General features: G+C 39.9%; 2 protein-coding genes and 3 pseudogenes across 4 annotated transcripts; 1 reads left to right on the top strand and 4 right to left on the bottom strand.

Moving 5' to 3' along the window:
* Nucleotides 1–20671: 20671 nt before the first annotated feature.
* Nucleotides 20672–32452, bottom strand: LOC143861495 (putative galacturonosyltransferase 9 pseudogene; annotated as a pseudogene). The gene is made up of 3 exons (XR_013239964.1): nucleotides 32266–32452; nucleotides 25938–27278; nucleotides 20672–21113 (listed from the first exon to the last, which is right to left on the bottom strand). The product of XR_013239964.1 is annotated as a putative galacturonosyltransferase 9 pseudogene (transcript).
* Nucleotides 32453–35673: 3221 nt separating this feature from the next.
* Nucleotides 35674–36558, bottom strand: LOC143861494 (uncharacterized). The gene is made up of 2 exons (XM_077372415.1): nucleotides 36516–36558; nucleotides 35674–36395 (listed from the first exon to the last, which is right to left on the bottom strand). The coding sequence occupies exons 1-2, from the start codon at nucleotides 36556–36558 to the stop codon at nucleotides 35674–35676; spliced, it is 765 nt and encodes a 254-aa protein (XP_077228530.1).
* An 11713-nt stretch (nucleotides 36559–48271) lies between these two features.
* Nucleotides 48272–48787, top strand: LOC143861493 (uncharacterized). Its single transcript, XM_077372413.1, has one exon. The coding sequence runs from the start codon at nucleotides 48272–48274 to the stop codon at nucleotides 48785–48787; it is 516 nt and encodes a 171-aa protein (XP_077228528.1).
* A 1769-nt stretch (nucleotides 48788–50556) lies between these two features.
* On the bottom strand, nucleotides 50557–53352 carry LOC143860513 (lariat debranching enzyme-like; annotated as a pseudogene). Its single transcript, XR_013239740.1, has 2 exons — nucleotides 53323–53352; nucleotides 50557–51750 (listed from the first exon to the last, which is right to left on the bottom strand). The product of XR_013239740.1 is annotated as a lariat debranching enzyme-like (transcript).
* Nucleotides 53353–56948: 3596 nt separating this feature from the next.
* On the bottom strand, nucleotides 56949–57344 carry LOC143861492 (secreted RxLR effector protein 161 pseudogene; annotated as a pseudogene).
* Nucleotides 57345–72089: the final 14745 nt, after the last annotated feature.

Genomic DNA, 72089 nt, shown 5'->3' with positions numbered 1-72089 from the left:
CAAAATATGACCGTTCAGTGGCATTACGGTAATTCCAGCAAAATTCCAAACGGCTCTTTTTCAGACCGTTGGAGTGTTCTCGGAGTTCCGAGAAGCCACACAGAAGTTGGAAAAAGTCTACTGGACCATTTCTCGGAGTTCCGAGAATAATTCTCGGAGTTCCGAGAAAAACTCTCGGAGTTCCGAGAAGCCTATGCAGAGCAGATTTTCAATTCTGTTTTGGGCTTCCAATTCTCAACCAAGATGGGATTGCTATGAGGGTTCCAAGGTGTTGGAACTCCACAAATACAATCACTTGTTTATTTAGGGTGTGTGAGATTAACTTAATTATGCCTCTAAAAGCCTAATCTAGGTTTGGATCAAATACATTCTAAAAGACAAAAAATGGTCTTCAATATGAATTTCTTCATGTTTTCAAGTCTTCATTACTTCTTGCTTGATGACTTTGGCCTTCCAATTGGTGGTCCAATGTGAGCTTCTTGGCCTTCAATCCAAGCATCATTGATCTTACTTTATCATAATCTACAACTTAGACATTCAAACACATTAGTGATAAAAGGTCACTTGTGTATTGGAATCATCAAAACAAGATGGGAATGCCAAGGTGAAAACCATTGGGCTTACAGTTTGCCATCATAAAAAAGGGGGAGAATGTAAGCCCAAGGGTTCCCTGGGTTCAATCATTCACCTTTGCCTTCTTGTTTTGATGCTAGCAAATCTAAATTGATTAGTCTTTATGGACTAATGTGTTGTCATTGAGTGTTGTGTCTTAGACATGAACTTGACATGTCATATCGCCATTACACAACTCAACACAACACATGGCTTGAGGATCAACATCCACAATGGACCAAAGAGCTTGCACATACATTGGAGACATCATCCATGGAAGATGTTCAAGTCAAAAAGCTCAAGTCAAAGATCCCACAAGTTGCCTAATAAAGTGCTAGTAGAAGCTTGGAGATGAACTAGCCTTGGTGACCACCTCATGCAACATATAAGATGTTCGAAGAATGGAGGAAGTCACAAGAACTAAATCAAGTCGAAGAGTTCACTCGCAAGTTTAAGATGTCCAAGAAAGTGCGGAGGAGCCAAGCAATCCAGGAAAACTCAATGTTTTATCTTTTTTAGATTGTATTTGGAGTCCTCATGTTTTAAATGTATTTGCACTTTCAAAGGTTTTCAAAATGGTTTCGTAGAACAAATTTGATATCTTTAGAAACCATCCACACTCCTCAAAAGGTGTTTGAAAACCTTAGACAAAAGCCCAAAGACCATGGCACAAGTCTCTAAAGTTTTTATGTTTAAAATTGAATTTTCAAACAGGGCTGGTCAACCGGGGTGCCCTAGGCGACCGCAGCAAAGTGGCTTGAAATCCAGCACTTGCCAAAACATAGCGAGCCGGTCAACTTGGACCTCCTGGGCGACCACGGATATGTTTCTGTCGATCAGAAACAAATCTAGCATGGTCGGGCTGGTCGACCGCCATAGGGCCGGGTGATCGCGGATTGGGATTTGGACAAAAATAAAAAAAAGTCCAGGTTGCTCTCGGTGGGTGAACGCGATAAGCTCGGTCGACCGCGGCGATAGAAATTTCAAAATAAAAAAGAGAGCGCCCGATAGGGCGGGCGACCACGACACCTCGGTCAACCATGATGGTTTCAAAAAGTAGCCTTTGGGGCTTGCGGCTTATTTTTTCAACTCAGTTTTTTACGGTTTTACCCCCAAACGGTCATATTTTCAAATGGGCTATTTATACCCTATCCAAACCTAACTAAACAACCTTTTGGAAGATCATTTTCATATCTTTGTGAGCTTACACTTTCATATCAAAGGTTTTTAGTTTATCCTCTTCATGCCTTGATTTGTGCATTTTCATTTATCAAGAGGAACTCCATAGGGCTTTGAGTTGTTTATCTTTTGGAGTGATTGTGAGCTTATATCTTTGTATCAAGCGTATTACGAGGCTAAAAGAGTTTTTCTTTTTCGTTCTTCATTTGTATTGATGGTCTCTTATTCGGCCCGATAAGAAAGGTGAATCTTGGAGTTGTGAGAGGGGTTTTCACTTCGGCCTTAAGGAGAAGCTTGATTGTAAGAGGGTCTTCGATTCGGCCTGTTAAGAAAGGAGAATCCGGAGTTAGAGGGTTTGTCCCCTTAGAAGCGGAGAAGGTGTTTGTAATGCTTGGAGATTAGACGAGTAAAATCTCAACATTAGTGGAGTACCCAATGAGTCAAACTTGGAAGAGTGGAGTAGGTCTTACTGATAGACCGAACCACTATAAATCTTGGTGACTCTCTTCTTCTCTTGCTTTCCCTCTTGCATTTGATGATTGGTAAATTCTAACATTTACTTGTGTTTATACATTATTGAACAAGGGTTAGATAATATAAATGATTGGTAATATCCAAACCCTAATTTTATAGTCTTGTGTGGACCCCGATCCCGAGGACGGTGAGCGAGGGACGTGAGATCCCCCGTCAATCCTCTGATACCTCCACAATGTGAAGGAGAGCTCTACCAAGGAACTCTCGAAACATGATGCCACTCACAGCATGGGTGGCGATGAATATGTATGAGATACCTCTTGATCCGGAGACAGGAGCCTCGAAACCAAGACGCACCTAAAATAACTCAGAGTCGCCATCCAGGGGAGCTAGCCCTGGAACCCCATAAAATACTCTGTTGCAACGGATAACCAGAGATGCAAAGGTCCGTGCCTGGTGACGAATGAAGAAGATCTGACGAGCACCCCCAATTCGCCCAAGTACAAGCACTTGGTCTCTTATGCCATTTTTAATTAACTTTGAAGAGTCTGAGGCAAAAATCATGTGAAATGAGAACGAACATCCCCGAGAAAACGTCTATCTAAGCATGCATGACCTAGGGATGGGCAAAAGAAAATAAGCATCCAAATCCTAACTCATCGCATCTAATCCTAACTCATCACATTCTAGGAAAGCAGTAACGTCCGCATGCAGAGCTATAACTAATCAGACAATGATAGATATAATGAGATAAGGAAAGCAAATATCTAAGTTTAGACAGATAATCAAGATAAGACGAATGAATAAACGCTATAGTTAAGCAACCAAAGCAGTAGAATAAACACACTAGCATGCGAGCCTACGCAGAGATAAGGATAAGAAAATAGTAATCGATCACATGCGAGAAGAACAAACAAACTAGAAGTAACGCATAAGAAATCTAAGACGAGCATACAAAAGGCTAAAAGATGCAAGAAAGGAAAGGGACCAGAAAATCGACGGTATGCGATAATAAAAAATGCTAGGGAAAAGAAAATGGAACACACGATAGGCTCAGAGGGCGATTCAAAAAAAGAATCAAGCCCAACGATCCTAATCTGCTGAAGATCGAACAAGTCTTGCGATCGTCATGACCTATCGTTGGGCTCAGCGAGGACAATCCCTGTGAAGGGACCACGCTACGTCATCGCCCGTCCCAAAACTCGATAAAAACGTCGGAAAACCGATGAAAACCGGAGAACCACGATAAAAATCGGAAATGGAATGAAAAGGGGACTCCGAATGACCTGGCAATCACCATCCTTGCCCATTTTTGTTTTTTTTGAAATGTTTGAAAATATTTATTAAAAAGGTTTGACTGAACTTGGGTGGACCCAAGCTACCTACGTACCCTGTGGAAAGGGATCAAGCCAACGTAGTTCGAAACAGCTTTTTCGAAAAATATTTTTGATGTTTTTGACGATTTTTGGATTTTTGCTATTTGATTTTTATGTGTTTTTTATCCATTTTGATTGAAAAAGGGGGTTTGGCTCAAGAGGTTGCCGTCTGTCATAGCCTAAACCCGAGAGAAGTATTCCCAAAATCGATGGAATCCCGAAACTCGAATAGGATCCCGAGGAATGCGAAGAGAATGATCCTGAAAAGAAAGGAAACCCCTCAAACCCTGTGAAGACCCTGAGATGGGGAAAATGATAAGAAGGGCAAGTGGTTGGCTCAAGAAACATTCTGTCATCGCCTAAAAAAGCCGAAAACATTCCTAGCTTAACAACTTGCAAACGCAATCATCAAATCTGAGGGATCATCACTACTAAGGTCATGCCATTTATTTGCGACCGAAATGCCATTGTGCGCAAAATTACGAAAGTGACCTCAAAGGAGACTAAAGCACTCATGGTAACCGAGATGGATATTGATAGATGGGCCGTCACTACGCCAAAGTTCCAAGAGGCTTGAATAAAGGAAGTGATGTTATTCCCATAGCAGAAAGTCACTATGGGCATCTTGGTCTTCTAGTAAAACAGAGCTTTCACTACAATGCAAAGCCACTTGAGTTCATTTTCAAAAGATAAGCAAAGTGTGCCGTAGGTTTGATTCCAACTTGATGACTATGCTAACATATTATTAGGCTAAGGAATCTATTCCACCATATGAACAAGGTAACAAGACTTCTAACGCAAAAATTCCCATAGATCGATAAAGCTATTTCAGACCATTTGATTCGGCATTCTCACTAAAGCGTGGTCATGTTGACTGCCCAAGACTTAGAAATACTACAACTATGAAAGATTATTACAATTACAAGTGTTATGTAAAACTCATCAAAGCCATGGGAACTATCAGGTTGTATGCAATTACTAAAACTATGTAGTGCCACCCTTCAAAAGCCAAAACACTATACAAGCACTGATATTTCAACCACCAAACATGGCATTTCATATTACCACACAACATCATACAGTGAGCTTTTTTAAGAAATGCACATGGTCAAGGCATTCATCAGATTATTTGGAAGTCAAATCCCAAATGAAATGATTGAAACAAGAGGCCCTTTCACTAGTCCATATGGGATTTAAGAGATCGGATCAAGTAGGATCCAATTTCCTAAATCTCCATGATTAAACAAAAAAAGGAAAAAAGTATTGAATCAGATACTCGCATCAATTCAATCAACACTGTTTCCAAGCAACATGACAGACCCACATTTATCCTAAGTAACATTATCTATCAAATGATCGTGATTTAGGATGAGAAGAAGAGGGTTACCTGAATCGAGTAAATATTTCCTTGTTGGCGATGTTCAGTGAAGTTACGCCTATGAATCATGGAATTGGCGACTCCTCCTTTTCAAAAAATTTGGGCAGCGAGTAACCAATGGCCGATGATGGTCGGAATCTGAGAATCCTCCAGAGAAATGGAGATCAAGGTGATGGCTGCAACTTGGAAGAGGGTTGGAATGTGAGATCGTCAATGAGGAGTGATAAGAGAATGTAGTGGTGAGGGTTGCGGTGATGGCTACGGAAATTGGGGAAGGAAATTACAATCAAGATCAGGGCCATTGATTTTGTGGTGAAGATAACTGGATTTTCAGAGGTTAGGGTGGTCGGGTTTCATGATAATAGATGGTTATGGTTGAATCTGGTTAGCAGATTGGCCGGTGGTGATGCGAGATGGTGGTTCGGATTTCAGCCGAAATTGGGGGTTGCCGGAAATGTCGGATCTAACAAGGGAATGAGGAAGATGATGATGCTGGAGGTGTTTATGGAGGCTGAGGATGGAGGAGCTGATAGTGGAGATGGGTGGTGAAATGGGTTTGTAAAAAAATCAGAAATGGGAGAGGTTAAAATGAAATGGGTTTGGGTATAAAATGGAATTGGGTTAGAGGTGGTGAAGATGATGGAGAGGGGGTTAGAGAAGAAGAAGGTGGTGGTAGGGTCAGGTTTGAGGGCTCGGTGAGATGGGTTTTGGTGGAGGAACAAAACAGGGGAAGGATTTAGGGGTTAGTAGATGGTGGTGGATGAGGTGGTTTTTGGGGGTGAAGAAGGTGGGTTTGCAGAGATGGGAAGTAGATGATGGTTGCAGAAATGGAGGTGGTTGAGGGTGGTGGTGTAAAGGTGATTGGTGAAGGTGGAAGAAGATAGTAGGAAGAGATGGGGGTTGATGGTGGCTCGGATTTTTGCCGGATTCCGGCTAGGATGGCTGTTGACACCCCATTTTGACCAAGCCCCAAAAACAAAACAAAAAATTTAAAATTTTTTTTTTTTTGGAAAATCCCTGAGCAGCTGGACCCGGATAAGTCCTCGAGAAAAGAAAAGAAAAAATAAATAATAATAGCCTATAAATTAGCAGCTTAAGGCTCCGGGGTTAAGTCCGGGATAGCTCGAGACCGTCAGTGGGCCCCCATGAAGTTTTGACGAGATTCAACAGAATTTACCTGGGTAATGGGGTTCATTTCGAAAAATAGTGCAGAAGGGGGTCGAATTAGTCAAGACAGGAGGTGCCCTAGGCAGAGGAAAAGCAGTGAAGATAAACCAAAAGAGGGTTGTCCCTGAGAAAAAGAAGGAGCGAAATTCGTGCGCTCATCAAGGTTGGGTTTTGGTGCGCTTAGAGGATATTGGTGTGCCAATATCCCCCCCAAAAAACCTACCTATATATGGCAAAGAGAGGGGAGAGAAGCCCTAATTTTCTTTTCACCCTCATTAAAAAAAAAAAATGAGAGAGGGAGAAAGCTTGAGCCGCTGCCTCCACCACCACCTCTCCCAACTCCGGCCAACCTCCATCTCCTCCCTCCATTTCCTCCACTCATCTGTCATTTCCCCCCATTCTCAGCCACCATCTCCCTCTCCTCTACCGAGCCACCATCAAAACCCACCTCGAAAAAAAAGCCAAAACCCACAGCCACCACCTTCCCGCCGGCCACCCAAGCATCTCCGGCCAGCCGCCTCCCCCCTCCTCCTCATTTTCGTCCCAACATCCTCCTCCACAACCCACGGCCATCATCATCCAACCTCATCTCCTTAAACCCCAAAATCCAACCCTAAACCCACTTCTCAAAAAAACCGAATCCATCAAAACAGCCACCACCACCTCTACAACTCCATCAAACCCCCACCACCGCCTCTATTCACCGCCATTCTCAACCCCTTTGCAGATTTTTCAAACCATTTCCACCCAAACCCCCATCACTTTCGATCACCTCCAACCTCTAGCCACCACCAGCCACCACCAACCACCCCAAACCCATTTCAAAAACCCCCTTCCACCCTCATCTTCCCCAACCCGACAACCGCCACCACCCACACCACCATCAGCCACTGAAACCCTTCGAAAATCCTCCACCATCCTCCACCTTCACCTTCCTCAACCCCCAAAGCCGAACCCACTTTCTGCACCTCCCAAAAATCGAAACCCATAGCCACCAGCCACCATCCTCAACCCCTTTTCGAAAACCCAATCCACCCTCCTCCAACACCATTTCTACTCCGAACCGCCACCTCCATCGGCCACAACCTCCACCAGCCACCACCCAAACCGCCACCTCTGCAACTCCTCCACCCCCAAAGCCCATTTTCGAGACCAAACCCTTTTCGAAAAAAACCCAAAAAACCCATCCACCGCCACCTCCATTGAAGCCGATCATCATCCCTTACCTCCTCTGCCACCAAACCCATCCCTCATCATCTCCTTTTTCTTTTCCTTTTGCTTCTTCTTCTTCCCTTTAAAAAAATAAAATAGAAAAAGCTAAAACAGAGAGAGAGAGAGAGAGAGAGAGAGAGAGAGAGAGAGAGAGAGAGAGAGAGAGAGAGAGCAACAATGGAGAAAATTCCTCTTCTTACTCCATGCAAGATGGGAAAATTCGAACATTCTCACAGAGTAGTATTGGCACCATTGACAAGGCGGAGATCATACGGGAATGTGCCTCAACCACACGCCATCTTATATTATTCTCAGCGCACCACCAAAGGGGGTCTTTTAATTGCCGAAGCCGCTGGCGTTTCTGATACTGCCCGAGGTGGAGAAGGGTTGAGAGATCGAGAGAAGAGAACAGATCAATAGCTGGAGAGAGGGAGAAATCAAATGAGAGTGGCTGAGAAAGAAAGATCTGAGAAAAGAAGGGAAAAAGGTGAGTCCAAATCTATTCAATACCTATTCAATACACTCAGGTAAAATTCGAGTTTTCTCTAACTATTCCTCTTCCAATTTTCTCTTTGATGGAAGATGTTTAATACATGATTAGATTTCAGATTGTCTTCTTTTTGTAAAATGGTTTTATCTCTGAAAAGTATAAGCTCAGGTACCATAGAATCTGATCTTGATCCCTGTCTTTGTTTTGCTTGGATTCTATGGTCCTGCAATAATAATATTTGAGCCTCGAGAAGCATAACATCTGGTTCGCGGCTTATACCATTATGGAGATTCTTGAAAGCATTAGTTGGTCTAATTTTGATCGATTGATATGTGTTTTATTAGCTCTCGTGTTCTGGAACTCTTGGATTCAATTTAGGGGATAATTCATAGTAAAAATTCAGTCCAAAAGGGGGCAAATGATGTTACATGCAAGAGTTGGTTGCGAAATGGCTTTTGGCGAAATCGTTGAGCAAAACTTCTTTCTTGAGAGTAGTTATGTGATGGGAAGCAAGGCGAGCTTGATATCATTATCCAAGCATGGTAGCATTCGTACCATCTTCCCTTTCTTTCTTTCCCTTCTCAGGATCCATATATCGGGTTCGGGGGTTTCCTTCGTTTTTGTGTTTTCTTTTGGTTTCGAAATTCCTTTCCTCCGGGGTAGGCTATGACGGAATGCTTCTTGAGCCAACCCTTTCCCTTCCTGCCTTAGAGTTTTCACAGGTTAAGGGATTCCTTCTTCCTTTTTAGAGTCTGTCATAGAGAGTTTAGGAGTCTGTCCTTTCATCTTTCAGAGTCAGTCTTCAGCATAGGAGTCAGTCCTTCAGTCTTTCAGGAGTTAGTCCTGTCATTATAGGGGTTAGGATTCTGTCCATCCCCTCATCAAATCACGTGATTTTTATCCGCTCCTGCAAGGTATAGGATGCTGTCCAACCCTTGCAGAGTTGTTATTCTGTTCATCCCCCCGCAAAGCATAGGATGCTGTCCAACCTTTGCGGGATATCAGGAGTCTGTCCTCCCCTTGTGATGATAGGATTTCGTCCTCTTGTGTCAAAAAACATCAAAAACATCTAAAAATAAAAAATCCCAAAAATCTCGAGTCATTAGGAGTAGTTAGGAAATCCTGGTCCGAACTACGGATGGCTTGATCCCTAGCTGAGGGGTACGTAGGCAGCTCAGGCGTGCTGCTGGCATCCTGAGTTCAGTCACCATTTTTGCAAATATCTTTCACAACTTCAAAAACTTCTATAAGCTTCAAAATCTTTCAAACCTCTCAAAACTTCAAAAATTCTTCAAAATAACCTTACCAGCAATTTTCAAAAGATCTTCCCATAGAGTTAGGAGTCTGTCCTAGGCGTGTGGGGTGTCTTAGAGTTAGGAGTCTGTCCTGATTGTGTTGCTTTGCCGTGTCTGGTCGTGTGAGTGTCCTCAGAGTTAGGAGGCCTCGAGTCGTGGTCGGTTAGACACTTAGTCGAGCCGATGGCTAGACTAGGACGCGCTTAGAGAGCCCATGGTTTTTCTTAGGACGCATAGCCTAGTCACACATAGGGTGTAGGGTCCACTTGCATTAGTTAGGGCATATAGGGAGTCCTAAAAATTACCATTCACTCAAACTTAAGTAATGGCGCAAGAAGCTTTAAAAACTAGTCAGGTCTAGTTGATCGAGTTTAGGATAGCGGTCTTAGAAGGTTAGGCATTGTAGTTTAGCATAGGTCGCCGAACTACGTTGGCTCTGATTCTTCCCGAGGCCGGGATACGTAGTGCAGCTAAGATGGATGGCCATCTTGGTTCGAGTCAATTATCGCATTAGAGTCTAGGGTTTGTCACATTGTATGTTTTGCTGTGTTTTCTTACTTTCATGTACAGATCCTATACTTTTAGCTGTAGCATGCATGTGTTTGTCCACCAGAACATAGACACCAATTAGGTATGACACTCATAACCTAGCTATTCTTAGGTGTCATATCTTTCATTTCTTTTGTTTGTGCTTCTTATTTATCTCCGAGGCGTGCATGATTAGCTAGACGTTGTCTCGGGGATATTCGTTCCCATTTCGCGTGGTTTTCGCCCAAAACTCTTCAAAGTTAATAATAAATGGCATAAGAGACCAGGTGCTCGCACTTGGGCGAATTGGGGGCGCCTAATCCCTTCCCCATTCGTCATCAGGCACAGACCCTTTGTATCTCTGGTTATCGGTTGCGACAGAGCACAGCATGGGATCCAAGGCCCGCTTCCTTGGATGGCGACTCTTTCTTTGTTTAAGGTGCGTCTCGAATCTGGGCTAGTCCCCGAATCGAGAGGTATCTCACTTCACATCGCCGCTCATGCTGTGAGGGGCACTCTTTCGAGAGTTACTTGGCGGAGCTCTCCTTCACGTGGATGATCCCGAGACTCGCGTGGGGGCCCGTCCCCCCCTCTCTCGGATCGGGGTCCACAATGGCCGGAGAAGACGGTGGTAGAGGTGATTGGCCGGCGGTTCCTTCTCTCTCTCTCTCTCTCTCTGCAAAAAATCCTCTCCCCTTTTTCTCTTTTCCAATGAGCCCTCTTTTATATGCAAGACTAGGGTTTTTTCTTTTTGCAGGTCAATCCTCACCCTCCTTACCTCATACTCCTTTTCTCCACCATTGATCTTTTTTCTTAGCCCTAATACTCTTTAACAAACCTTAGAAATCTAGAATGTTCCTCTTAATCTTAGCCTTACACCTCAGCTGTTTTGATCCTACAACCCATGTCCATTGCTTGTAAAGAAAGCAAGGCCAATTTTACTAAAATGTCCCAAGGGTAAGATGATTTTATCCTCTTGCCACTACACTCTACTTCACCTTTTCTTCTCATCAATGGGCACTCTCACATGATTGTTTCACCCCCCTTTTCTGCAATAAAGAGAGATAACATCAACACTACCCTGCTTTGATAGTTGCACTAACCTGCTTGTCCTTTCTTCCATTTCTTGTCCAATTCTTCTAAAATTTGTATCAATTAGTGAATACTGTGGGTCAATAAAATTTTGGAGTTTCTTCGCATTTGGGTTTGAGTCTTTGCGGATTTCGGAATTTGAAACTTGGCTTCCGGGAGATTCTGAAGTTGACTTTAAGACTCGAGTTTCGGGATATTTGGGAATCGGAATTTTATTCGATCTCGGGAATTTATTCGATTTGGGAAATTGGGTCAGGTCGAAATGGGGTGTCTACATCTTGATATTTGAACTAGGGTTAGATTAATAATTGCTTAATTGGTAAATTAAATTTTAATACCACATCTAATTAAGCCAAAAGTTTTAATTAACCAATTCACCCCCCTCTTGGGTTGCCACACTTAGATTTCAAAAAGAGAAAATCAGTGCCTGGGAAAAGAAGAAGAAAAAAGAAGGTAATACTGCAACATCTGAAGATGCCCAAATGTATGATAGCGATGAAGAGTGCAACACTTTTCTCTCTATTGAAGTACATAATGATTCATGTGAAGTAGCTCTTATGGCTATAGAGATCATGGATGTCGTAAGTTCTGAGGACACGAACAATAGCGACCGAACAGTTGATTCGGGATGTTTGAATCACATGACAGACAGTGACTCTAGTGGAGGTGATGTCAAATCAACAAAACCTTAGGAGGAGGTGGTGTCAAGAGAAGAATGCTCAGAAAGTCCAAAAATTGTAGATGTGGCGTATGTGGTGACATCATTTGAAGAAGTCGGTATTACTGAATCGCCATTTTTTGAAGAAGCCCAAGGTGTTCCTAGCCTTGAAGAAGAATGAAACGTGGGATCTTGTAAAAGGTAAAGACCAAAGCAGATTTATTGGTAAAAATGTTCAAGGCAAGACTTGTTGCTAGAGGATTCTCTCAGAAGTTCGAGTGTGACTATGATGAGACGTTCAGTCCAGTAGCCAAAGCTACGAAGGTTCGTGTTCTGATAGCCCCTGCTTCTTGTAAAGTGTGGAATTGTAGCCGATAAACATGAAGAACGCTTTCTTGCATGGTGAAGCAGATTAGGGAATTTCCATGGAGCAAACTAGGAGGTTCGAGAGTACTAGGAATCCACAACAAGTGCAAGTTGCTTAAGGCTTTGTATGGTCTGAGATAGGCTTGGAGGGTGTGGTACGATAAGATAGCGGAGTTTCATATTGCTTTCGAAGGGTTGACCTACAAGAAGTTTGAAAAGTTTAGAAAGGAACTTGGCATGACTTGTAGAGAGTCGGGGCTGAGGGTCATCACCGACTCTACATGATGTCGAAGGGGCCGAGCCAACGTGATGCCGGCAGGGCTGGTGTGGGCCCACACATGGACTAATTTGGTAGTTTCTAATTTTGTTGGAGTCTGATTCTAATAAGTTGCTAATTGATTGTAGTTGTTCTAGGAAAATTAATTAGTTAGGAGACTTATTTTAATTAGTTTCTAATTTGGGTTTTAGAAAGTGGTAAGAGTTAGAAACGGATTGGGTTTTTGATTTGTCAAAGTCGTTTTTGGAAAAAAGAGTCTTGAGTCTCACTTTTTATAGGATGTGTCATGCTTTTGTTTAAAAGCAGAGAAGACAAAACGTTAGCATAGTGTGAGAAAAAAAAAAGTGAACGTGAATACATAGAGTGGGAAGAAGTGGGAAGAAGTGCAAAAAGTGAAGTGAGAGAAGTGTGGTGCATACAGTTTTGCCATGGAATAATATTTAAAGAGAAATTTTTCTCTCTACCCCTCTTGTGTTAGTTGTGATTGTGTGTTTTTGCTTCTAGCTTTGATCCTGGTTTTCAAAAAATGGTATCAGACTTGATTTGGAAGCTGTAGAAAATCAAGAATCAAAGAACCAAGCTTTGATACTTGTTCACACAATGATCACAACAAGAAGCAAAACTCACAAAAGACAAATCACAAAGGAAGGGGAGAGAGAGAGAGAGACTATTCTTTTCTTGAATATAATAATCACAAGCAAAAGAATTGTACACCAACTTTTAACTTTTCACACTTCTCTTCTCACAATTCATGTTTAACTCTTTTGTGACTCTCTACTACTGTCGTTTTCTACTTCACTCTGTATTTAAAGACTAAAAGCAATAAGACTTTAAATCAAACTTATAATTCATAGCAATTCTAATTAGACTTGGACTCCGTTGAAACTAAATCATGGGACCATACATCTACTAACATTCCGAGTTTGACTCAAACACCCCAAACCAAAATTAGTAACTTTTTATCAACCATTAAACAAATCCTAATCTAACTATGATTCAATCACCCATGTGGGCCCGCAACGAGCCGTGCCGTGCCGGCCCGTCCCCTCCGGCACATGTGTTAGAGTCGGCGATGACTCTCAACACTCCCCCTCAGCGCTGACTCTCTACAGGTCATGCCAAGTTCCTCTCGAGCAACAAGTCTCGCCTTGAACCTTTCTACCGAACCATCCGCTTTGGTCTTTACCTTGTACACCCACTTACATGAAATAGGTGACACTCCGGTTGGTAGTGGAACTAGATCCTACGTTTCATTCTTCTTCAAGACTAGGATCTCATCTTCCATTGCTTCCTCCCATTTAGGAACACCTTGGGCTTCTTCAAAAGACGTCGGTTCGGAAATATCGACTTCCTCAACTGATGTCGCTACATACGCCACATCTGTAGACTTTGGACTTTTTGAGTTTTTATCTCCGAACATCACCACCCCCGAGGTTCCATTGATTCAGCATCACCTCCGCTAAAGTCGCCGTCGAACGGAACGATTGTCACGTCACAATTGCTCGTGTCCACCAAGTTAGCGACATCCACTACCTCTGAAATCGTCAGAGCAGCTTGACAGGAATCATCCTGTTCTTCTTTGATGGATAGAAAAAAACTCCACTCTTCATCGCTATCTTCCCTTCATGGATCTTCCGATGTTGCAACGTTACCTACCTCATTCTTCTTCTTTGGTGCATAGCAATTTCTGGCAAAGTGACCCGACTTACCACAATTGTAGCACGTTCAGAGGCTGTTTCTCAGAACCACGACTGCTTGTGGCTCCCCCTTGATCAGAACTTTCTTCCCTTTGATCTGATCTAGCCTTCAGCTTACCTTTCTGATTCTTGAAATTCTGAGACTTTCTTCCTCACCCAGCGAAAAGAACCTCCTCGTTCTCCTTTATCGTAGATCTAGCCATCTACTTGGCTAGGCTCTCTTTGTTTGCCAAGAGACATTCCAATTCCAATAGCGTTGGTTGAATTGGCCATCCTTGGATTGCTGTAATAAAACCACTATACTCGGGTTTCAATCCCGAATAATAATCCTCCGCATCCGTTTCTCCGAAATTCTGGACTCTTTGTCGAGTTGCAATATTTCATAACAAATCTTTTTCACCTTCATGAAATATTCGGGAATCGTCATATTCCCTTGAGATACGGAGCCTAACTCGTTCTCAAGCATCTGGAGTCTAACGTCGTTTGTCTTTGAAAACAAAGTGGCAAAGACATCCCACGCTTCTTTCGAAGTCTTGGCATCTCGAATCGAGAAAATCTCTCTGGATGGTTGCCTTCAACACGAACATAGCTTTACCGGCTTTGATCTTCCACTTTCTCAAAGTGTCTGATGTTTCGGCACCTCCATTGGGAGAAGTGGTTTCTGCACCGTTCACAATCTCTCATAAATCTTAACCCTTGGAGATACGACTCTATGCAAAATTTTCAATATGAATAATTTGAATTATTCAACTTCTCAATTCCGTTGGAAAATTAGCGAAATCCATCTCTTTGATCAAAGCTTTTGACGAGTGACAAACTTGAAGTTGGATCCCATATCTACAACTTCTACGTCTGATCCCCGAGCGCGGGCGTGTCGGATCTCGTCCCTCGAGGCTTAATCTTCTTCCTTTGGCTTTCTTTCACTAGTCCCAGACTAGTGGCTTCTTCGATGACCGTTCACCGTCCCTAACGAATGAATTCGACGTCCGTACACCGATCCCGGACCGATCGCTCTGATAACACTTGTAGGAAATCAAGAATCAAAGAGCCAAGCTTTGATGCTTGTTCACACAATGATCACAAGAAGAACCAAAACTCACAAAAGACAAATCACAAAGGAAGGGGAGAGAGAGATGAGAGAGAGAGAGACTATTCTTTTCTTGAATATAATAATTAAAAGTAAAAGAACTGTGCACCAACTTTTAACTTTTCACACTACTCTTCTCACAATTCACGTTTAACTCTTTTGTGACTCTCTACTACTGTCGTTTTCTACTTCACTCTCTATTTAAAGAGTAAAAGGAATAAGACTTTAAATCAAACTTAGAATTCATAGCAATTCTAATTAGACTTGGACTCCGTTGAAACTAAACCATGGGTCCTCACGTCTACTAACATTCCTAGTTTGACTCCAACACCCCAAACCAAAATTAGTAACTTTTTATTAACCATTAAACAAAGGGAGTTGATATTTACGCCCCTCTTAATTCTGCGGACACCCGCTTTCATACTCGCAAACCAGCTAAAATTGATTGCAAGTTACAATGAAAGAATTATTCCAAACATGACCAAATGCCCTTTCAACTGAACCCCTTCCTATCTCTCTCGCGCTTCCAAATCCCGCAATTCTCAGCTTCTCCTCTGCACCACGTCTCTCGCTGCAAAGCTTCAAGGTCTCTCTCTACGAAGAAATAAAATTTCAGAATCTCTCAGTCCCCTATGTGATGTCTCCTGGAATCCTTCAAAGCACTTTCGATTATCCTCTCTCACTCTCTCCTCTCTATCAATCAACCCAAAGCTCCCTCTACCTTGATCAACGACTTCACAAAATTCTGTCACCCAAGGGTCCTCCCCATGGCCATCAACGCCATAAAATCCCTCCAAAACCACATAATTCGTGCACACAGGCGTGATCACATTACTGGGAACTCATCAAATGTTGCATCCAAATAGAGCAATTGAACAAGGGAAACTCGTCCATCAACACCTTTTCTCACATGGGTTCAAACCAAAATCCTTTATAATCAACAATCTCATGAACATGTACATGAAGTTAGGTCTAAAAGAGGAAGCACGCCAACTGTTTGGAAAAATGTCTGAATCGTAATGCCGTTTCTCGGACCACAATGATTTCAACTTATACTAATCCTATTGTGGAGAAGGATGGATTGAGGACCATTCAATAGATCCGTTGCAGTATAATTGTGAGATGGGGAGACTTAATCATTTAGAGTTTGATCACAGGAACATTTGCTAAGAACAGTAATGATGTTGGAGCTCTTGATCTCTTTAAGCATATGAGGGGTGGTTTTTGAGCAAATAAGGTACACTAACGAGTGTTTTAAGAGCTTGTACATGTGTAGTGCTTTTGAAATTTGGCAGACAATTACATGCTCAAGTGATGGAATTTGGGAGAGAATTTATGCTTGACAATGCACTTTTGGATAGAAATTGCAAATTTGAGGTTGTGGAGGAGGCGAATTTGGCATTCAAGCAGATTCCGGAGAGAGGAGCAGCAATTTACAGATTTAGTCATTCAGATGGTGCTAGAGAGAGAGCAACAGGGGCTTCATTGAAAGGGTATTCTTGTCATTTTAAAAGTACCCTTTTTGTTGTAACTTGCAACAGATTAATGCCGGTCAGGGGGTTTAGATGCGGGTGTCCGCAGAATGAAAAGGGGCTTAAATATCAGCTCCCTTAAACAAATCCTAATCTAACTGTGATTCAATCACCCATGTGGGCCCGCAACGGGCCGTGCCGTGCCGCGCCGGCCCATCCCCTCCGGCACATGTGTTAGAGTCAGCGATGACTCTCAACAGAAGCATATCATGGAGGTAATGGTGTTGGTTGTTCGAGGATGAGTCCTTGTCAACCAGGATACCGATGTTTCTCTTGACGTGGAGAGTATGTAACCAAAAATGAAGCCATGGAGAGTCATCAAAAGACCTCCCCAATTAGGTGATTACGTTTCATATTAGAGGATTACATTTCATAGCTACTTTCTTTATTTTATTTAGCAAGATTAGGGGTGTCAACGGATCCACTTCGGGTCGGATCCACCTCTGGCACAGTCACGATCCATTCAAATTCCTTATCGGTCAGGTCGGAGTCGAATTGTTCTTCGGATCCTACTTTCCACATCATGATCACGATCCATTTTAATTCTAACCATCCATCGGAGTGTCCTGTTATGTCCCACTAAGCTAAGTAAACAATTAATTTTTTTAAAAAGAGTTAGAATGGCAGTCTACTATTAGTGTGTCTCTTTGCATTTTCTTCAACTAAATTAAAAATTTATCCACGTTTAGTCTATGTGTATAATAATGCTTGTAAACAATAAAACTAATCAAAATTACATACACAAATATAATGTATAACTATTATCAAAGAATATGATGCATAAAGAACAAAACCCATCTCTCTTTTCCTTCGTGAAAGTATGAAATGAACGACCGAAATGAGTGAAATCGCATTCCCATCCGATTCATTAAGTGATAAGAGAGGTTTTGACCAAATTACCCTTCATAGAACGGTTAGCATTAACAAAATTTGGAGGGTATTTTTGCAAACCATTTCGGATCGTGACTATCCAATGGGCATCTGTGGCGCGCCCATACCCAATCCGAATTTTTTCGGATCCCAGATTTGATGATCCGAAATATGCCCATGGATCCTATTCATATGTTTAGATCCCGTTCATTAACGTCCAATTCGGACGATCCATCAGACCATCTGGACCCATTGACACCCCTAAGCAAGATATGGTTGTTTTAGGGAATTCTAATTTGGTAGGACTTTGTTCTGATTAGCACTTTCTATTCTTGGATTATGTTTTGATTAGCACTTTCTATAGTACGAAACTTTGTATAAAAGGAGAAAATAATAATGGAGTGGGGACATTTTTTGGATGAAATAAACTTTACGTTTTGGTGAACAGAAGCGTGGTTTCTTCTTCTTGGAACCATTTCTTGGTTACGGTTTTTTTTTTTTTTTTTCCCAAAAACCGTACTGAGTGTTTTGGATTTTCGGTTCTTTCTTTTTCACTCCATTAGACTCATTCTCCAGCACCATTTTTGAAGTTACAGTCTAAAGAAATGAGCGAAAATGGGTCTGCCTGCAGAACTAGATTTTCTTTCAGAGTTTTTCATATTCTCCACAAGGCATAAATGAGAAAAGCACTGCGGAACATGTTTTAAACGAATAAAGTATAACATTATTCCAATAAGAGATTGGCCCTTGATTTTTTATAGTCCTTTATAATATGCAAGAGATGTCCTTTGGGGATGGAACCAAGACCTTACATGTTGGTTGCCTCGTGATGTTCTATGAGATCAACGGTTTTGATTTCACACACATGTTCCTACGAAAGATCCAAAAATTGCATGTTACCGTTGATTGGATTGCAACTGTTTATAGTTGTTAAATCGGGTTACTGCAAATCATCCTTTGGATTTATAAACATGCAAATCCTAATTGGTAAGAAATTAGATTTAGATTAATCTTGACTGATTACATTAATCACACAATCATTGCTTATATAAAGCACTTAAGACATAAACTAGCAAAGAGATAATGGTAAGATTTGGGAAAGAGATTATCCTAATCTAAGTATCATAATCTAATCTAACTACCTCTCATCTAGTATGATGATCCAATGGTCATTTCTTGCTAGATCTGATATATTCCAACACTAATTAATTGTCAAAAGAACATTATGATTAGGAAGTACTAACATGCTGAAAATAGTACGCAAAGTTCTTAACCAAGTGGGATTTAGTCGCATTGGACTTTGGAGAACTCAAGGAGATTCCAGGAGTAACACCTGACTTTAAGGCCATGTCTGGCTGCCAGGAATTTGTTTTCATGATAAATCGGTAGTCTCCAAGTGGAGACGAGGGTGAAGTCATAATTGAATTTTGAGCAGAGTTTTTTGTTTCTGATTTTTAGCCGCAACTCATCCCCTAAGACACCTGGATTTTGTTTCCTGATTTTTGAAAACTTCACCCTCATCTCATGATTTTTCGCCCTTTATCATGAAAAAGAATTCATGATAGCCAAACGTGCCCAAACCCAAGATACATAAATTGGGAAGCCAAATTCAAAATTGCACCCTTCACTCTCTTAAACAATTTACCCAGTGGCTAACCACAGTGGTTAGATTGTAGCAGCCAATCTACCGGTGGCCCACTAGAGCAACGACCTTGATCGCCATACATGTGTAGTACTACATGTACGGTGGAGATCCATCCAATGGCAGGCACAACTCATAATTTACTTAAAAATAAACAAAAGAATATTCTCACAAGGAAGATCAACAAATCCCAACAAAAGGAAATAAGACTATGATGAAATTAATACACAGTTATGAGATCTAAATAGAAACACACAGAAATTAATTTCTGTTCACTGCTATGCAATGAGAAACTAAAAACCCAAATTAAACTAAAAAGACAACACATTCATTTACTTAAATCCACGTAATTAAAGCCAAACCTTTCACCCAAATCAAGCAATCCTATGAAGAGGGTACCTTGATGGTAGTCTATGACCATGACCCATGAAAGATTTCTCTAAAGAAGATGGGTTTATCTGCATAAACATATAATTCCCAGCAAACAGATCACCCATATGTGATCTACTCTCCTTCAACCTTTTCCAAACCTTAATCCAAGAAACCCTTAACAGTCTAGCTTTTTTTGACAAAAACCTCCTCAAACCAGGGATCCTAATCCTTGTCCTCCTCCTACTTGAAACCCTTCTAAGCTTCAACCAGCTTTTTGATCTACCAAAACTTACTCCTTTTTCTTCTTGTTCTTGTTGTCTTTCTTCTTCTTCAACCACACCAACGTTTTTCAGCCTTTGGTAAGAGAGCTTGCAAGATGCCATTTCTACAGACATATTGTGTGTTGAAGGAAAAAAAAAAGAGTACCCAGTTGTGGTTGTGGATGGAGGAGAGATATATTGTCAAGACAATACAATCCCTTAAATGGGTTTTGTTTTATTCTTAGTTCTTTGTTTTCATTTTTTTTTTTTTGGCATTAAGAGTGGCTGTTGAGGTTGCAGGAGTTGGGTGTATTAAATGCTGGGAGATGAAGGAATCTGTTGGTAAATGGGTTGGTTACTTGTTGGTGCATATTATCCAGATAAGAGGACAAAAGGACAGAACCACATGCAAGTTTAAAATTATCTTCCTGGTAAATGATACATTCACCCCCTTGCTTACCTGGGCCACCACCATTCTAGTGTTAAAAAGTAGTCATGTTGGACACGCAAGAGAGAAAGGGGAATATATCACCTCCCTTTCTTTTTCAATAATAAAGAACTGGGAAAGTGACAAAGACCTACCAGTTTATAAACTACGTAAAAAGTGTACTTCATAATTGTTTTAGGCGCAAAACATGATTTCATCTTAAGATTTTTTTTTACCAAAACTACTTCAAACCAACCACACTAGACTATGGGGGTGTTTGGATCTAAGGATAATAAAATTAAAGAAAATAAATTTTCTCTGGAAAAATATTCGATGGAAATAAAATTCCTGGGGCCTATTATGTTTGCAAAGTTACTAGAAAAACTTGAAAATATAGATTTTTGAAAAAATTTCATGGAAAATGGGTTTACGAAAGGCTGGGGAACTTGCTTTCCAAACAGGCCCTTGATGGATGGCTACATGAGGATTTGAACTTCAAATCTCTTGTTTGGCAGCTCTTTGGATTTGGATTTGGATTTGGATTTGAATTGAATTCTCACAAATCCAAAATGCCCCTATATTTATTTTAATAATCATACTCTCTTTGTTTTAATTTTTAAATTGATTCTTGTGGCTATTAAAATTATGAAAAGCTATCAAAATATAATCAACAATAGAAGTAGAAATCAAAGACAGATGTCATTCTCAATATCAAAGAAAGGTGACGACACTACACAGAATTAAACAAGGAAAAACAATTACAATTTACAAGTTTGAAGTACAGAAAGAAATAGGCCATGTTCACAAGGGTTGTTCAAACATAAACTCCAGGCGTAATTTTGGTGTTTCAATCCTCAAGAATATGAAGCAATTTTGGTGTTGCAATCCTCATCCAAGGATAAACTATAGGCTTATAGCCATGTTCATATGGCTACTTCTCGATAAATAATTGTAACAAGACCTAAAATAATCAAAATTGTTGAGCAACACACAGGGATCCAACAAAGATTTTTCAAGAAAGTACTAATCGGGCCAGTTACCACTTGAGAACATAAGCAAATCTCTTTGTCCAATCCCCTAGACAAATAATACCTGATAGATCCTATAAACAATTCCTCTTTTCTGCATATCAAGACAAGAAATAATAGCGGGCATAACTCAATAAATTTTAAACCAAAGAAAGCTGAACTTTCATTTCAACCAAGGGCGGAGCGAAACAAAAATACAAATGCAAGAGCAGATATCTTTGGTTGTAGCTTATTTGCATTGTTAATATCCACAACACTTGGGCCCGGTTTGTTCTGGATTTTAAGAACCGATTGTGAGTTCAAAACTAATTATAATAGGCCATTGGCTTCTAAGATGCGACAATAAAACAATATCCAATTCTTCAAAACAAAACATTGTTGCTTAACTCGAGACTAGGCTGGGTCAGGTCTGTGTACACTTAGACAAGTCAGCCATTAAATAGACCAAATCATCAAATTGACACATCTGAATTGAACCCAAAATTGAAAGAGGGACTTACTGAGTCCATTCCAAATTTCTGAACATCATCTCAAACCAGCTACAATATTCTTTTAAATTTAAGAGAATGACAAGCCGCCCCATGAACCTTTTGAATAAGATACATAAAGAAGATTAAAACTAAAAATGGACAAAGCAGATAAGAGGATGTTACATTCATTTGTCGTGATGAATCACAAGTATCACTACACCAAGCAATTTTGTCATCTTTGCTTGGTCTTGGGTATGTGTGTAGTTCAATCAGTATCCTTTTGTCATCTTTGTTCATTTGTTGAAACGACTTGTGAAGCTCTACACAATTTTTTTTTTTTTTTTAAGAAAAGATTACTATATTCAAGGTATAAATAAGAAATTAGAGATTCACATCATAGGGAGAGTAGTCCCAGAGTAAAAAGTGTTACTAGTGCCCTAATAGCTAGTACATTTCGTATAACTTGTCTAATTAATATTAATAAAGGTTTTATTTCATGACATCTAATGGGTAATATATGAATGAATATGTGTGATGTGCTTGTTATTCATCGCATATTCGTCCTTATGTAGCAAAGTAGGAATACCATGCTCAAGGATTCACAAATCCTAGGGAGCAAGGAGATATGGTATCCCAGTTCTTTGCAGACCTTAAGAGGCCGTTTGGATACACGTATTTTAGAATCTTGGATTTCCTCAAAATTGCAGTTGGGAGACAAGAGAAGAAAGAGAGCAGCTGTCATTTTCTGATTTCTAGCCCTTCTTTCTGACAGCAAGAGAGCTGGCGATCATCCCATGTTTCTAGGTTTTAGAAATCGAAGGATGCGGGAGAGATTTCTAAAACCTGGTTTCCTTACTTAAAATCCAGGACAACGGCAACAACTTGATCATGAACCATCTTTTACATTGTTTTCAAACTAAAAGCATGGATTCTAAAATCCATGTATCCAAACGGCCTCTAAAGGTTCCTGGTTGGGGTCAAGATTGGACATCTCCTGTACACAACCAGCACAAGTCTTGCCTACTGTGGACCCCGATCTGAGAGAGAGGTGGGGGACGAGCCCCCTGCGGCCTCTTGGATCATCCACGTGTGAAGGAGAGCTCTACCAAGGAACTCTCAAAACGGATGCCACCCTCATAGCATAGCACGAGTAGCGATATAAAGGAGATACCTCTCGATTCGGGAACAAGTCCGGATTCGAAACGTACCTAAACAAACTCAGAGTCGCCATCCATGGTATACGGCCATGGATCCTCAAACAAAATATGCTCCGTATACCATGGATAACCAGAGATATGTATGGGTCCGTGCCTGATTACGAATGGAGAAGGTCTTAAGAGCACCCCCAATTCGTCCGAGTGCGAACACTTGGTCTCTTATGCCATTATTATTAAATTTAAAGAGTTTCGAGCGAAAATCATATGAAATAGGAACAATTCTCAGGAATCGTCTACCTAAGCATGCATTTCCTGAGGATAAAAAATGTGTCACCTAAGCAAAGCTAGGTTATGAGTGACATGCCTAATGGGTGTCTAAGTTCTGGTGGACATACACATGCAAGCTACAGCTAAAGGTATAGTATCAGTACAAGAAAGTAAGAAAACACATCAAAACATAAAATACAAATCAATCCTATATATGACAGGACAAAACAAATCCTAACTCTAATGCGACTTGACTCAGACCAAGATGGCCGTCCATCCCAGCTGCTCTACGTATCCCGGCCTCGGGAAGAATCGGAGTCAACGTAGTTCGATGATCTATTCTAAACTACGATGCATAACCATCTAGAACCGCTATCCTAGACTCGATCCACTAGACTCGACTGATTTTTAAAGCTTTTTGCATGGCTACTTAAGTTCAGGTGAATTGTAATTTTTAGAACTCTCTATATGCCCTAACTAATGCAAGTTGATTAACCTTAAGCTAATGCAGGTGGGCCCTATATCCTATGTGTAACTAGGCTGTGCAACCTAAGGAAAACCATGGGCTGACTATATGCTTCCTAGTCTAGCCACCGGTTCGACTAAATGTCTAACCGATCGACTCGAGGCCTCCTAACTCTAGGGACACTCACACGACAGGACACACCACATCAATACAAATCAAGACAGCCTCCTAACTCTAAAACACCCCAAACAGCTAGGACAGACTCCTAACTCTAGAGGAAGATCTCTTTTGAAAATGTTTTGAAGAAGCTTTGTATTTTTTTAAAGGTTTGACAAATTTATTTTTAAAGGTTTGCCTGGACCTGGGATGTGAATCCCAAGCTGCACTACGTTCCTCGTGGAAGAGGATCAAGCCAACGTAGTTCGAAACGAACTTTCTAACTACGCTACTAAAAACACTCAACACTTTAGATTTTTTTAAAGTTTTTTATGCTTTCAAATGTTTTTTATGTTTTAAATTTCTAATGTTTTTGAGTTTTCAAATATTCCGATACTTTTGGACCATAAAATGTTTTCACTCTTAAAGGGAATACGCAAGTAACACCACAAACTAGGGCAAAGCCCTAAATCTAAAGGGGAAACCCCGAACAACCAACAAGCAATTAGCGTCTCAAAGAGACGGACCACAACAAGAAAGATAGTGTCCCAAGAACAGAGAAAACAATCTAAGATCCCAAGCAGGGAAGGCTCTATATGACTGAGTTAGTCTCTAATGGAAAAACTCCAAACTAATAACACTAAGGAAGGAGTACAAATGAGTCAGAGACTCTCTAATAACACTACCAAGTCTAAGACTCGCTCTAAAAGAGGAGGCCACTCTAACATGAGGCTAGGTAAGCCTCCTAAAGGGGAAACTCTCTATATGAGACAAGGCTTGTCTCTGAGACACAAATGACGTAAACAAAGGTTCTGATGAGATTGGGCAAGTCTCCTATATACAAAGGAGGGGTATGTTACTTGGACTGAGCAAGTCCCCTAAGGATAGGCTTGGGCTAGCGCCTTCATCGCCCTGGTTAAAATGAAACTTCTTTCCTATAATTTCAATGAAAGCACATTACTTGCATCAATAATCTAAAAGTCCAACACAAGAACCACCAAAGAGAAAGTCAAACCCTATAACACTTTCATTCACACATAAGCATCTTTGGAGTATCCACAATAGAAACTATCAGCTCAAAATAAGAGTATGGGAAAGACTAACTAAGTCATTTCAAAATATATCCCGAGGATAACTTCATTTGAAAACAAGCAAGCCTTTATGAAACTTAACAAATATAGCTCTGAACTAACTTTAAAAACAAAAGGAATTAGATGACTCGTACATCAATGGTAATACAGCATAAACTCACAATCTTAAGATGTGGGTATCACTATACTAAAATGAACAGAGCAGGGGAAAATCGTAGTTGAAAAAGTAAGAAACTTTGGAGCATATCCTTCTAGCTTCTAAAGAACAATATTAGACCTTAAACAAAAAATTCAGAAGGGAAGAAATTACTTGAGCTGCTAACGGTGGTGGATGCCGTGCACGATTGGACAAAGTGGAAATACACCACCAGAGATGTATACTCAAGCATCTCTGTTCAAACTGTAGGTCTTGCTTCCTTTAGCTTATCTTAGAGCACCACAACTCCTAAAGAAAATCTTTACACAAAGACTACCAAAATGATATTGCAATTTGTAATAAAACTTTTATGAGCCGAACAAGCTGGGTCAAGACTGAGTAGGAATTTCTTTCTAACCATCGAAAAATGACAACAGGATTACTTCATTACTAATCATCGAACAACCATTGAAATCACTACATGAAATTTGCATAGCACATAAAGAAATCAGATTACAATGCAAATGAAAACTAAATTTAGGTATTTGTAAGAAAAATTAGGAAGTATTCGGGTAAAATCTGAAGCGAATATGTTATTTTGAGCCCCAGAAATTCTACAGTTTAAGTTAAAAGCAAAACTGCAAGCACTGAATGAATATCATAACTCTTGTCATCCTATTATTCTTAAAAGAGAATCAAACATAAATGAATATAAAATCTAAATGTCTGATTCTAGCATATACCAATAAAATCAATAGAACAAAGGATGAGTAGTACACTAATTCTATGTTCCATCCTAAACACCAACGTTAGAACAAGCCAGAGATGAAATACTATGTGCTGATTTGAAATTTCAGCATGCATTAAGCTAAGTCTATCATCAGCAGTCAATGAAATATCCATTTCACACCCTATCATCACATTAAAGCTAATAACCAAATTAAAGAAGAACATAATGCACTGACCTAAAATTCTAATTTACATTTCTACTGATCATACACTATATTTAATATTAAGAAGAAACAAGTATAGATCAATCAACAGAGTCAATCAAAATCAATGCAAGCACCAAAGAAAAGAAATCGTTGTAGTATCTACCCATGAATGCCTCAAGAAAAGAAAAAAAGAAAACTACAGACAAAAAAGGACAAAACTGAATAATAAAATCAACTCACCTTTTCTTTTGCTCTCCTTCAATTACCTGAGACAATGCATCACGCTCTGTTCTTCTTCTCCTCTGACAATAACTCCTTTTCTTTCTCTTATCGCAAGTGGCAAAAACTCCTTCCAAGTTCTGCCAGTAGTGGTACTGATCGGTGCATTTCTCCCTTCTCCAAGCATCAAGATCGAAGATATTCATCCCAAAGGCCCAAGCACAAGCCTTGGGGTTGAATCTCTCTCGAATGAGAGGATGTGAGAAATTCATATACTGTGAATATCTATGGAACGACCCATTCACCTTCCCATCCATGTCGATCTTCCAAAGCCTTGTCAAATCCCTCTGCACCACCACATCATCATCCAGAAGCAAAATCCGATGCAATTTCGGGTACATCTCTAGCAAGTAAAACCGCAAGTAATTCAGCATTGACAAGTTCTTGGGTTTCCTGAATTTCATATTGGCACCATCCCTAGTAGCATTCTCAAAGTAAAACTTCTGCAGATTCGCTGACTCGAACTGCCTAAGCACAGGAACATACGAAGAATTCAAGAATTCAAAGTCCTCCACAGCCTTCACTTCTACGTGGGCCCCTCCCTCGACAGGCCTCATCTTGAACCAGACCTGCATTGCGGCGAGGTTCATCCGATCGGTCACGACATGGAACACATGCTTCCCTGGTTCATCAGCATTCCTCACCGCAGAATTCACCACGACAGACATGGCAATCACATTGTTGGAGAATATAGCATAGTGGTACAAGCTCGGATCGTGGAATTCCGGCAAACTCCCACTAATATCTACATATTTCTTTGGATGCGCAACTCGTTCCTCCACGAGTCTCATTGCGAGGCAATGTAGGGATTTGGGGACTGATCTGGCAGAAATCAAACTTGAAAAAAAAAAACTCCTTGTTTCTTAGCCTTAGTGAGTTGCTCGTGGACAGCAAAGATTGTGTCTTTGAGCTTCTGGATCTTGAGCTGGTTATCGAAAGATTCTTTAGTCTCTGCAATGAGCTGGCGTGCTATCTTAATTCGATCTTTCACCTCCTTTTCAAACTGACGAAGAGCGTCTTCATCAATTGGCCCGTCTGTTTCGACCAGAGAAGATTTGTATGAGGGTTTTGAAGTGAGATCTGAGAAATTCTGTGCCAGATCTTCAAAAATTCTGAGCTGTTTAGAGTTTTCGAGCTTGAGCTTTCTGGCATAAGCAGCATAAGCATTGATTAGGGCGATGTGATCACTCGCCTGCTTGTAAATTAGGTCTAATCTTGTCTTCAGAGGATCCGATTTCAGTGCCCAGAAAGTTCGACTCACGTAAGTGCTCTGCCCTGAATTTCCCAATGCTGGATCTTGATCTTGTAAAGTGGTATTAGGGTTTATATAGTTTAAAAAAAGGGTTTGTAAGGATTTTTATTGAAAAAGGGGTGGCTGAACGGAGAAGAAGCTGAAACAAGATGGAAAATGAGGATCTATAAAAAAAAACAGCAAGTATAAAAGAGAGGAAAATCTGGTCAGAGCTTGGCCGGAGGAAGATGATCGGAAAAAAAATTGCAAGATGAGTTAGGGTTTCAGCTTTTTATCTCTATTTTCGTCTTAAACTAACGAAATAATCAATCAAAAGTGACAATCTGGACCGAAAGGGACTAAATAAGAGCCAACAGCTCTTGGATCTAGTTTTTTTTTTTTTTTTTTAAATAAAAGGAATAAATCAGATCTGAGATGATAACACAACAGACTAGTAAAAAGAAAGACAGAGATGATCGAGTAAAGGAATACTCGGCCGGAGCTCCGGTAGATCTTGCCGGAAAGAATGGATTGGGGAAGAAGAAGACAGAAAACTAGGATTTCAATTTGGGGAAAAAAATCTCTCTCGTTCTCTCTGAAAAACAAACGAAAAATGAAATTCTCCTCTTTTTTTTTTCTTCTATATATATAAAAAGAAAGCTACTGATATTGGCACTACCAATTTTAATAGGCGCGCGGTTGCACGGTTATTGATGGGCGCACGAATGGGTCGTGTCCCATTCGATCCTTGCTTTACACTTTCCAGGATAAATCACCCCCCATCTGAACTTGCACCACGACATTATCTCAGCTCGTTCGCTAGGCAAACGCGCTCGGATTTCGATGAAATTTTGCGGGAACCTCGGTGGGACTCTAATCTAGCTTAGGATGAAGTTTGGGACCCTACCTATTTGATTTGATGGGGTTTTGCACAAACACAGCGAACTTGGGTCCGGTCAAAATGGGGTGTCTACACCTACATGCACGTGTCGTGGAGTGACTTATCTCAGTCACTTGGGTAGTGGACCCTAAGCAAGAAGAGTGGGTGCGATGATAAGATCACGCACTGAACATGATCACACAAGAATAGCCTGTGGACAGGAGTTAGAAAGGCTATTATACCAGACAGGACTCTTTACATGTCCTTAGACCTGAGGAGTCATATTAGTCTGTGGGCCCGGCCTTGATTCTTGGTCTATCAAACTGTGGTCCTTCTAGAGATCACCAGAGGGTAGTATTGAAGTCTTGGACAAACCCATGAGGCTAATAGTGATACATAACATGGAATTCTCCGCTCCAACTACGGGGATATCATCTACAGTTTCGGTCAGAGCACTATGCCTATAAAATAGCTTGGCCAAGCGGATTTGATAAATATTTTATCAAAGGTTTTACTAAGACACTTGATTGTTTTTTAAATGATTTTGCAAATGCATTTACGGGCCCTAACTGCTTAACTGGAAGTATACCACGAGTGGGTCCAGGGGGTAGTAGTTGTCCACTCCCCATGGGACCCAACTTCGTTGATGAGGAATAGAGAAAGGACTTGCACATATTAGATGTGATTAGGGGTATGATGATTTAACGGTCATCTTTAGGGTTAAGTCTCGATGGAGGCCACTAATCCAATGCGATTGTAGTTCTTAACTACAGAGCAAGATCGCAGTAGGGCTCATCACTGGGTTCTGCAGGATCGACCGCCAGATCCGTGCAACGATTCCACTTACAACTTGAATGACCCATTTATATCCTTGGGATAAGGGTCTAGCATTTACTAGATTGCACGGACGGACTGGATTCGACGCATTTGATGTGAGAGAAAAGATTTACATAGTTCCTTTGGTATATACACACCGTAGGACGCATTTGGAATACCCAAAGAGTTAATTGTTAACTTAGGGGTATTTTGAAAATTATAGAATATTATGGATGGAGCTTTTATCCCATTGGATGAGAGGAAATAAGTTTATTAATTAGAAAAATTAAATAACAAGTGTGTATTTAGCTTATAGACTCGTTTTACTAAAACCTTTTAGCCAAAATGAGTGTGTAAGTACTCATTTATAACAACTTTGAATGGGCTACAACTTTGTAGTTTATGACTTTTCCAGATTCGGCCATCTAATAGTCGAAAAACAAAGTCGAATATTGGCCAGAAGCTTTGTAGCGGGAAAGTTGAAAAAGAAAGAATGTAGGCGAGATTTTAGGAAATTTTTTTTTGAATTTGATTTGAGCAAATTGGGAACGTTTTTCAAAGTAGAAAAATGTGTTTTCACTTATGGGAAACACATCTAAATCAGTATTAAAGATTTCCAATTAAATCTTGTTTCTATTTTTAGCGAAAACGATAAAAAGCTAGTTTTCTTAATTTAGCTAGTTTTGAGGAGAATTAATTGGAAACTTTGAGGAAAGCAAAAACTATATAAAAACATATGAGAAAGTTTTATATACGATTTTTTGGCTGGAAAAAGCGTTCTCCCTTCTTTGGGAGAACGTCCAAAATTTCTCCTCTCTTCTAGTTCTTCTAGTTTTTTGCTTTCCAGTTCAATTTCTTTGTAAAACCAAAAGCTCTATCAAGAAAAATCAAATTTCCATTCAAGAGTGCTGATATAGATCCGCACATATGTTTGAAGAAAAGTTCAACTTCCCTTCGCGCAATTTGAAGAAATCAATCGGTTCAACTTGCGGGTTCGCGTCAATCAGATCGTTTGTGGCCGTTCGAGGAGTAGATCAAGCAGAGGCTGATATTACGGTCAACCACAAAGGTATTTTTATGTCTTATATTTCAATTTGAATCACCATTAGATCATCTAGACTCTAGGTTCATGGGTTAACGAGCGAAATCGGCGAGAAAATTTTGTTCTACGCGATTTATAGTTCCGCTGCGCGTGGCGATTTCGCCCAGGGTTACAACCCTTCCAACAAAAAGAGCCCCTCAAAGCCCCAGATTTAGCAAAGTGATCTGCTACATTTGTATTCCTAGGAACATGAACAAAAGTGAAGCGCTACACAATGAAACACCTTAGAAGTGCTTTACATGCCTTGTATCATAGAATCACTTTAGATGCCTTTGGATGGCTTTCATCATATGTGGGTGAATGCAGCTTAGAAGCGCTTTAGATGCCTTTTATCATACTTGGGGGTCCACCGCTTAGAAGCACTTTAGACATGTTTTCCCACATGCTTCCCTGTCACCTCTCAAACTCTTCCTAAATATTTCCCCAAATGTTACACCATATATTTCTTAAAATATTCCCCTTTGCACTTATGAATTTGTTTATTTCGGTAATTGTTATCATAACCAATATTTTGCATATACAAAACATAAAATCCACAAACTTAAAATACTGTTGGAACTGTTGGAGAAGTCCAATTATTTGGACTTCAATCTTATTTCTTCTTGTTATAAATGGTGAGAATAATTCTTACATGTTGTCTTGGACCTTGTTTTTTTACCTATTTCTTTACGTATTATCTTGCCATATGCTTCTCCATTCGATTAAATGATGTTGCCTAGTTTTGCTTAGTTTGCTCTGCTATAGTTTTGATTTTGTTTGTTTCCTTGGCATGGCATTGGCCTAGTAGCTGTTCTATATAATTTATTGCCATTCACCTGCTTTGCCTCTTAAAGAATGAGGAACCTTATTCATTTATAGTTGTTAACCGAAAGTTTAGAGAGAGAGATAAATGAGTTAGGGTAATCTTTCCCTGACTCATATATTTATAATAAAACATAAAGGAATGTACAAAGTCCTAAATGCCCTTAGGCAAGTTACATATTCCAACACTCACTCTCAAGCTGGAATGTAGATATCATACATTCGTAGCTTGTTACATATATCACTCAATTTTGACTTATTTAAGGACTTTGTAAACATATCAGCTAATTGGTCCCCTGACCGAGTAAACACAGTGCAAATCTCTCTTTTCTGGATTCTTTGACGGATAAAATGACAATCTACTTCAATATGTTTGGTGCGCTCATGGAAGATTGGATTGTTGGCAATGTATATTGCAGCTTTGTTGTCACAATAAAGTTGCGAAGGAGAAGATGAAATGAAGCCAATTTCAGAAAGAAGTGAACGTAGCCAAATAAGTTTCGTGCTTGTCTGTGCCATTGCCCTGTATTCAGCCTCTGCACTGGACTTAGCTATAACATCCTGCTTCTTACTCTTCCATGAAACAAGATTGTCACCTACAAATGTACAATACCCAGTGGTGGACTGTCTATCTGCTGGGGATCCAACCCAATCTGCATCAGAGAAGCCTTCAACTTTCATATGGCCATGTCTTTTGAACATCAATCCCTTCCCTGGAGCCCCTTTCAAATACTTGAGAATCTGTATCACCGCAGCCCAATGAGAAGTACGTGGAGAGCTCATATACTGACTGACAACTCCAACAGCATATGAAATATCTGGCCGAGTAACCGTGAGATATATAAGTTTACCGACAAGCCTGCGATACCTGCCAGGATCCTCCAACAACTCTCCTTCTTCTGGAACGAGTTTCACATTAGGATCCATGGGTGCAGAAGCTGGTTTAACTCCAAGATTCCTTGTTTCTTTTAGCAAGTCCAAGACATACTTTTTCTGTGATAAGAACAAGCCTCTAGAAGAACGAGCAACCTCTATCCCCAAGAAATACCTGAGCTGACCCAAATCCTTAGTAGAGAATTCATTTTGCAAGAAGGTTTTCAAATGTTGTATACCTTGTGAATTGCTCCCTGTGATGATTATGTCATCCACATAAACTATTAACAAAATATACCCAGCTGAAGAGTGATAACTGAAGACTGAGTGATCCACTGCGCATTGTTTCATCCCAAAGCGCATGACTGCCTACTGAATCTCCCAAACCAAGCACGCGGAGATTGTTTGAGGCCATAGAGTAACTTGCCTAGGCGACACACGTAGGAGGAAGTCTCCCCCTGAGCAACAAACCCAGGTAGTTGCTCCATATACACCTCCTCAGTCAGGTCGCCATGGAGGAAGGCATTCTTCACATCCAGCTGATGAAGGGGCCAGCTATGATTAACAGCAAGAGACAGGAGCACACGTACAGAGGGAATTTTTGCAACTGGACTGAAGGTCTCAGTGTAGTCAACACCAAAAGTCTGAGTGTATCCTTTCGCGACTAACCGAGCTTTTAAGCGCTCGACAGTACCATCAGGGAGGTATTTGATGGAGAAAACCCACCGACAACCAACAGGACGGGCACCAGGGGGAGGGAAACCAGATCCCATATATGATTACTATGAAGAGCGCCCATTTCTAGGTTTATAGCATCACGCCAGCCAGGATGTTTAAGAGCCTCAGCCACTGACTGTGGTAAAGACATAGAAGACGAGGAAACAAAGCTCTGGAAGGTACTGGTGAGCGTATCGTGAGCGTATCATAAGAAACAAAATTCGAAATAGGATGTGCAGTGGAAGGGGATCTCGTACGAGATGCAATAAGAGAATCAGAAACAACAGAGGAAGGCGGAAGAGAAGATACCTGAGAGCGGGAGAGAGGGATCATCGGATCAGAAGATGATTGTGCGAGAGGAGGTAGAAGAGACCTATCGGTAACTTGGCGCCGTTGATACTGCTGTGTAATTTTAGGTGGAGCTGGCTTCTCCAACGTGGTAGAAGAAGTATGTAAGCCCAATGGTTTCCACCTTGGCATTCCCATCTTATTTTGATGATTCCAATACACAAGTGATTTAAGATCACTAATGTGTTTGATTGTTTAAGTTGTAGATCTTAATTGTGCTATGACAACATTGCTTGGATTGAGGCCAAGAAGATCTCATTGGACCACATCATGAAGGCCAAAGTCATCAGAGTCCAAGACGAATGAAGACTTGAAGAATCGCATTGAAGATCGAAGTCATTTTAGATTGTAAAAGATCCAATCTTAAATTAGATTTTAGAGGCATAATTAAGTTAATCTCACAGACCCCTAAAATGTATAAGTGATTGTCCTTGTGGTGTTCCAACACTTTGGAACCCTCATAACAATCCCAAGTTGGTGAAATATTGGAAGCCCAGAAACAAGAATTGAAAATCTGCTTGTCATAGGCTTCTTAGAACTCCGAGAGAATTCTCGGAGCTCCGAGCTCGGAACTCCGAGACATTCCTCGGAGCTCCGAGAAATGATCCAGTAGCTTTTTTTAATCTCTGTTTGTATTCCCGGAACTCCGAGATTTTTTCTCGGAACTCCGAGAAATATTCTCGGAACTCCGAGAACACTATAACGACCAGAATTATAGCCGTTGGGAATTTTCGCAGGAATTACCACAATGCCCCTGAACGGTCATATTTGGGTTTTTCTATAAATATGGGCATTCCAAACTTTCAAACCATCAATCCTAACACTCTAAAAACATACTTGAACATCCTAAGAGTGATCAATACTTGTTTATGCCTCTCATCATCCAATATTAGGATTTGGATCATAGGCTCAATTTGTACATCTTCTACAAAGTTGTAAACTCTTGTGAGGGATTTTTGTTTCTTTCTTTCTTATTCAAGAAACGTGTATTGGGTGAGTGTTCGGAGAAGCGTAGCCCACTCTCCGTGGTGAAGATTGCCACCAAGGTTAAAGGCGGTCGGAATTGTAAACGGCATTGATCTTCGCCGAAGTTAAGAAGATCACATAGTGAAGCCATCAACGTGTTTGGTTGGTGGAGTGGAGTAGGCCTCGCGTTTTGAGGACCGAACCACTTTAAATCTCGGGTGCACTCTCTCTTAAACTCTTGCTCTTTATATACATTGCACCTTTAGATTTAGCTTGTGTGCTTGAATTTCATTGTTGATCTCTTAATCTTCTAAATTAGGTTTGAGTTTTCAAAAGGTTAAAACTTGCTAAGCAACCTAATAATTTTCACTCCTCATAGTTGCCATTTCGGGACCACCCTTGGAATTTCAAAGTAGAATCTACAGAAGTTGGCTGCACGGAAACAGGAGATGACGGAAGAGAAGCAGGTAGATCTGGTAAGGGAAGCGAGACCTCGGACTCGAGAGAAGGGGTGAAAGATGCCGCGCCATGTTGGAAGAATGCCTCAAACTCAAAGAACGTAACATCGGCTGAGACAAACCAGCGACGCAGACGAGGGCTATAGCAACGATAGCCTTTCTGCGTACGGGAATACCCCAGAAAGACACAACGCTTGGACCGGGGATCGAGTTTGTCACGGCCAGGTCCAAGGTGATGAACAAAACAAACGCATCCAAATACACGAGGTGTTAGAGAAAACCGTTCCTTACCAGGAGATAAAATCTCGAAAGAAGAAGCACCCTCTAAGACGGAGGAAGGAAGGCGATTTGCTAAGAAACACGCCGTGAGAAGGGCATCACTCCAGTATGCATTAGAAACACTCATCTGAAAAAGAAGAGTGCGACCTACTTCAAGCAAATAACGAAGTTTCCTCTCAGCAACACCATTTTGTTGAGAGGTGTACGCACATGAAGACTGATGTAGAATCCCATGTTGGGAGAGATAGGATTGAAAGCCATTAGTATCAGAAAAGTATTCTCTAGCATTGTTAGTACGAAGACATTTAATATTACAATTATATTGATTCTTATTTCAGAATGAAATGTGCGAAAAGGAAAGAACACGTCAGATCTACTCTTCAGTAAATATAACCAGGTCATGCGTGGGAAGTCATCAATAAACACAATAAAATACCGAAAGCCAGTACTAGACGCGACCCTAGAGGGTCCCCATACATCAGAATTGACTAATTCAAATGGACTAGACACTCGACTAATGACCCGTGATGGAAAAGACACACGACGGTGTTTCCCGAGTTCACAGGGCTCGTACTAAAAACTAGAAAAAGGTCCGGGAACCAGAGAAGTCTGCTGCAACCGCTGAAGTGAAGGATGCCCCAGGCGACAATGCCACTTAAATGAATCCACAGAGCTATGTAAGACAGTAGGCGGCCGGCAGTCAAGACGATAGAGTCCATCTACCTCACGACCCGTTCTAATCGTCTTCTCAGTTGAGAGATCCTGAAACAAGCAGTAAGATGGGAAAAATGAGACAGAACAGTGAAGAGAAAGTAAACTAAATGGTGATTTTGGTACACATAAAACAGAAGATAAGGTAAGAGCAGGATGAGGGGAGATATGACCAACACCAGTGATAGGTGTAGTGGACCCATCAGCAAGGGTGATAGACTGAGAGGGAGACGAGAAAGAGCGAAAAGAATGAAGCTGAGAAGAGTTACCAGTCAGGTGGTTGGACGCGCCAGAGTCAATGATCCATGACCTGAGCTAGATAGAAGGGTAATGGATGAACTACCTGACTGGGCGAAACCTGCAGAGGGAGGACGAGAACTGAGCCTCAGACGCTGAAACTCCTCATAATCGGCACGGAATAATGTATAGGTGGAATCCGCTGATGCAGGAACAGAAGCAGAGGGAGCGGAATATGAAGCAGAAGCAGTAGTAGCACCCATGTGAGCCGAGCGTGCCTAACGAAGCTCGGGATGCAGGGTATAGCAATGGTCAATATAATGTCCCTCGCGCTGACAGTGAGTGCAAAAAGAACGGCCACAGCCACCACTAGAACGACCACCACCACGACCATAAGCAGAGGAGGCCCCACCACAAGGCGGACGAGTACTGCCATCATAGGTCGTGAGAGCAGAACCATCAATAGGAACAGATATCACTGGATCACCAGGAGAGCACTGTTGGACGCGGGAGTAAATCTCAGTAAGGGAAGAAATATCGCCAGAACCGATAATCTGCTGACGAAGATGCATGTACTTTGGACCCAAACTCTCAAGGTACTGCACAACACGGATCTGATCCCTCTGACGGGCAGCCTCTGTGAGATCCGTGGTAAGCGGCATATAAACATCAAGCTGCTGACATAGGCCAACGAAGTGGCTGTAATGGGTGGCAAGAGGGAGATCACCACAACGGACACACACCCACTCAGAATAGGTAGAGCAGATTCGACTAATGTTTGCCACGGCAGAGTAAAGAAGAGTAACCTGATCCCAGATCCGTTTCGCAGTAGGTAGAAGCATCAATGGCCGAGAGACGTGAGGGGCCATACTCTGCCACAGAAGGGTACAAACAAGAGCATCCTCCTGTTCCCATTGATCAAAGGTGGGATCCGTCGTAGAAGGAGGATCACGACGAATGACGTGGGCTTTCCCACGGGCAATAAGATACTTCTCGACGGCTGCTTTCCAAGTAACGTAGTTTGCCCCATCCAACTTAACAGTAGTGATCTGTGGGAATGATCCATCCACAGAGAGAGATGATGACGAAGAATACGCCAAAGAGGGTGTCGGACGAACACCAGGAGCCACTCCTGTGGAAGGATTGTCAAGCACCTCCTCCATAACAAGCAAGAAAGAAACAGACAATCCAACCAAGACGAATAACAGTAGATAACTGAATAGGTGGGCAAACTAGGACACGCTAAGAAAGCTAGACGCAACTCCAAGAATGATGGTCATCGACGAAGCTTGACAAGAGGGAAGCCATGGGGCACAGAGAGGAGCCGCAAAGACAAACAAGAATCAAAGGAGGATAGGAGATGAAGATCTAAAACATAGTAAGAGGGAGAAAAGAGTTTTAGGTTTTACCGAGGGATAAAAAGAAGAGGAGGAAAAATGATGTGGGTTGAAAAACTTGGGGTGGGGGGGCTTAACTGCAAACCTAGGAATTGGGGGCTTGAAAAAAAAAATTCAGGGGCGGGGCAAATCGCAGCCCTGGAAGTGAATTTGTAGGGGGGGCAAATCCTTGTTCCTGGAAAAAATTTTCCCACCTGGGCAGAAAATATTTTCCTGGAAATTTTTGGGGGGTGCAAATCCTTGGTCCTGGAAATTTTTTCCCGACCAGGAGGTGCGGGTGGCTGCGAGAGGGCGAGCAAAGAGAGGACCAGGGGGTATGCGCGGGGAAAAAGAAGATGGTGTGGGGGGGGCTGATACCTTCGACTCAGAGGAAATGACTCCTTCTCAAGAGGGAAAAGACAGCATATCGTTTTGCCTCAGATGAAAGTTTGGCCGGAGTTGGGGTTACAGTTTCGTGACAAGAGGGAAAGGGGGGTTCGGCTATGTGAGGGTGGCGGAGAAGGTGAAGGCTGATAGAGAACCCTACGGATCAGAAAACCCTAAGGCTCTTATACCATGTTAACCAAAAGTTTAGAGAGAGATAAATGAGTTAGGGTAATCTCCCCCTGACTCATATCTTTATACTAAAACATAAAGGAATGTACAAAGTCCTAAATGCCCTTAGGCAAGTTACATATTCCAACAATTGTCATGATTCTGTCGTAGTTTTCTGAAATCTATCACTGTTTTGGTTGCTTATTTTATACCACTAATTTCTAATGGGTTCCTTATTAGTTTTAAGGTCCTAGTTTCTATCTTATAAAATTTTTCACTCTCACACTGGCTTTTCACAGTTGTGTTCTGCGTAAATAACCCTTTCTATTTGAAAACATAGTAGCACAAGAGGGACCACAACGGCGGCCCACTGCACAAGGCTCCCGCCATTGCGGGGTCTGGGGAGGGCTAGATGTATGTGTTGGAAGGGTTGCAAACCCCGGGCGAAATCGCTACGCGCAACGGAACTACAAATTGCGTAGAACAAAATTTTTCTCATCGATGTCGCCCGTTAACCCAAGAACTTAGGGTCTAAATGATCTGATGGTGATTCAAATAAAAATATAAGACATAAAAATACCTTTCTAACTGACCGTAATATCACCCTCTACTTGATTTACTCCTCGAATGGCCACGAACAATCCGATCGTCACGGACCCACAAGTTGAACCGATGGATTCCTTCAAATTGTGCGAAGGGAAGTTGAAGAACTTTTCATCAAACATATGTATTGATCTATATCTGCACTCTTGGATGGAAATTTGATTTTTCTTGATGGGGCTTTTGGTTTTTCAAAGATATTGAACTAGAAAGCAAAGAACAAGAAGAGAGAGAAAAGAAGAGAAATTTTGGACGTTCTCCCAAGGAGGGGAGAACGTTTTTCCCAGCCAAAAATCCGTAGAAAACGTTCTCATGTGTTTATATAGTTTTTGCTTTCCTCTTTTAAAGTTTCCGATTAATTCTCATTAAAACTAGCTAATTCAAAAAACTAGTTTTTTTTATCTTTTCACTAAATAGAAACAACATTTAATTGAAAATCCTTAATACTAATTTGGACGTGTTTCCCACAAGTGAAAAACATATTTTCCCCTTTGAAAAACGTTCCCAATTGGCTCAAATCAAATTAAAAAAAAATCTCCTAAAATCTCTCCTACATTCTCTCTTTTTTCCACTTTCCCGCTACAAATCTGCCGACCAATTTTCGACTTTGTTTTTCGACTATTAGATAGCCGAATTTGGAAAAGTCATAAACTACAAAGTTGTAGCCCTTTTAAAGTTGTTCGAAACGAGTACTTATACACATGGTTTAAAATTTTCGGTTTTGGACCCTCCAGATTTCGAAATTTCGGTCGAAATCAATTACTGGGATTAAAAAATAGCATTTATTTTCGCCCGAAATTTCGGTCGAAATTTGTTATTTTAATCCCCGTTTTAAAATGTGAATTCCCAATTTCACATTGTATGTTACCCTTTGCAAAAGCAAAAGTGAGGTTAAATCATCACATACAAACAACTTCATTGAAATCATCACATTCTTACCCTTCGCAAAAGCAAAAGTCGGGTTAAATCATCACATACAAACAGACAACTTCATTGAAATGAGACCCAGCCATCACGAGGCCCGAAATTTTAAAGCATGTAGATGAGGCCCTGTCATCACATGCAAACAAACAAGTTTCACATGAGGGAAGGCATCATTTCAATTTTCAAATCATCACACGGGCTTGAGAATCGAAATTTCGTCGAAATTCCCGAAATTTCAGACCGAAATTCCTGAAATTTCAAAAAATTGGTATTACGGCCATGGGAACCGAAATTTTGGTACCACAGTCGAAATTCTTCCGAAATTTTGCCGAAATAATGTACCGTTTCGGGTATATGTGATTTCGGTGTCGGTCTTGACCGAATTTCGGTCCGAAATTTCGGATTTCGGTAGAAATTTAAAACCATGCTTATACACTCATTTTGGCCAAGAGGTTAGAAAGTTATGACTGTTTTAGTAAAACGAGTCTATAAGCTAAATACACACTTGTTATTTAATTTTTCTAATTAAATAAACTTATTTCCTCCCATCCAATGGGATAAAAGCTTCATCCGTAATTTTCTATAATTTCCAAAATACCCCTAAGTTAATAATTAACTCTTTGGGTATTCAAAATGCGTCCTAAGGTATGTATAAGGAACTACGTAAATATTTTCCTTCGTATCAAATGTGACGAATCTAGTCCGTCCGTGCAATCTAGGAAATGCGGGATCCTTATCCAAAGGATATAAATGGGTCATTCGAGTTGTGAATGGGATCATTGCGGGATCCGACAGTCGATCATGCAAAACCCAATGATGGGCTCCACTGCGATCTTGCTCCGCAGTTAACAACTACAATCACATTGGATTAGTGGCCTCCATCGAGACGTAACCTTGAATATGACCGTCAAATCATCATACCTCTAATCACATCTATTATGTGCAAGTCCCTTCTCCATTCTACATCTACTGAGTTGAGTGACTACCCCCTAGGCCCTACTACCCCCGGGGCCCACTCATGCTATACCTTCTCTAATCAAGCAGTTAGGGTCCGAAAATGTATTTGCAAAATCATTTAAAAACCAATCAAGTGTTTTAGTAAAACCTTTGATAAACCATTTATCAAATCCACTTGGCCAAGCTATTTTATAGGCTTATTGCTCTGACTGAAACGGTATATGATATCTCCATAGTTGGGGCGGAGAATTCCATGCGGGGTATCACTATTAACCTTGTGGGTTTGTCCAAGACTCGAGTACTATCCTCTCGTGATCTCTAGAAGTACCACAGTTAGATAGGCTAAGAATCAAGGCTGGGTCCACACATGGTTTTAAATTTTGGCCGAAATATTTCGGTTTCGGTGGAAACCGAAACGAAATTCACTGTGAGTCGGAAAAGTACCAAACTTCGGAAAAGTACCAAACTTCGGTGAAATTTCGGAAATTTCGGTGAAACGTTTCGGAAATTTCGGTGAAACGTTTCGGTGAAGTACAAAATTTCGGTGAAACGTTTCGGAAATTTCGGTGAAATTTTTACAAGATTTCGTCCGAAATTTCGTACCAAAACCGAAACGTTTCGGTTTCGGTGATGACCGAAACCGAGATTTAAAACCTTGGGTCCACATACCAATATGACCCCTCAAGTCTTAAGACATGTAAAGGTCTTGTCTGGTAGAATAGTCTTACTAACTCATGTCCACAGAATTGTGATAATGTTCAATGCGTGATTCTATCGTCGTACCCACTCTTCTTGCTTAGGGTCCACTACCCAAGTAACTGAGATAAGCCACTCCACGACACGTGCATATAGGCAAGACTGGTGCTGGTTGTGTACAGGAGGAGATGTCCAATCTCGACCCCAATCAGAAACCTTTAAGGTCTGCAAAGAACTTGGATACCATATCTCCTTGCTCCCTAGGATATGTGAATCCTTTAGCATGGTATTCCTACTTTGCAACTTAAGGACGAATATGTGACGAATAACAAGCACATCACACATATTCAATCATATATTACCCATTAGATGTCATGAAATTAAACCTTTAATAATATTAATGTGACAAGATAAACAAAATGTACTGGCTTTTAGGTCACTAACTCTAACAGTACGCAGCCTTACCTTTGCTTTGAAGAGAGGTTGTTTCCGGGACTCGAACCCGTGACCACCATATCAACCTGTGACTACCAGAGGGAACACAAAAGGACAAAATTCTGCAGTAAAGAAAAAGATTTTTATAGTGTACGTTTGGATGCATGTTTGCATGGTGACTGAAAGAGCAAAAAGGGAAGGTCTCAGCTCGAAAGTCTTATATATATAAATATACACACACACACACACATACATACACACATTTATCTAATATATATATAAATATATTGAATGATAAAGAATTTCATTAGAAAGAAAGAGAAGAGGCAAAGGTGACAATTTGTTGGATCAGAAACAATTTTGTCGTCTTTGTTCATCCGTTGAAACGACATGTAAAGCTCTACATAGTGAAATACCATAAAAGACACACAAGCATACCCCCACCATTGAACAATAAGCCCCAGTGTTTCTTAAGTACAGTAGAATACAATAACCATTGAACAATAAGGCCTCAAAAAATGCAAATGATGACATTTGTCACTTGGAAACTAGTGACACTACCAAAGCAAACTACAAACATTGTAAATGAAACTAAACGCCCAAAATCTCTATATCTAAAATAAGTCAACCTTTAACTGGAGAAAAGAACTACTTATAGAATATGCTAGCCACTACATATAAAATATGATGTCTTCTAGACTGCTCTGGATTCTGATTCTGGCAAAATAGTCCTTTAAATCCAAGTCGTTAATAGGAAAAATTATTTAGCATCAACTCTGACAATCAGTCTATGGCAGAGTAGTGAAAACAAGCACAGTTCTCAAAGATCATTAACAATGCTATAATGGAACATCAACACTATCGTTCTCTGTAAATATTAACAAAACAATTACGTGTGTAACAAAAAAAAAACTTAAGGTAGACTTAAATAGTACATCAATAATGATACGGGAATTTCATTGAACAGTTGGTGAGAAGGGTAAATGAGAGAGAGACCTTCGTAAAAAAAAATGCCAGTTAAGAATTACATTGAAAAGAATGATCAAACTACAACCCAGGAGTGGAAAAGAAAAAGGAAAAGGAGAGGACAATTCACATCAAGCGGAGAGAAAATCAGAGAACTTCAATGCCGCCCGGAGGCTCCCTCCCTCGCTAGCCTATCTGCCTCACTGTTCGCCAATCATCTAACATGACAAAAAGAAATGGAAGATCTCTCTACTCTATCCATGATCTCATCAATACATTATGCGAACTGCAAGGATGAGGAAGAGACCATTTTCAACCATTTAATCACATTTAGTGAGAAGCATTGAGGATAGGGATACCAAAGTGAGAAGATTGGAATTCAGAGCCAGAAGAGTCCTTGAGTTTAATCGATGTGTGCCCTCAAATGGCGGCGATTGGATGTTCTCGAAGTGCCATTATAAAAACTTTGGCTCACGTAATGTCTACAGGAAATGCTCAGGACCTAAGAGTAAGGTAGTTCCGGCCATGGTTTGGAGGCCTAAAGCTAGTCCCGCTCAGGTTTCTATACATGATGACCCCCCGGCTCTTGATATCCCAGTCAGTCTGGTGGAGGAAAGAGAAAGAACCTTAAGAGTTGCCTCATTGGGAGCTTGAAATCTGGATCTTGGATGCTAGAAGATGTTTAGGAGTGGGCTAAAAGATGTTGGGGTCTACCTGAGCTGCAAAAGCCTTATTTTATCAACTCAGTTGATATTTTGTTTTGTTTTGAGTCAGATTCTCAGGCGACCTCCATTCTTAGGCGTGGAGGTGATGCACCGGAGGGATATCTTTCTTCTCTTCAGCCTTGGTTCCCGGCATATAACACGGGTGCTAGAACCATAAGGATTAGATTCTATGATATCCCCCTCCACGCTTGGTCCACGTCAACTGTGGAGATCATTGGTCAACATCTGGGCCAGGTGCTTCAGACTCAGCTCTTTGGCAACCACGACCATTGTTTGGCCTTTGCCTCGGCCTTGGTCATGACTCCCCTTCGGAAATCTATCCCTTCTTTTATCAACTTAAGAGTAGATTCCATTATTTATTCAGTAGGAGTTAAGGTGGTTGCCAAGGATAGTATTAATAACCTGGCGATGTCGGTGATGGGGGAATCTAGTAGTAATTATTTGGCTTCTTTTGAGGGCTCCGGCTTGCAGATCTCCGACAATGAGTCGCCGGCGATGGTTGCTCCACCGGAAAAGGTGGTAGTTGCTAATCCCAAGGGGTGTGATAATGGCAAAGAGCCGTTGGTGGGCCCCTCTTTGAATTTTGAATCGCCCACCTCCTCGCCTGGTCCAGTAGACAACAATTCGCCTAGATTGTCAGAGAGCAGAGTCGCTGCCGTGAAAGGGAAGTGGGGTCAGCCTGGAGAAGGGACGGTGCTGAAATCATTAAATGTTGCACCATGTGGTGAGAAAGGACAGGCCATTCCAAAAGATATTGCTGATAATTATATATTGAAGTCGACAAAGGAGAAAAAAGCCTTAAAAATAAATAAAAAATATTATAAGGAGAGTAAAAGTCCTAAGGAGAAGCGTCTACGTATTGGGAAAGGTAATATACCACGTAGAGGTACTAAACTGGAAGCACGGTTTCTAGCTACTCGAGGTGGTCTCTCTGCTCTTAATCGAAAACTCAAAGGCATCTCTAGGAAAAAGGATTACAGGAAGAGAAAGCTCGTCTATTTCAAAAAAGGAAGAGAAAGCTCGTTTCTGATGCTCAACAGCTCCTTCGAGATTTCGACAACTTCACTGCTCCAGATAGGACAAGGAAGGAAAGGACCCAAATTGGCAACATTTGGAATGACCAGGAATTTACATTTGAGGCTGAAGATTTAGATCTTTTGAGAGATCTTAGTTATAACGAAAATTTAGCAAGGAAGGAATCGCATACCCCATGTGAGGTTTCTTTCAGCCTGCTAAAAAGCGATGGGCCTAGCAAATGAATGAATCTAGTAGTAGTACAGGTACCGACCATAAATCCTCGAAGACGACTAATGATGTGGAACTACATGTGCCTCTCCTTGAACTCCCCATATTCAATAAAATATTAGAAAAGAAAAGGCGCTCTCGTAGGCGTCCCTAGGAGGAGGAAAAACAGGGGGTAATTGCAGCGCCGGAGAAAAGGTGGGACAACCGGTTGATGAGCTTGTTGCTCCCCAGGACACGTTAGGACCAGAAGTAGACCACCGAGTCGGGGAGCACGTAGTACCTAGTGGGGATACTAAAGGAAAGGGTAAACTGATGACTGATAATTTAAGAGAAACCGAGCTACGAGGATCGTTCTCGGAAGATTCTGATGACTAAATAAAAATGGGGGACGTCTTCGTGATTGGATATGATGAAGACTTGGGGAAGACTAAAGACATGTTCCTAGCCATGGCGACAAGGGATTCGGAAGAAAAAATGGAAAGAGCAAAGGAGGCTGAAAAGAAAGATGGCGAGGGGGTTTAAGCAATGAGCTCCCTTTCCATCTCATAACCCTCACAATAGTCTTTTAGTGAAAAGTGCTTGGTGGATTTTGAAGAATGTCTAGATTCTTGGAAGCAGGAGTCTCTGTTAAAAGTTTTATGTGGTGGCAGTGTATCTCTGAGCTACAGTGAGAAGATATCTCACTTTAAGGAATCTTTAAAGTATTAACGGAGTTGGAGATTTTGTTAGAGGCAGGGTCCCGGCAGTCTTTCTTCAACAGTAGCACTAAATGGAAGATAGTTAAGGAACATCAAAGTGGGCTTGAGGAATCATGTTCTTCGCCGCTTGGGATATATTTCTCTGCTCTGAGGAGTAAGATGTGTGTATGAAACGAGGTAGTTGCTCGACTGTTGTCGAGCCTCTTATTATCTTGCCGTTGTTGAAGGGAGCCTATGGTATAGTATGTTTAAAGAAATTGATGGAATTCGAGTGACATTGGAGTGGAGTGGACTGTCTGGGTTGGTTCTAAGATGGAGAAGTATTCAAGATCCCTAAGTGGAGATCGCAAAGGAGTTGTTTGTCGGTTTTGTTAAGGAATGTTCAGGAAATTGGATACATATTATCTTTTTGACCTTGCCAAGGTTTTCTTTTTGACATTGGAGATTGTTCTGATGTTTTCATGCTTGTAATCATGGGGGACTCCTGGTCCCTTTCTCATGTACTTATAAGTATGATTTATAAATATTAATGTCATCTTTTTTAAAAAATCACATTTAGTGAATCCCCTTCCACTGTAGCATTATCCAGAATGTTATGATCAATCCACTTTATTCCTTGATGAACAACTCTTACCTTCGCCCCGTTAGAGTCTGCAATCCTAATGGGGCCTGAGAACACCCAACATGTGCTACCACCATGATCACGTAAAATATTGCCTAATCCTACTGGCCCAAGATTTCCCAAGCTCAACCCATCGAGATTTAGCTTAAAATATCCCTCCATGCAGGGCCCATGGCTGAGCAATACCTGTCTCTGATCCCCACTAGAGAACACATCCTTCCATCCCCTTCATAAGACATCCACTGAGATGAATCTGAAGCTAGGAAGGGCCCTAACCCATCCAATGTAAAGATATACCATATGGGCTGGGAGATATCTTGAGAAATTGGGCCGCATTAATATGGGAGAGGAAAGTCGTCCCGAAGAGAACCCCCAAATGGACAGCTCCTCCGGAGGGGTGGACGAAATTGAATTTTGATGGTAGCTCAGTGGGTAACCCAGGGATGGCCGGGATTGGCGGATTGATACGGGATGTCATATCCTACTCAGGCCCCTGCGGAATTTGCAATTCAAATGAAGCAGAGGTAAGGGCACTGCAATTTGGTCTCAAATGGTATAAAAACAACATGTCCAACCCGCTGATCATTAAAGGGGATTCTTCAAACACGATTGCATGGGCTACGGAAAATTCAAAAGGTCCATGGAGGCTACAAGACTATATAGCGGAAATCAGAGATATGGTCCGCGCAATTCATCATAAAATAGTACATAGAAGACGATCAGCGAACGAATCAGCGGATACCTTGGCAAAGGAAGGCGTCCAGCTAGAGGCGATATATCCATTCAGTTTCCCTCCGTGAATGAGGGAAATGGGGATGCCCATCTGCTATAACTTTTATTCTTCTAGTCTTGTTCTTTTGATGTATGAGAGAAGGGGTATCAACCCACACTCACTTTTGGGGACATCTTGTCCCCTTTCTGTTGATCTTCTGATATTAATAAAACTCAATTTTCAAAAAAAAAAAAAAAAAAAAAACCCATCCAATGGTGAGAGATATCACCTTGATGGAAAGGTATTGCAGAGACTTAACTCGACCCCTCAGCACCATGGTGTTCCTCTCTTTCCATAACACCCAAATAATAGTCAACAATGTTCTACAACTCAACTCAACTCAACTAAGCCTTTGTCCCAAACTAGTTGAGGTCAGCTAATAATAGTCAACAATGTTGCATTCCATAATATTTTGCCTCGACTCAACCATGGATTACACGACTAATTTTCCAAGAGTTCAGAAAGGTTTGTCGGAATAATCCAATTTATACCAAATCTACCAAAAATTTTGCTCCACATACACCTTGCTGTTCCACAGTGAAGAAACATATGATTTACTATTTCTCCTGCCTCCACGCATAGGTCACAATGATCAATAATCCACATGTGTCGATTTTGAAGATGATCCACTATGAGGATTTTATCGAGAACTGCGATCCAAGTAAAGGCGCATAGCATACCCTGGGGGAGCTGGTATGCTCCATACTTTAGCCACTAGCGAGGTTTCAGAATTGGATGCAATCAGATTGTAGAACGACTTGACAAAGGTCCCAGAAGAGCACAAGACCCAAACCCTTTTGTCGGCATCATACCTTTTTATGTAGCAGTTTGCCATTCTTTCTAAGAGTCTCGCCGCCCTCTCTAACTCCCGATCAAATAGGTTCCTCATGAATACAATATTCCAAGATACCCCATCCTCCTCCCTCTCCATTCAATCTTTAACCCAAGCATGCCTTTCCACTACCACTGCAAACAAATATGGGACGACTTGTTTTAGAAGGGCCTCACCACACCACTTGTCGTCCCGGAACTTTATCATGTCCCCTAAATAGACCACTTCCCTAGTAGTGCCTGGTTGACTGCTTTTAATCTTCTGATCCCCAGTCCACCTTACTTAATTGGCTTACACACCTTCTCCCAACAGACTAGGTCCATCTTCCTCTTATCATTTTACCCTCCCCACAGGAATCTTCTTTTGATTTGTTCCATGCGATTCACCATACTCATAGGGCATTTGAACACCGATAACTGGTAGGTTGACATATTTGCAAGGATAGCCTTAATCAATGTTAATCTTCCTCCCAAAGAAACCAGGTTCTGTTTCCAAATGTCTAACCTTTCTTCCACCCTTTCCAAGTCTCATGGAAAATGTTACGAAAACCTACTAAACAACATGATCCAGCATTTAGCAAATTTATCAAGAAGAAGATGAAGACGGAGAGGGAAAAAACCCACAGTAGAGTCTTTACTCTCTCTCTCTCTCTCTCGTATTTGGCCACCTCGGCCTTTTTTAATGTTATTTCCAACCATTCAAAAAAAAAACCATACTAGAGTCGGGCGTAAAAAAAACAGAGGGGGGAAACTAACAAATTGATCAATATAATAAGGATATCGTAGAATTTTGAATAAAAACTAAAAGACGGATTTCCCATACAATTCAGAAACAGTAACAAATCATTAAATTGGCACATTGAGAAAAACATTGATACAATGATTCGAATTCTACCAAGAAATTGGAAAAAAAACGACTAGCGGAACAGATGAAAAACCTTGTTGAACCATCAATCGTGAAGGATATCAAGGCTGTGCTTGATGACCATGGTGAGATGAGATATTTTGTGGTGGTGGAGGACCTTCTACTTTGGATCATCTCCGTCCCCGACAACATTTACGACTCGCGAGGAAAAGTGTCGACTGAGAAAGAGAAGTTCCACATTTTCGCAAGAACAGATGCAAAAAATCGTTGCGGATAAGTAAAAAGCCCTTGGAGAAAGAGAGAGTCGAAATCAGGCTAGAGAGGGAAGGGGTTGGGAGAACAAGAGAGAGAAGGTCGATGGAGAAGAGATGATCGATGGAGGGGTAGTCGCAAATTTGCGATCGATTTCTATTTTGAAATAACTATTTGAAGACAAAAATTTTAAATCCCTTTTTTTTATTTGTGCCCTATGTATTGAGGCGGGTGAAACTGTGGATCATTTACTTGTACATTGCAAGTTGGAGAGAGGTATGGGGTAAACTATTAACCAGATATGGTATTGCTTGGATATTCCCATAAAAAATCTTGAAACTTTTGGAAAGTTGGACTATGGTCCCATGGAAGACGAAAGGGAAAGTACTTTGGCAAGTCTCCTTAGCTACTACTTGGGTGCTATGGAAGGAAAGAAATGCGAGGATTTTCAAGGGATTCACAAAGGGACCCCAGTTCATCTTCAATAAAGTGATTGCCCTGACTATCTCTTGGGTGAAAATATTGTCATGCTTTCATTTTGTATCTGCTTATGAACTATGGCACGGATGGAAAGAAATATGTAATGGGTCTAGTAGTGATCCCAAAGTAGTTCAAGTGTGGAAGCCTCCAGCCCAAGGGATTCTTAGGCTGAACTTCGATGGGTCGAGTATGGGGAATCCTAGGCCCTTGGGTATTGGAGGCCTTTTGAGGGATGAAGATGGCGTGGTGTTATGGGCATTTAGGGGGCCAATTGGTGTGGCGGAAGCAAGTGAAGCGGAATTTCATGCCGCCCACCAAGATATTAAGATGCTTCAAAATGTAGACTTAAATAAGGTGGTGGTTGAAGGAGACTCTCTCAACGTCATTCGGTGACTAAGAGGTTCACACGGGGTACCTTGGAGATTCGCCGCTTTATTTGATGAAATCCATGATAGAATTGGGGCGGCATTGATTTCCTTCATCTATATTAGGTGGTCAGCTAATGGTGAGGCAAACAGATTAGCTAGAGAGGATGTAGCCAGGGAGAGATGACCTCTTTGATTTCTTTCCTCCCTAATCACTCGATTTTTACTTGTTTTCTTCTTCTTCTCACTTATATGGTTTTGTACTGTGAGGGACCTCCTCGGTGTCTGTTACCTTCAATGAAATCTCTTTGCCATTCAAAAAATAATTATTATTATAAAAAAAGAGGGGGATTTGATCAGATTCAAGTCAAAGTTGTTAAAAGTGGGGCCAAACAACAAGATTTGGATTTCGTTTTCTAAATCAAAATCTAAATCCAAATCCAAAGGTATACAAATGGGGCCTTAAAGAATTTACATTCCATTTCAAGAGATTTAAAAGATTGAGAGATCACGAAAACATCATATATATCATCTCTGATGGTTTGAAATGATTCAGAGCCCTAAGAAACTTCGTATCTCATATCTAAGGAATAAAAAGATTCAGAGCCCCTAGAGACTTTGTGCATATGCCTTCCAACATACGTTTGAAGATGGATGTGCAGGCAATGAGTCCCATTAAATAGAGAAATCACCAGAATCTTTAATTCATTGGGATCCTTTTATTAGGATCCATGCAAAAGGAGATTGGGCATGTAGCTCAATGGCTGAAGCTTTGTTTGTCAAACCATAGGTCGCAGGTTTGATCCTAGATTACCTACCAAAAAAAGGATACATGCAAAGGCTCTTTGTATAAAGGAGGTGACCCTCTACCCCTTGCACACAATGAATAACAGTTTTCAATTTAAGAAATTTTTGTAGTAGGATTGACTTGGAATTAGGTTGTGCTAAAGCCGGGGGGCCTCTTTTTCCTATATTGTAGATTTAGTGGAGGGAATGCATTAATTGACTTCCATAAAGAGTTGGTTCCCAATAAAATGGACCGTTGATCATCAAAGTAATTGGAATTTTAAAGATTGGTGGACATAAATAGCTTGATAGATAGGAGGGGTAGACACATGGAAGTTTGAATAGAAGAAATTTGAGAGTTGGAAGGTCAGATCATTTTCATTCCAGAAAATGAAACTCTAGAAAATTAAAACACTTCTTAGCAAGGAAATTGCCGCCCCATATAAAGGGTAGTTCCAGGACAAAATGTAGAATTGGCCTTGTCCCACTGATTTTGTTTAGAAACTTGGAGATTGAAGGGAGAATGCCCCTAGTGATCATGTTCATCTTTGTTGGCAAGTGCAACCTTGGAACACCCATATTTTTTTATTTGAATGTGCATTAACTATGATCATATCCTAATTAGGTCTTTATGTTCACTACATGAATTCTGATTTGTTGAGTCAAGGCTAAGGTCCTCATAGCTGGATTTCCTCAATATATTGTCAGAAGCTCCTTTCATGGAGAGAGATTTAGATCAAACAGTATGTGAGAGTCCATTTGATGCACTGCAACAATTAAGCATATGATGAAAGGGAACATCTAAATATAATATCAGGGAAAATGACTTGAAAAGTTATATACATGCAAAGTATAGCAAACAAATAAGACAACTAAAGGGGATTTAAAACTGATAAATATAACATAAAAATTAGGATTTCTTTTCAAGTTAGAGGTCCAAAACCAAATTCTTCACTATAGCACTCATCGTAATTTTTTTTTTTATAAAGATAGATCCACTTAAGTGGGATGTTAGGTCTAAGGTTCGAGTGTTCTATCAAGAAGGTATGGAAGACCCAGAAACTGCAAAAAGAGCTCTGTTTGAGGGTTCCTAAAATAAACCGTCTGTGTAAAATCAAAAGGTTTGGAACCTCTGACTTTTAGCTTATTTCCTACCCACTGTCGATCATCTTGAATGTCAACCTTTTGACCCCCAAACTGCACAGGTTTCTTGGTTAAAGGGAGGAGAGAATGCAATTTTTGTGTGATCGCCAGCCACTCTTCATCATAATGAATTTCGTAAGGTCCCGCGCCCGATTCAATATCAAGAATCTGTAAAACATTGCGCTCCGGGAGGATTTATCAAGTGCAAGGAATTTTGTAATTGGACCACCCTTCCCATGTTGAAACATAGCTGCAAATTTGCAGTGGAGATGAGCCGAAAACCAGTAAGGTGGTTTCAATTTATCCAGCAATTCTGCAGCAGCCTCACTTCCTAGAGTTCTTTCCTGAATCTCTTTCTCAAAACAGGGTTTGCGATGAATGAATTCCTTCCAGTCTCCATAATCAGTGATCCCAAGAGGCCAATCGTGTGAAATGAAAATATCAATCGGTTCTTCAACTTGGAGAAGCTTGTACACATCCTTCTCACGCACGTGATACACGGACTGAATATCACTTTCATTATAAGGAGCTCTCTCGTAGTGTCCTAAGGAGTAATGATGTTCTTTATAAATTCCCGAGAGTCCTCCAATACAAATATTTCCAAACTTGATCACTCCGGCAAAGCCCAGGAAATATACGTTAGGTGCTGCCCATCCTCCATAGTACAATTCCCACAAATAATTCGATGCCTCATGGTTCCCACCAATGAATCTAGTCGGAATTGGTGCCACTTCTTGTCCAGAGTAGTACTTCCAAAATGAGTTCATACGCCGATATTCGGGTGGGACATTTAAGCTCTCCAAATCATGTTCGTTCCTAACAGCCTGAAAGTCACCGCAACATATGAGAAGGTCGATTTTCGTGTTCTCAACTTTCTCCATATGTAAAAGGGTTGAATAAACTTTATCGAGTTCCCCATGCATACAACCTTCAACTGCGATTCTCATGTTCTTGGGACTTGAAAGGCAAGATTCGAACAAAGGGAATGGGCAAGAAAACCCTAGCTCTTTCTTCTTCAACGCGGCCGGTACCGAGGTCTATCACTCTCTTGAAAATGGATAGCTAACAAGGGTACTGGTTAGCTTCTCATTCATTATAGTAAAGCAACAAGAAGAAAAAGTGAAAGTAGAAAAAACTTATAAAAACTTGAAAAATACTATCAATAAAAGAGGATGAGGTGGGATTGTCTATAGGCCTTATTCAATATCATGTAGTCTCCCTTGATGGAGACTATTAACAATTAGAAGAAAAAGATGAAGAAAAAAATTGTAGAAAACTTGAAAAAAAACACATACATCAATGAAGGAGGAGGAGGTGAGACCGTGTATAGGGCTTCTTTAAAGTCATGTGGTCTCCCTTGACGGAGACTACTCATGTATTTCGTTGTTTTCTTTTTATTCTTTGTTGTCTACTTATTTTGTTGTGCCGCACAATCTCTTTTATATAGGTGGGGGCCTAGTGCTATGAATTGGGAAAGATATTAGGACCCTAATTCTGGAATTAAGAATCAAAATTTTTTCTTTTCAGGAACAGCAGAATTGCGTTCGGCAAGCTCAGATCCAAGAATCAATTTTTCAGTTATTTTGAGTAGAATGACATTTGGTGACAAAAAAAATGATTTCTAGATTTTTTGGGGATATAAGTGAAAATCCTCTCCATCAAAAACCAAAAGAAAAGAAGAGAAAAGAAGAATGGGCAGAACAAAAGCACATACTCATTCCCCAAGTGACGCGCACACAAGAACTAAGAGAGATTGGATCAGCCCCGACATTCATCAATGGCAAACACTCATACCTTCCCAATCGTACAGCTCATTCTCTCTTGATTAGGTTCTTTAAAGACCAACATGCAAAAAATTGAAGTTGTACTACTGTTTTATGCCTTAATCCTTAAATACTTGATTTGAATGTTGTACTTGCTAGGAATTTCTCACGATACTCAATTTGTTAGCACGAATAAAACATTCTTGTACACTTTGAATAGCAATTTTATCTGACCATCCCCATTGATACCATACTGTTAGAGAATATCAGATATGTTCAAATAAGGTGTTTTGAATATATTAAGAACCTCAGTTGGATTAGAATTAGGATTAGGATTAAGATGATCTACTTATCCTTAACCTATCTTTGTATGCTTATCTCAAGTGCTTTATTCAAAGCACTAATTGTTGCTAATTGTAAACATAGAAGATTAATAAAAATCTGTGACATTATACACACAACCCATGAGAAACACATTCACAGAGGAATTCATCAATGCTTGATAGTAAAAACAAACCTAAGATCTGTTTTGTAACAGCAAAGAAAATCCTATTTCTACAAACTTCACAAATCTTATCTTATTTCTGTGACCCAAAATCTTTTTCCTTCACATTATCAGCCGTCAATAGATTCGAATCCTTTATAAAACTACAGAAACTAACATGGCAAGATAAAAAATTTTGAACCCAAAGAACAACAAAGTCACTACCAGAACAAAACATGTTAGGCAAATCAACTGATTTCCTCCTAAATTGACACCCCAAAAAAAAACCTATCTATTTGCTTGCAATTACTGTTGAGTTACAAAATCTTCAAAGCCAAAACAAATACGAAAATTAATAGGACGATAGAGAGAGCGAGAGAGACTCACCTTTTAGCAGATATTCCAGAGTATGCCCAGAAAAAAAAAACAGAGGAGATAACCCCTACTCCTAAGAAGAAGAAAAAAAACTTGAGAGAGAGAGTATTTTATCTTTGTGCCCGAAAACTCCTTAGAAAGGCATATTTGATTTACGAGATTTCGGGAAAAGGCAAAGTTTAGGAAAGTCATTAGGGGTGTAAACGAGCCCAGCCGAGCCGAGTTGAGCTCAAAAGCTCGGCTCGGGCTCGAACCTGGCTCGCGAGCCTTACCGAGCTCGGGTTATATTAAGTTCACACCCCTCTTCTTCCCTGGACAGCCCTATCTAGTGTAATTTGACTACTTTTTTTACACTATGGGGGGTAGTCCAAGTAACAAATGGGGTTCCAAAAATGAAGTGACATATTTTGCCTCCCCCTTTCACTCCCTGGACAACCCTTTTAGTGTATATATTAATATATAATATATATATTTAAATATATTAAATTCTTAACAAGCCGAGCCGAGCCGAGCCTGGCCTAAATCGAGCTCGGCTCGTTAAGCTTAACGAGCCTGGCGAGCATTCTCGGCTCGGCTCGTTAAGAATTCGAGCCGAGCTCGAGCGAGCTTCCGAGCCCGAGCCAAAATTGACACCCTTAAAAGTCATATTTGATTTAGCCAGTGTCAATGGATCCAGACGGTCCGATGGACCATCCGAATCCGAACTTTAGCGAACGGGATATAAGCATACCAAGAGGGTCCATGGGCATATTTCGGATTCCCAATCATACGATCTGAAATTTTTTGGATCCGATCCGAAATCATCTTACAAAATACCCTCAAAAGTCAAAATCATTATAACATCAATGTTAATAAGTGGGGGTATTATTGTCAAAATAGCCCAAATCTTTCTAATAATTATCGGTTTTCAACTTTCCATCATTATTGAACGTACAAAATCTCCTCTTTCTCTTTCAAAATAAATCTCCTCTTCCATCCCGTGTAAGTAACCCTTCCCCATTTGCCGAACAAACATCTCATCTCATCGTCCTTTCGGTAAACCTAACCCAGCCACTCCAATGACATTATCACATTAACTCGCTACCCATTGCTCTCACCCTCGCCATTGCTGCAACCTTGCCTTCCCACTTTTCCCGAGCAGTAAGCACAAAAAACTCCTGTTATATTTTGGTTTCTATTATATTATTAGTATTTTGGAATCTGGATATGTTTTTAGTCACATTTTTTAAGTCCATCACCTATTTTTTCTAGTGGTTATGATGGAATGATCCAGTTCTTGGACTTTTAGAGGGTCTAAGGTACATTAAAAAAAATCTCTGCGGCTAACAATTTATCTAAGCAAGGATTTCAGCCTGAGTAATGGGGAAAACTTGATTATCAATTATTTGGGTGTAAGCAACTCAAAGGGTTTTTAGGGCGGTGATAAATTCACCCTCTATATTTCAAAATGGACTGTTCATCCCACACCGTATCGTGATGATCCAAACCATCATTTGATGGGCCACAAAGTAAATAGGTTGTGCCTCAAAAATCATTTCCATAGGATGATCCTAGTCCTCTGATCTATAGAGAAACTAAATATAATCAAACCTCTATAGATCGGACGGCAAGGATCATCCTATGGAAATTATTTTTGTGGCATAACCTATATACATTGTGGCCCATCAAATGGACGGTTTGGATCATCCTATAGTGTGGGCTTTACAGTGAATTTTGAAATATAGGGGGTGAATACTGTAATAGAACGGGGTGAATTTATCATTGCCCGGTTTTTATCATAGAGTTTTCCTTTTGAAAAATTTATATTATCTAAGGCCTTACAACTATACGGTGGAGGTACCATCATTGATATTTGATCCAACAGCAACTCACTTTTTGAGAAGCTGTTGTTGGTTCAAATATCAAGGGTGGGACCTCCACCTTACAAAGGCCTATATTAATTGTGTACTAAGCTTAGTAGGACCTACTAGGACACTCCGATGGATGGTCCGATTTAAAATGGATCATGATCGTGACGTGGAAAGTAGGATCTGAAGAAGAATCTGGATCCGACCCGACCGATAAGGAATTTGAATGGATCGTGACTGCGACATAGGTGGATCCGATCCAAAGTGGATCCGTTGACACCCCTAGATTTAGGAGATTTCAAGAATTCTTGCCAAAAAGGATTTTTCCATTTTTTAGGTTTCGTACAAAAAAAAAGAGAGAAAAGTACGGGGGTAATAGTTTCGAGAAATTACGGATTTCACGTACATTTTAAAACAATCATCAAACACGGTTGATTGTTCAAAAATGAGTGAAAAAATACCTATATACCCTTCTGACATAACAAAAATCTCATCCAGCTTCCTTTCTCATTACAAAAATCTCCCTATATTTAATGCCCATTAAATTGGAGCGCTTTACAAGGCTTCTTTTGGTTCATCTAAATGTGTATTTGAACCGACAGAACCTTGGGTTCGTTTCTATCTTGGCCGTCGGAAATAACCAGAGACGGATGAATGCTTTACATGTTCTGAAAAACTTTCTGGAATGCTGACGCTGAAAGACTTTATTGAACCAAATTTAATACGGAACTTACCTCCGGCCATGGTGATTAGAATCGAAGATCACGACTCCCTTGAACCTCAACGAACAACGAACACGATCTCCGTTGCGCACACAAACAAGAGAGATCTTCTAATCTTAAGAAGACTTTAAGGCTCAATTGATGGAATCGCAGGCACAGATTCTCCTCTCAGGTTAGGGACCCTCCCTTTAGATGGAGCTTTAGCTATATCTAATGAATATGTTCCCATCAAATGAACACTCATATATATATATATATATATATATATTGAGAGAGAGAGAGAGAGAGGTTGGATCTCACGTATCCTCCCACACTACAAACACTTTCTGTTTCACAAGGTTTCAAATACTTGAGACTTATCTCTTAGACTCCTTTTGTGAATAGAACTTCTGTGGATAAAGGGAGTAGAAAACCAACGTTCTCTCTTCAAGTGGGTCCCACCAATGTGGGCCACACTAAAAACGTCAACATTCTCCCACTTAGTCCACATTGGTATATTCACAAAGTAACTTAAAGTCTTAAGATATTAATTTTGAAAACTTTAAGGCCATGGTTGGAAAAACCAATCCCAAATATTTTTAACTTTGTCTTTATTGTACACCCTTATAGCATGTCTCAAATGTATGAATCATAGTGGCATACGCCTCCAACCGGAAATGTTATCTTCTATGTATCACATACACCGAATCACACTAATATACACTTTATGTGTGATTTAAAACTTTATTGAATAGGCCCGCAAATGCCCATTTGGGTCCAACTTTATCTGTCCTCATGGACAGTTCGTCTTATCAAACTTTAATGTGTACACACTTTATATAAGACAAAATATATATGTAAAAACATATAAACAGAATCATTTTTATGTTGGAACCAAAAGTGACAAATGTAACTAAGCACCAAATACAATAAAACCCATACGATCCACATGTTCTTTATACAATTTGGGCGGAAGCCCCTTAGTCATGGGATCTGCTAACATCTGCATGGTAGAAATGTGCTTGATATCTACTCGATGATTCACAAAATTTTCTCTAACTTTGAGGTACTCTATGTCGATGTGCTTATTTTAACTACCACTCATGTTGTTGTTAGAGAAAAATACCGCAACAAAATTATCACAGTAAATAACTAATGGCTTAGATATGGAATCCACAATCCTAAGCCCTGTGATAAAATTCCGCAACCATAATGCTTGCATTGTTGTCTCATAACACGCAATGAACTCCGCCTCCATAGTGGAAGAAGCTGTTAATCTTTGCTTTACGCTTTTCCACAAAATGACACCTCCTGCAGGTAGGAAGACATACCCCGATGTCAACTTCATAGTAAAAAGGCACCCGGCAAAATCTGAATCCAAATATCCGATCACTTCCAAGCGATCCGATCGTCTGTATGTAAGCATGTAATCCTTTGTACCTTGAAGGTACCATAAAACTTTCTTTGCAGCTGTCCAATGATCCATTCTTGGATTACTTTGGTATCTTCATAACATCCCAACAGCATATGCGATGTCAGGTCTAGTACAGACCTGTGCATACATCAAACTGCCAACCGTCGAAGCATAGGGAATATTCTTTATCTGTTCTCTTTCCAAATCATTCTTAGGGGATTGTGCTTCATTGAGTTTATCACCTTTAAGGATAGGTGCTATACTTGGTGAACAATTATGCATCCTAAACCTTTTCAAGACTTTGTTAATGTAGGCCTTCTGAGATAGTCCTAAAATACCTTGAGATCTATTTCTATGAATCTCAATGCCAATGACATATGAGGCTTCACCAATATCCTTCATATCAAAGTTTTGAGCTAGGAATTGTTTCACCTCATTTAGCATTCCCAAATTATTAGTAGCCAACAAAATATCATCTACATATAGGACTAAAAAGATAAATTTACTCCCACTGACTTTAAGATATATGCATTGGTCCCCAATGTTTTCAATGAATCTAAAAGACGACATGACATGATGAAGCTTGAGGTACCACTGATGGGAGGCCTGCTTTAGTCCATATATAGATCTCTTTAATTTACAAACTTTATGACTACTACTTTCCGACGAAAACCCTTCAGGTTGATTCATGTATACCTCTTCCTCCAAACTACCATTGAGGAAAATTGTTTTCACATCCATCTGATGTAACTCTAAATCAAAATGAGCTACAAGGGCCATTATTATCCTTAATGAGTCATTTTTCGAAACTGGCGAAAAAGTCTCATGATAATCTACACCCTCCTTTTGAGTAAATCCTTTAGCTACAAGTCTTGCTTTATATCTTTCGATATTGCCGGTAGAGTCTCTTTTAATCTTATAGACCCACTTACGGCCAATGGCTTTAGCCCCTTTAGGCAATTCAACAAGATCCCAGACTTGGTTCTTAGCCATAGACTTTAATTCATCCTTCATGGCCTCATGCCATAAATTAGAATCATCACCACTCATAGCTTGTGAAAATGTCAAAGGGTCTCCATCATTCGCACACTCTTGGTCAACTTCCTGAAGATACACAATATAATCTGAAGAGATAGCCGTTCTCCTTATTCTTGAAGATCTCCTTGGTACCACTACATCTTCCACTTCTTGTGGATTCTAGTTGACATTCTCAATGACAACATCCTCTTTGGGTGGCAAACCATCTATTGGTTCTTCCTCCATAACCTCATCCTATGGAGGGTCATGAATTCCGACCAATTGATCCTGAGTTGCAAAAATAGAAACTGGAATTCGCACTTCCTCAAAAACTAAGTCTCGAGGTGGTTCGCTCCCACTGTTGTCACCTTCCTTAAGAAAGAAAATATTTTTCCTTCAACAGATTTAGTAGTATGATTAGGACAGTAAAACTTATAACCTTTATACCCTTCAGCGTAGCCAATAAAATAGTCACTAACGGTCTTTAGGTCCAATTTCCTCTCATGTGGATTGAACACTTTAATCTCAGCTGGACAACCCCATATCCTTAAGTTTTTTAAACTGGGTTTCCAGCCTTTCCACAACTCGAATGGAGTTTTAGAAACTGCTTTACTTTGAACCCTATTTAAAACATACACGGCTGTCTTTAAGGCTTCGCTCCACAAATTCAATGAGACGATCGAGTGACTAATCATACTTCTAACCATATCCATTAGCGTGTGATTCCTCCTTTCAGCCACAACATTTTGTTGTGGTGTTCCCGGCATGGAATATTGAGCAATAATGCCCTCTTCCTTTAGGAATTTCACAAATGGACCTGGCCTTTGGCCTATTTCAATGTATCTACCGTAATACTCGTCTCCTCTATCTGATCTAACGAACTTTATTTTCTTTTCAGATTGTCTCTCTACTTCTGCTTTGTAAACCTCAAAGGCACTCAGTGCCTCACTCTTTTCAAAGAGAAGATATATATATATATATATATATATATATATATATATATATATATATATATCGAATGATCGTCGATAAAAGAGATGAAATATTTTTTACCATTCACACAATGAGTTGGAAACGGCCCACAAATATCAGTATGTATGATCTCTAACTTTTCTGAACTCCTCTTGGAACCCTTTTTGGACTAGTTTGTCTGCTTTCCCTTACGCAGTCTACATAAGTTCCAAAGTTAGCAAAATCAAGAGTCTCTAGGACCCCATCTTTTACTAACCTTTTAATACGCTATATGGAGATGTGACCTAATCTCCTATGTCATAATTTAGAGAAATCTACGCTCTCACGACCACGTTTAATGCCAACACCATTTTGAACAACTACGGTATTATTAGGAAAATGATCCAAATTCAAACGATATAAACCATCAATCAAGCTACCATTGCCAATAATAACTGAATCTTTAACAATAGTAAATGAAGAAGAACTAAAACTGAGGTTCATATCCAAAGTCAAGAGCTTAGAAACTGAAATAAGGTTCTTAGAGAAAGATTGAATATAGAAGGTCTTTTCCAAAAGCAAAACATATCCAATAGGTAGTCTAAGTTGGTAGGTCCCCACATCCTCCACCCGTGAGCGTATCTTATTTCCTGAGAAGATAAAGCGTTCACTGTTCGTTGGGGTTCGCTGGCTGACCATTCCCTGTAAGGTGTTGGCAACATGGATTGAAGAACTAGAGTATATCCACCACGTGTCATTTTGAATATTAACCATATTTGCTTCATAACATACAAAACAAACTAGATTACCTCACTTTTCGAGCCATTTCTTGTACTTGATGCAGTCTTTCTTTACGTGTCCCTTCTTTCTGTAGAAGAAGCATTTCACTTGCATAACTTCCTTAGCGCCAATTTGATTAACTGACGAGTTATTTGCTTTCTTCTTCATAGGAACACTTCTGCCTTTCTTTCCTTTATTCTTTCCTTGAACGACAAGATTGACTGTTTCCAGCTTCTCTTGTCTTAACCTCCCTTCCTCTTGTACGCACATGGTCAGAAGTTTGTTGAGAGATCATTTACCCTTATGAATGCTGTAGCTAATCTTAAATTGACTATATTCAATAGAGAGGGAGTTGAGGATAAAGAATACAAAGAATGACTCGGAGATTTCAACTTTCAAGGCCTACAATTGCGCAGCAACATTGCACATTTTCATGATATGCTCTCTCACTTCTTTATCTGGAGTGTGCTTCAAAGATACAAGTTTGCTCATAAGCGTAGCTGCCATTGCCTTATCTGAAGTGACAAATTGTTCTTGAATAGCTTCCATAAACCCCTTGGCATTGGTGGTCTTGGGGAGAGGTCCTGATGCTTTGAGCAATTTGACTTTGAATAAAAAGTAAGCTCAAGCGGTTTGATATCTCCCACTCTTTATAATGGTCCCTCTCATCTTGCGTACTCTCATCTATAGGAGTGGGTGGTTCATCCACTCTGAGAGCAAGATCAAGGTCCATCCAGCCTAAAGTAAGATCTTTCCACTCAGAAAAATTATCCCCAGTAAGAAAAGAGATTCTAGTAGACTCAGAATTCATAAAAGCTGATTAATTTGCTGCAAAATATAAGACACAAACACATGCTTATTACGTGCTAAATTCCAACTAAGGCATATTATCAGAATTCCAACCCATATTGACATTTATGGTTGTAAATGCATCACATCACTGTAACCTCATGTGGGCCGAGTTACAACATGTATTAGATTTACCCTTAGCAATTGCACCGATTAATCAAATTAGAATTTGGTCTCTTCTCCATATCTGTAGGCCTAGGATAAGAGCCTCCATCTAACCCAATTAATCTCAAGATTGCAATCGATTCACAACACACAACCGCCTTCCTGGGGGTCAAGCGACTATGCATTATAAATCTATTGCAATCTAAGATACCATTAGAGTAAAGCAACTGAAAAGTTGCACTTTATGTGTCAATGGGAACTATAAATGCACCAATTGTCACTAGTATCATCATAGTCATAGGATGTTTGGCCCTCCTAGACTAATCGAATGCCTCTTTATAAAAGTATCTTTGGGAGTATGACTGGTCTTTATGTCATATTACAACATTTTACTTTATGGGGAATTATTAACATAATTGCAAACATACAATACAACTGAAGGAATTGCATACAATAACCACAACTGAATTTAAAGAAATATGCATATAAATTAAAACTTAAGCGAAAACACTTTAAATTCAGATTGCCTAATTTTAAGCAATTATTAACTTTAATGTAGAAGTTTTAGATTGATCAGATTACCTTAATGGAAAATCCAAATCAGTTTTCATGAGCCTTTAGGCTGTTGGCAAAATTGACCACTAACAGCTTAAACCTCTTTAAAACTAAAATTCATTAATTCAATCGGTCCGAAATTGATACACATAGTACATTAGGGTGCTGGTAACATTCTATCAAAATTTGGGAGTATTTCCCAAACCCCAAGGACAAAATCCGAAGCCATTTTATAGTGGGAATAAAGAGAACAACAATCTGCTGATCTTAGATTGTTCTAAAAACTATACCATTGCGTCTGAAACGTTAAAAAACTTTAGGATACAGTTCAGAACTTTTTCTGTTTATGATCCTAAACTCAATAAAAGTTGGAATATACAGTGCCCAAGAAAAGTAGAGATTCGTGGAAAAGCAACTTAGAGGTCTCAGATTGTTCCGAAACCAGTACTGTTACGTCCGAAATGCCAAAAAAAATGTAGGGTGCAGTTCAACACTTTTCCAGAATATGATATTTGAAGGCCCAAATTAGTGCCCAAAATAAATCTCATAAAAAGACAAAATAGGAAAAAAAAAACAAAATTTCATAAAAGTTACATGTCGTTACTTTATCCATGACGTGTTGGTCACCATGACGCATGGCTTCATTGTGACAGCGACAACACATGTTTTATTTCTTTCTATTGTTTTTATATAAAAAAACAAAGACTTGTTTTATTATAAAAAAAGGGAATTGATATATCCGCCCCTTTTGATTACCAGGAACACCCCCTGTAGTGTTTGTGGTAATCAGGGGCATTGAATTCTTCTGACAAAATTACAACAGTCCCTCTTTAGTCATTGATGCACTGACGGGGGGTGTTCCTGGTGATCAAAAGGGGCGGATATTAAACATGTACAGGTGTGGCTCTTTTGCTTAAAGTCTTGGGTATGCTCCCCAGAGACGAGAGTTCGAATCCCCCTGGGCTTGCCCAATGCGCGTGGTTTATGGGTGATTGCGCGCATCTGGAGGGAATTAGTCCCACTCTACAAAGTGGGGTGGGGACACCCTACGTCATCAAAAAAAAAAACAAAGGCCGGATATATCATTTCCCAAAAAAAAAACAAAGACTTGTTGTTTTTATATTTAAGTGACCCGTGCGGTGTCACCAAATTCAAAAGAGCAAAACGGGCTCTCTTCTTCCCATATCTATACTATCTATATAAAGCTGGATGTGGTACGCTGAGGGTGTGCCACATGGCACCCCCTCTGCAAACCGCATTCGGCCCTTTCTTTTTTTAACCCTCATCTATTCACAATGCAGCCATTTCTTTTTTTAACGTATCTATTCACTGTCCTTTCTTTTTTTAACGCATCTATTCACAATGCAACCCTTTCTTTTTTTAACACATCTATTCTTTTTTTAACACATCTATTCACTATTCACTGCAACTATCAACCGGTTACGAATAACCGTTTTATTCTCAATCAGCCCTTTTTAAATGATAAAAACTAAAGTCATCTTATCTATAAATATAAGTAAAGCGGAATCCTCTACGCCGTGGTGGTGCCACGTGTCAGCCCATCTTCACCCAGCTTTTTAAAATCGCAATTAATGTTTGATTAACGTTTAATCCTATCATATCTCTTCCTCTCTCCTATCTCGTCTATTAAATCTCCTATAATTCGGCAAGAAAAAAAGGTTTCCTCCCTATATTATATCTAAAATTCCAAACGTCCAAAACCCCCCAAACATTGTGGCTCTTCATTATTCAACGTTTCTCTTATAAACTCTTTATAAAACCCTCTAAAATTCCAAACGTCCAAAACCCCCCAAACATTGTGACTCTTCATTATCCAACGTTTCTCTTACAAACTATTTCTAAAACCCCCTCTTAGATATCTTCTCTTTTTAGAAAAGAATTTTATTCTAATAAGCAAGCAACATAACTCTTTATGGAACTCTCCAGTGCATCTTTGCAAGGTAATTTTTTTTTTTTTTGTATCTGTTATTCTTAAACATCTCTATTCATGTTTGTAGGCAAGCTTACATGGGTTTTATAATGTGGGACAACATGGTGCTGCCACGTGTCCCTCTATACACTCATCTTCTGTATATAGCCCCTTCTAAGAGAAGGAAAAATATACACGCAAATTCTGTGTATAGGCTCTTTGAAAAGAAGTGTTTGCCGCATTTAGTCACTTTCAATTTTGGATAAACACGAACACCACGATTTAGTTTCCACCAATTTAATTTCCCTCTCTCTCTGTCTCTCTGTCTCTCTCTCTCTCTCTCTCTCTCTGTCTTTTAATCTCTCGATTTTACTCTCTTTTCAGTATTTAATGTTTCTCTCTCTTGGTCTTTCCGTCTTTTTAATCTCTTGATTCAATCTTTTTTCAATTTTGGATAAACACAAACACCCACTATTTAATGTTTCTTTCTCTTAATTAGATAAAAACAATCCTCCAAGTTGAAAAATCCCTCGATGATAATCCACGGAATCCTCTAAGCCGTGGTGGTGCCACGTGTCAACCCCTCCTATACACGCCCTATGTGCAAATTTCGTTTGCAATTTGGATTTACTTAAGAGAGATTTAATCTTTGCTTAAATCTGCCATCTATATTTAACGCATCCTTCTAAAGCTCTTTTATTTACGTAATTTACTTAATACTAAATTTATGGCACTTAAATCTCGCATCTCTATTTAACACATCGTTCTCACGTTATTTAATATTGGAACAATTACCAATGGGGGACAAAGATTAGGCAGAATTATCAATAGGAACCATGCTTTTCTGAAATTATCGACGAGGGACAAAAGAGGTCTTGTCAGTAAAAGTTGGATGAAAATGCCCTTTTCTTAAGCAACACGTTTTGCTTTTCCACTTTCCACTCTTCTCCCTTATTTCCCTCTTTTTTTTTACTTTTCCATTTTCAACTTTATTTTTTTTACCCTACCAGTCATCTTCTTCATCGATCAGCCACCTTTGGAGGCAGGAAAGCTCAAAAACTTGAAACGTGAGTTCATTCCCATCCATCTCTCTATGTCTAGGTTTTGTTTTTCATTTGTTTAAGGGTTTTACATTTCTCCTTCTTCCTTTCAATGGCGGATGAGGAAGATGAATCGTAGGGTAGAAAGGAAAAAAAAACGGTGAAAATGAACGAGTGAAAAAAAAGGAAGTAAAAACGTGTTCATAAGAGACTTGATAAAACCATTCAGAAATTTGTAACCCCATTTTGATACTGGACAACCCCAATCCCAGAGACTTGAAAACCCCCCTTCCAAAACTCTAGTACCCTCGGCCAATTTTAAGGGACTTGATAAGTCCATTCGTAAATTGGTAAGCCCATTTTGATACTAGATAACCCCAATCCCAAAGATTTGAAAACCCCCTTCCAAAACTCCAGTACCCTCGGCCAATTTTCAGGGACTTGATAAGCCCATTCGGAAATTGGTAAGCCCATTTTGATACTAGATAACCCCAATACTAGAGACTTGAAAACTCCATTCCAAAACTCTAGTACCCTCGGCCAATTTTCAGGGACTTGATAAGCCCATTCAGAAATTGATAACCCCATTTTTATAGTAGATAACCCCAATCCTAGAGACTTGAAAACCCCCTTCCAAAACTCCAATACCCTCGGCCAATTTTTAGGGAGTTGATAACCCCATTCGAAAATTGGTAACCCCATTTTTTTATACTAGATAACCCCAATCCCAAAGACTTGAAAACCCCATTCCAAAACTCCAGTACCCTCGGCCAATTTCCAGGCACTTGATAAGCCCATTCAGAAATTGGCACCCTACTTTTGAGAGTTGCTAACCCCCTTCCAGAGAGTTAATTGATAAACCCCTTCTGCTAGAAAACCCCTGCCTATAGCAACTCTTCTAAGGGCATTACAATTCTGCTCATGATAGAAATAACAAAAGAAATGGATGTTGTTTTCGTTAAATGTGCTTCATATATTACATCCTAATTTGTATATTAATGAAAAATTTAAGTATATCAAAAAATGTGTAGCCATCCATTCATGTATTACATCAAAATTTTCTTATACAACCACTTGTCTTCCAAAAAGTGAGTGAAGCCATCCATGCATGATCTCCAGAACACATCCTAAAATACAAACCTCTTAAACCCTAAACAAGATAAATCAGAAACAGAAGAATGAAAATTAGTGCAAAACCCTTAAAAAAACAAAACCTAGATATAGAGAGATAGATGGTAAGAACTCAATATGCAAGTTTTCAAGACTTGCCAGCAACAATGGTGGCTGAACAAGGAGGAAGATGACTAGTAGGGTAAAAAATCAAAAAGTGAAAATGGAAAAGTAAAAGAAGAGGGAAGAAGGAAAAACAAGATGAAAATTTGTTGTAAATGCCAAAGTGCATTTTCGTCCCACTTTTAATGAAAATACCTCTTTTGTCCCTCGTTGATAATTTCTGAAAAGCATGGCTACTGTTGATAATTCCGCCTAATTTTTGTCCCCCATCGGTAATTGTTCCTTTAATATTATTATTTACTGCCTATTTTAATGGCTATATATCTTAGAAAGCCTCTATTGGCATCCACGTAACTCTTCGTCTCCTATTCACCATGCCTCCTAATAGTTCGTTTTTTCCTCCATTTCGTTTCCTAATTTAACTGTTCCACTTCCAACAATGGATCCATTAAATGTTCCTCACCGAATCATATATACTACCCTTTCCAAAACGACAACTCTTCCTCCAATACGATTTGTTTTCCGCTTTTGGTTTCAAAAAAGGCATGCCTTTATAAAAAAGGCTCTAAACAACCATTTAATTTAGTAATTAATCCCAGGCATGCTGGTATTCCAAAATTCCTTCTTTATAAACGTTTCCCATAGTCTAAATGGTTTCGTATACCTAGCGGCTCGATTAAAAAGAGTCATTTCAAGTTATCTTTTGCCAAAAAAATAACTATTGCCTCTCGATCTTCTCCTGCATCACCGGTTTAGACTCTTCAATTTTATGGACAATGCATGGAGGATATCATAAAATGAACTTTGTGACTGTCGATTGGAGGTAAGCATGTCAATTTTATTTCTCATCAATATAAAATGATGGCCCATTCTGGTTTTTGCATTCCTTTGATCAGACCAAGATGCCGAGAAAGAGTGCAATCTTAAAGGGCAAGATCAATGCTTTCGTTGATAGGTTTGTGTCTGCCCAATCTAATCAGTTGGTGATATATCATTTGATTTAGAATATCTTTAGTGCTGCTTGCTTATACATGTTTGTCCAATCTCGTCGGTTGGTGATATATCATTTGATTTAGAATTTATTTAGCGTTGCTTGCATATATGTAGTTAATATACCAAGAATTTGATGAATGGTTATACTACAGTTTTACATTTTACAGGGCGTATTTTTTTAATTGAATGTGTCTGTTAATCGAAGGATCGTTGCCCAGTCGAGGGATAAATCGATAAATTTGAAGCACTTTTTACCCAGATTTCCTGCATTTCGTCACCATTACTTATATGTTTCAAAGGCCTTTAAACTTATTTTCAATGGTTGAGTTTTTTTTCTTGTACAGGCACTCATGGTAATGCTAGCTCCAGATTTTAACCTTTGCATGTTCTTAGTCCCAAGACGATTGTTATTTTCCCTCCTCACCTCCTTTAGGCATGTAAATGCATGTCACATATACTGGTCACCAAATGATTTTGGACTTTGATGAGAAACATTGCTACCCAAAGGTTCTCTCTCTCTCTCTCTCTCTCTCTCTCTCTCTCTCTCACACACACACACACACACACACACATTTTTCATGCATTTGGAATCTTATCGACAATAGCAATAATCCTGATTTTGATTTTTTTCCCTTCATTTTCTTTCAATTTTTTTTTTTTTTTGGGTTCTTGTCCTCTAGATTTTTTAATATGATTCAAGTGTTGCATTAGCCATAGATCATCCATTAAACTTCCATCCCTATTGTAACACTTTTCCCTACACACACATTCGTCCAAGTTCTAAGTAAGAATTCTCCAAATATTTCTGCTAGGCAGACACTTGACTATTCATCTCAATATGCCCCAGTACACTTCATTGCAATTTTGCTTTATATATTAGCTTCACAAGATACACATGTCCATTGGTATTGGTATTTTCATTGGTATTGCTTTATATATTGACATTGGTCTTGGATTTTTTCAGCTTTGCTGGTTTTCTTATTGATTCTTACATGGATGTTAAAAATAAAGATTACATGCAGGATCAATTGATCAGTTTCATCTTTTTGTACAAAGCTCCAACTCTATAAATTTGCAGAGTTTTGTTGAACATGTCTAATTTAACACCTGACTAAAGCCCAATACATCTTTCTTTCTTCATATTAGCTTCCGATCTTTGAAAGCTTGGGTCACAGGTATACGGTGCCACATTGATGCTTGAATCTTTATAGTCTTGGATAATTTTGTGTAATACTGACCAAAGTTGACTATAACACAGAACATGGTAACGACAATTAGATCAGTTCAACATATTTATTCAGGCTAATCTGGACATGTCTCTTTTATTCATCAGTGGAAACTTAAACTCATAAGCCCCCTTTTTTTTCTATGACTGCATTTTTCCTCAATGAAAATGGCCAACATCCGGAAGATGCACCATATATCAGATTCTATTGAAAATTTATTACATAATTCGTGATATGATGTAGTTCCTTTCTACATATGAACAATAAACAAACCAAGGAAGTAGGATTCTTCCCTGGGAGCCTTCGATTCCCGTTTCGATTCCCGCTTTCGATTCCCGCTCTGGCAACCCTGAAACAAACCACATCAGAAAACAAAGTTTCAATGTATAAAAGCTAATCCTTTGAATTGGGATTAGTTGTCTGTCACTTAGTTGGCTCCAATTTACATATAGCTTGATTAAATTTATTTGATGTATTAAGTTTACCACAAATACAAGTTAGGTTTTTCAATTAATCAAAAGAGTCTTTTGCGAGAACATTGCACTACCACGTAGCTGTCCCATTTCTTTTGGGCTTTATTTATATTTCCAACATTGTTGAAGATAGATTCAGATTTGTAATATTGAAAGTAAGAATAAGAATTAGATAGGCTACAACTGGTGTGTCCATACATGAGCACTTTAATGCTAAGAAATGTGAGAGAGTTCATGTCTTATTGTTTTGTTTTCTGTTTTCGAAATGTCGGCATATATAGTCCTTATCGCAGTTCAAATAGTTGCTCTACATGTGATTCTACATACCGGGCAGCCTGAAAATGATATAGAACCCAATTTACACAGGCCACCTACCCAATTGTATTTTCCATTGCCTTAATTTCATATACAATTTTTGCAGGTAAGTTATTTTTATGCCCCCTTGACATAGGTTTTTAAGTATTTTTTTCCCTTCGCCCTTTACGCTGATTTTTATGGAGTCTCAGATATTTTATATTATTATTTTTAATTATTGCCTGAAGGTGCTGTTTTTTTTCCCTCTAAATCTTCCTTACGAATGTTTTTTCTTTCTATAAAGCTTTATTTTTTGGGCCGCCCTGTGCATCGCACGAATCTGCAACTAGTTCTTTGTATTTCAGAAACCCACTTCGTTTCTAGCTTCTAGAAAACTTCAATAAATTGTAGGCGAAGATTTAATCGTCGGATCGACCTGTAGTTGGTGCCATTGGAACCGTGGATCCGCCCACTTTATAACCGCATGGTCCGATCGCAGGTTTGACCTCTTTATCACCGGATTGAAATATCACAGAAACTTGAAACTTCATGTTTCCTTACAGAATTTAATGGCTTCTTAGCCATAACTTCACTGGAGGGATAGGTTTATCATATACTTTATGATTCAAATCAATTTTTCAATTGTCTACTAAATTATAATTAGCAGATTTATGAAAAATCAATTTGAATTCTCTGTTTTAACGAATTGATCTTTCTTAGATCAATCGCCACAGTACAAAGGCTGCTTTGATACCAACTGAAAGATTTTATTGGACCAATTTAATGCGGAGCTTAACTCCGGCCATGGTGATTAGAATTGAAGATCACGACTCTCTTGAACCTCGACAAACAACGAATACGATCTCTGCTGCGCACACGAACAAGAGAGATTGTCTAATCTTAAGAAGACCTTAAGCCTCGATCAATGGAATCGCAAGCACAGATTCTCCTCTCAGATTAGGGACGCTCTCTTTAGATGGAACTTTAGCTATACCGTATGAAGGTGTTCCCATCAAACGGACACTCATATATATAGAGGTTGGATCTCACTTATCTTCCCATGCTACAAATTCTTTGTGTTTCACAAGGTTTCAAATACTTGAGACTTATCTCTTAGACTCCTTTTGTGAATAGAACTTATGTGGATAAAGGGAATAGAAAACCAACGTTCACTCTTCAAGTGGGTCCCACCAATGTGGGCCACACTAAAAACGTCAACAGGTGCCTCTATACACAGCTGGTTTGGTTTTGATTTGAAATTTTCCTGTGAACCCAGAGTCCCTTGGGTTTGTTTAAATCTTGGTCGTCGCCAATATGCATAGATGGTCGGATCCACGACACGTGGACATCAATATGGAACGGTGACGTCTTCTAATAATACCGCCTTTCTGTATGAGATTCCGCCAGCGTACCCATTATTTATGCTATCGTACCCACTATTTCTGCCGGCGTACCCCTCAATTCCATCGGCGTACACCCTATTTCCGCCGGTGTACCCCTTGATATTCCGGCAGCCTTCTAGCGGCGTACTCTAGAATCCGACGGCGTACTCGATACGTTTGAAACACAAGTTTGAACCCAGAAAATCCGGTAGCGTACTCGATATTCTCGCGGCGTAGTCTAGAATCCGGCGGCGTACTTGATATCTTTAAACGATGAGTGTTTCTTGAATCTGGTGATGTTTTCGGTGGCGTAATTTAGAATTCGGTGCCGTTCTCAGCCAAAAAGAGACATGAGAAACAGTAAAATATTCATTAAAGTTGACGTTCTAAGCCAAAAGAGACGTGAGAAATAATAAAATATTCAATAACATCGCCGTTCTTAACCAAAAGACATGTGTAAATAATAAAATATTTAATAATGTAGCCGTTCTCAACCAAAAGAGAAGTGAGTAATAATTTTTATTCGGGTTGTGAGTTTGTCCGGAAGGGCAACATACAAGGACTTCTGATAATATCAGAAGGGTATTGGGGTCTCTTTACCACCCGTTTTTTTGAAGAATCACCCGTGTTTGATGATTATTTTAACAAGTACCCGAAATCCGTAATTTCTCAAAACTATGATCCACATTCCGTACTGAAATTCCAATGATAGGCCCGAGTATGATGGAGGCAACTTAAGAGGAGGAAAATTAGGTTTATAAAATGAATTTTTAACCTTTTGAAAAACTTTAACCCAATTAAAGATTAAGAGATCAAAAATAATTTAAACAAGTAAGTTAAATCTAAAGTGCAATGTAGATGAAAGGAGCAAGAGTCAAGAAAGAGTGCACCCGAGATTTAAAGTGGTTCGGTCCTCAAACACGAGGCTTACTCCACTCCACCAACCAACCACGTTGATGGCTTCACTATGTTGATCTTCTTAACCTTGGCGAAGATCGGTGCCAATTACAATCTTCAATTGCTTTAACCTTGGTGGCAATCCTCACCACGGAGAGAGGGCTTCGCTTTTCCGAACACGTTCCCAAATACAATGATTTATCAAGAAAGAAAGAACAAAAAAAAATCCCTTCCAAAGGGTTACAATAGAAGAGGATGTACAAATGAGTGCCTATGATCCAAATCCTTAATCTAGAGGATGAGAGACATAAAACAAGCTTGAGTCACTCTTAGGATGTTCCAAAATAGTTTTAGAGTGTTAGAATAATTTATGGTGAAGTTTAGATCTCATATATATAGAGAAAACCCAAAAATGACCGTTTGAGGGGCATAGTCATAATTCTGCAAAAAATCCCAACGAATATATTTTTTCCCGACATAGTGTTCTTGGAGCTCCGAGAGACTTTCTCGGAGTTCCGACAAATTCTTGGAGTTCTGAGAATTACTCTCGGAGTTCCGGGAATTCAAACAGAGATTGGAATATTAGTCCCTGTACCATTTCTCGGAGCTCCGAGGACTCTCTCAAACTTCCGAGCTCGGAACTCCGAGAAGCCTATTTCAGCAGGCTTTCAAGTCTGTTTTGCTCATTTATTTTGGGCTTCATGGACTTCCAATTTTATATATAGTGGGATTGTTGTGAGGGTTCCAAAGTCTTGGAACACCACAAGGACAATCACTTAATCATTTAGTCCATTTAGGAGTGTGTATTTCATTTAAGCTTCTCAAAACCCAAACTAGGATTGGATCTTTACAATCTAAAATGACTTCAAAGAAAATGATCTTCACTTTGCATCACTTCAAGTCTTCTAGCTTCTTGGATCTCCAATGACTTTGGCCTTCCGAATACGATCCAATAAGAGCTTCTTGGACTTGATCCGATCAACCTTGATATCACACTATTATGATCTACAACTAAGACAATCCAACGCATTAGTGAAATAAAATCACTTGAGTTTGGAATCATCAAGAGAAGATGGGAATGCCAAGGTGTGA

The sequence above is a fragment of the Tasmannia lanceolata genome, unplaced genomic scaffold (genome assembly GCF_043159265.1).
Source record: "Tasmannia lanceolata isolate RefF3 unplaced genomic scaffold, GAP_Taslan_0.1 ptg000037l, whole genome shotgun sequence".
Classification (NCBI taxonomy): domain Eukaryota; kingdom Viridiplantae; phylum Streptophyta; class Magnoliopsida; order Canellales; family Winteraceae; genus Tasmannia; species Tasmannia lanceolata.
The sequence above is the reverse complement of the archived record's forward strand: the minus strand, read 5'-3'. Positions and strand labels throughout refer to the sequence as shown.

What these genes read in the sequence shown, in the direction of transcription:
- LOC143861494 (XM_077372415.1), bottom strand. Translation starts at nt 36,558, where the DNA reads ATGGAGGAGGTGCTTGACAATCCTTCCACAGGAGTGGCTCCTG. An exon ending in TTCCACAGGAGTGGCTCCTG is followed by an intron (nt 36,396 to 36,515) that starts GTGTTCGTCCGA and finishes CTTGGAAAGCAG; the next exon opens with CCGTCGAGAAGTATCTTATT.
- LOC143861493 (XM_077372413.1), top strand. Translation starts at nt 48,272, where the DNA reads ATGGTCCCATGGAAGACGAAAGGGAAAGTACTTTGGCAAGTCTCCTTA.